This window comes from Sceloporus occidentalis, unplaced genomic scaffold (genome assembly GCF_023333645.1).
Source record: "Sceloporus occidentalis isolate IW3139 unplaced genomic scaffold, rSceOcc1.0.p SCAF_26, whole genome shotgun sequence".
In the NCBI taxonomy this organism is placed as follows: Eukaryota; Metazoa; Chordata; class Lepidosauria; order Squamata; family Phrynosomatidae; genus Sceloporus; species Sceloporus occidentalis.
This window is the reverse complement of record NW_028317006.1, coordinates 8,118,442-8,178,933: the sequence shown is the minus strand read 5'-3', so window position 1 is coordinate 8,178,933 and position 60,492 is coordinate 8,118,442. Positions and strand designations below refer to the sequence as shown.

General features: G+C 40.9%; 3 protein-coding genes across 4 annotated transcripts; 2 read left to right on the top strand and 1 right to left on the bottom strand.

Annotated features, from left to right (window-relative positions):
• Positions 1–3,966: 3,966 nt before the first annotated feature.
• LOC149300118 (recQ-like DNA helicase BLM) lies at positions 3,967–16,864 on the top strand. Its single transcript, XM_089485560.1, has 21 exons — positions 3,967–4,064; positions 4,737–5,341; positions 5,985–6,144; positions 6,389–6,480; positions 7,283–7,412; positions 7,802–8,364; positions 8,772–8,960; positions 9,631–9,749; positions 10,049–10,162; positions 10,651–10,749; positions 10,832–10,980; positions 11,193–11,299; positions 11,794–11,954; positions 12,990–13,185; positions 13,303–13,493; positions 14,012–14,150; positions 14,748–14,947; positions 15,196–15,391; positions 15,800–15,922; positions 16,269–16,458; positions 16,705–16,864. The coding sequence occupies exons 1-21, from the start codon at positions 3,967–3,969 to the stop codon at positions 16,862–16,864; spliced, it is 3,981 nt and encodes a 1,326-aa protein (XP_089341686.1).
• Positions 16,865–18,841: 1,977 nt separating this feature from the next.
• On the top strand, positions 18,842–26,084 carry LOC149300117 (WD repeat-containing protein 76-like). Its single transcript, XM_089485559.1, has 12 exons — positions 18,842–18,877; positions 19,335–19,622; positions 19,855–19,944; positions 20,723–20,913; positions 21,164–21,293; positions 21,391–21,437; positions 21,568–21,721; positions 21,988–22,146; positions 23,336–23,553; positions 24,407–24,556; positions 24,754–24,807; positions 25,829–26,084. Exons 1-12 carry the CDS (start codon positions 18,842–18,844, stop codon positions 26,082–26,084), a joined length of 1,773 nt encoding a protein of 590 aa, XP_089341685.1.
• Positions 26,085–31,217: 5,133 nt separating this feature from the next.
• On the bottom strand, positions 31,218–59,797 carry LOC149300116 (FERM domain-containing protein 5-like). 2 transcript variants are annotated; one of them, XM_089485672.1, is made up of 14 exons: positions 59,696–59,797; positions 47,534–47,638; positions 44,093–44,135; positions 43,503–43,581; positions 42,330–42,427; positions 41,794–41,917; positions 40,026–40,113; positions 39,363–39,451; positions 37,878–37,941; positions 36,822–36,913; positions 36,553–36,627; positions 35,329–35,397; positions 34,865–34,971; positions 31,218–31,765 (listed from the first exon to the last, which is right to left on the bottom strand). In XM_089485672.1, the coding sequence occupies exons 1-14, from the start codon at positions 59,795–59,797 to the stop codon at positions 31,218–31,220; spliced, it is 1,683 nt and encodes a 560-aa protein (XP_089341798.1). The 2 variants fall into 2 exon arrangements, with proteins under 2 accessions (XP_089341798.1, XP_089341799.1); XM_089485673.1 differs by lacking the exon at positions 47,534–47,638.
• Between the last annotated feature and the right edge of the window lie 695 nt (positions 59,798–60,492).

Sequence of the window (60,492 nt, the reverse complement as noted above, 5' to 3'; positions counted from 1 at the left end):
CCTGTATATCTATAACTAAAGTACAATTTGTGTGGAAAAAAAAATAAAAAAAATTACTATTACAAAGTTTGACAAAGTGTAGTTGTATAATTGGTGCATGGAAAGGGTTAAAATAACAGCATTTGGAATACCCTGGGGTGTCTAGTTTTCAAAAATATATGGTTTGAATGGGTTAAATTGAGTTAACCGGCTTCAAAGATGTTCCAAAGAGGAGATGGAGGCAGACTGACCAGATTTGTTAAAAAAGATTTGGAAATCATAAAACGCTGCTTGTACTTATTGCCCTATAACTTACAAAAAACAGCAAAAAAACATAAAAACATTGGGTATTTCTAAACTCAGGACAAGTAGTAGAATCTATTTAGCTAGTTTTTTTACTTGCTTTTTTAGGTGAGTAAAAGATTTTTCAAATAAAAGTCATAAAATGTGTTTTTTTTTCAATTTTGCACCATGTTTTTTTTATTTTTTTTATAGTAAATAAGATGATACGATCAAAATAATGGTATCTGAAGAAAGCCCATCTTGTCCTGAAAAAAACAATATATATGTTTGTGGGTACACTAAATGGGTGAGGAGAAAATTACAGCTGAACACAAGCACCACAAAAGTGTCAAAACAGCCTCGGTCCCACAGGGTACAAAACGAAAAATGAGCCCGGTCCTTAAGGGGTTAAACAAAAGCTTAAAGCATATAATTTAGATATTTGGCCATTATAGTCTATAGGCATTCCATTTTGTCATTCGTTTTAGTATGCCCCTTTCCCCTGCTGTCTGTAGAAAAACCGAGACGTTTTGTATATTATATTATTATTAACCCCTTAACGTCCATTGCCGGGTCAGGCACGTCATGCAAAACGGTCACTTAACGACCTATGACGTGCCTGACACGTCATCAGACTTAAACAAGCTTAGAAAGTGATCAATGATCACTTTCTAAGCTTAAACGGTGTTGCTGTAATGCCTCGATGTCGAGGCATTCAGCAACACCGAGATCGGCATGATGGGCCATGTCTGGCCCCTCCCCGGGGCGTCAACAGCCGCCATACATTGTATGGCAGCGGACGCCCGTTTTAAAAGCGTTTAGGAGGCGATCAACGATCACCTCCTAAACTTCAATGGTGTCGCTGGAATGCCTCGATCAGGAGGCATCCAGCGACACCAAACACTTACCTCTTGATGGACTGTGACCGCTCCGGAGAGCGGTCACAGCCGCAGCTGCACGCAGTCTTCACCATCCGCAAGATGGCGGCGGTCCGGGAAAAAAATAATAAAGTTGAAAAAGTTCGCTAGACAGTCTCCTGACCTTCTAGAGAACTCTGGCTCCACTTGCTGGTTGAATACAGGTACTGCATTCAACCATACAAGTCAATGGAGGCCAGCTTTCTAATCACTATGTGATTAGTAAAATATTTTAAAAAAAAAGAAAAAAAAGAAAAAAGAAAAAAAGAAAAAGCTTAAAAAAAACATGGTAACATTTAAAAATTATTATGCTTTAGAGGAACTATCCAGTTCCAGCAAAATGTAAAAAAAAAGTCCAAAAAGAGTAAAATAAATAAAATAAAAAAATAAAGTTTATTATTATGAGCAAGTGCTAAAATTAGCGCTGTATCTTCCCAAAAATCCTGACGTGGAAAAATTTAAATAAAAGCATTTCAAATACCCAAGGGGTGTCTAATTTAAAAAAAATGAATGGTTTGATGGGGTAAATTGGAGTGGCCGGGCTCAAAGATAGGGCATAGGCACAGACTGACCGAAATGGGGGGAAAAAAAGCGCACTTCCAAAATGTGGCATTTTAACCTCAAACACCAGACAAACCCATACATGTGGGGTATGAATGAACTCGGGAGATGTTCCTGAACACATATTAGGGTGTTGTTTGATAGTGACGTATACCTGGAGCTATAAATTTATACCCAAAGTACAATTTGTGTGAAAAAAAAATAAAAAAAAAATACTACCACAAAGTGTGGCAAAGGCTGGTGGTAGAATCTGATGCATGGAAAGGGTTAAATACTACCATTTTAAGTACCTTGGGGTGTCTAGTTTTCAAAAATATATGGTTTTATGAGGTAAATTGTAGTGGCCAGGCTCAAAGATAGGGCATAGGCACAGACTGACCAAAATAGGGGAAAAAAAGCGCACTTCCCAAATGTGGCCTTTTAACCCCAAACAGCAGTCAAACCCATGCATGGGTGGTATCACTGTACTCGAGAGATGTTATTGAACACATATTAGGGTGTTGTTTGATAGTGACGTATACCTGGAGCTATAAATGTATACCCAAAGTACAATTTGTGTAAAAAAAAATACCAAAAAAATACTAACACAAAGTGTGGCAAAGGCTGGTGGTAGAATCTTATGCATGGAAAGGGTTAAAATACTAGCATTTGAAATACCTTGGGGTGTCTAGTTTTCAAAAATATATGATTTGATGGGGTAAATTGCATTGGCCGGCTTCAAAGATACCCGAAATGGCACATGGGGGGAAGAATTACCAGATTTGGAAAAAATGGTTTTGAAATAGCAAAACGCTACCTGTACTTAATGCTCCATAACGTGCAGAAAAAAGCAAAAAAACATAAAAACATTGGGTATTTCTAAACTCAGGACAAATAGTAGAATATATTTAGTAGGTTTTTTCATTAGCTTTTTTGGATGGGTAAAAGATTTTTGGGGTAAAAGTCAGAAAATGTGGGGTTTTTTTTACATTTTTCATCATATTTTATTATTATTTTTTATGGGAAATTAGATAATATGATTAAAACAATGGTATCTGAAGAAAGCCCTTCTTGTCCTGAAAAAAACAACATATAATTTGTGTGGGTTCACTAAATGAGTGAAGAGAAAATTACATCTAAACACGAACACTGCAAAAGTATTAAAACAGCCTCGGTCCCAATGGTACAATAGGTAAAACACAGCCTGGTCCTTAAGGGGTTAACTATGGAAAAAGCTGTACAGAAAATACAATGGTTATGTTTCGCTGGCCTTGACCAGAGAAAAGGCGTCTGAAGTTCATTGGAGCTGAACTTCCACTAAACAGAAGGGAAAAGGCTTTTCTGGAAAGAGAGCAGCACGGTATTAACACACGGAGCCGTTTACCAACCAGCAGCTGTAACGCAAACACACTAATACCGTGGCGCTAATGCAGGGACTAGGCGAATGACGTAATTTATGCGCGCCGTCTCCCTGCTGCGTTACTAGGGGCGTGGTCGAGTCACGTCTCCGCTTGTACACGGTCAACCAATGAGACGTCTATCAAGGATTCGGCGCCAACAGACAGCGAAAACATTACAGAAACAGTGAAAACGCAGCTACAGGCCCTGGGATGTGATAGGGACGAATAAAACTGCAGGTATAATAACGAACCGGGTTACTACCGGCTCGCACATCATATTCCTGAAGTCCAATTGTAATTTCCCGTTCCCCCCGTCTTTACGTGTTTTATGTGTGTAAATCTTTGTTCCTTAATTGTATAGCGACGGTAAAAAAAAGTGAAAGGCGGTATTTTACCGTCCAAGCCTCTTTGTATTACATTTGCACGTGCCATATTTGGAATGTATTGCTCGTGTCAAAGTTCCGTGTCAAGTCAAATTGTACATACTACTTGTTATGTCCTGTCCGTTGTACAGCGCTACGGAATTTGATGGCGCTATATAAAACAATAACTAATAATGAAGAGACAATGTATATTACTTCACTGATAATCTAGATTGGAATTTAAATATGGTACTTTTCATGGCGTTTATTTAGCCTCTCGTCATTTTTCACAAGTTTCTCCTTCAGGTTTGAATGACATCTTACTAGACTAGGAAGTACTAATTGGGATGGAATTATTATTGTTGTTATTGTTAGTCAGATGAAAGAATAATTATGGGGGGGTCTAGGTAGTATAAAATTAGCAATATAATGCATTTTATACGTAGTGGAAAAGATAGTTTATATATAATATATTTATTTCAGAGTATGGCTGCTCTTCCTCTGAACAACCTCCAGAAACAACTTGAACTGTTCACCGCAAAGGGTACTTGCAGCAAGCTCTCTCTTCAGAAGCCGAAGCCAAGGTGAGTACATAAACTTTACAGCTCTAAGTGCTCTTATTCCTAAGTGCCCCGATGGGAAAAAAAAAATGCCACCATCCAAATGAATATACTTGCTTTTTGGCAATATAGAAATCTCATCATGTTACGGATGTTTTTGTGTTGTCCCGCATACTACTAATTAGGTTACAAAAGCCAGGGTACGATGGTGTTACGTGACGATGAAATTATCAACGTAAGATAGTTGTTGGGTTTGCGGCTCTTTTGTCAAAGCATGCTTCAATTCAAGTGTATTGTCCATGTTCCTTTTAGTGTGTAAGTATTGAAAGTGAGAGCAGGTGATCCCTGGGCATATGAGCCATTCATTGATTCTACACCTTACATTGAAACATTCATTTCTAGGAATACCTGATGTTTTGTTAGCTGTATATATAGTATTTTTATTTTTTTTATTTGGCAAAGACCTCCCTTGTTACTGTTACTTCAGATGCAATTCAAACTGCACATCAGTAATTCAAGAAAGAGAATGTAACCCTATTCCCACAAGCACTCGTACCGTAGTATTTGGGCGCACACCATAATGATACAAGTAATGGGATTTCTGTGTTTAGGTTGGTAATGCTGCAGAAACAGGGAGCCCTGTGTATTCTGTAATTACAAGGCAGTGATTTGTAGCCCTTCCTATTTTTATTACAGTGTTTTTACATTTAAAAAGAAAACCTCACCAGATGGATTGTCTTCACCTGCACTGGTTCAGATAAAGCATCATGTCCCTCTAAAGGAAAAGAATGTGAATACGGCTGACCGCATCATTTCATCACAAAACATATCTACCTCGCAAAAGCCTAAAGAAAATGCTAAAATTAATGCATTTTTCAACCCCACCTGCACCAAACCACCGGAGCCTTCAAAGCAACTCCTACCTAAGAAAAACATTCAAGGAAATACTTCCCAAAGCACGAGTGTCCAACAAGCAGCACAGGTTTCTGAGATAATAGACTGCAATTCCTCTTTTAGCTCCACACATAACCTGGATGATTGGGATGATCTCGATGATTTTGACACATCTGTGTCTCCCAAGAGTCAAATGCCGAGCAAAACGCAGAAATGCAGCAAAACTCGAGAGTTGACATCCCCTAAAAGCCTGAGCCTACGGGTATTGCCCAGTGCAAAAAGTGTCTCTGCCAGGTTTTCTTCTACAAGTGATACAGGGGTTCCTGAAGCACCACTCATTCTACCTGATCAGAAACTGGAAGTTCCAAAACCAGTTAATGTGGCAACGGATGACAACAAATTATTGGGTCTGTTCTGATGGTTATTTATTAACAAGAATGTAAATTTGTTTTAGTACCTTTTTTGTTTTGCAAATGTGATAATATTGGTCCAAGTGCTGTGTGAGAATATTGTACCGTTGTAATGCCTACAAGCCGGTAAAGCAGTATACACTAGTAATTAGAAAAAAAAATCCTATTAAGGATTTTCCTCTCATCCAGAGCACATGCACACAAAACAGACATGTGTTGGGTTATATATAAAAAGGGATTCTGGTGCAAAGATTGAAAAAGGAACTTATGCAAGCTACAGTATATTACATTGGTCTTTGTAATAGGAGTGCTTGGTCACTTTGTATACCTCACAGTCATAGTTCCTTTACATTCCTCCCAAACATTGCTCTTTTGTCAATCTTTAATAAAGACTGCACTTGTATCTAGGGATTGTGTAGTAGTTTGCTGGCACATCTTTCTTTGTATGCTGACTTCCATTCCTTCTGGATCTATAACTCAGTGTTAGTTTGTGTTTTTAAATGCCATTTCAATCTAATTTAAATATAAAGGTACTTCCTAAAATATTTTTGTTGTAAAAAAAAAATAAAAATCCATAAAGGGTTTTTGATTATTCTTGAAATTTTCCTATTTATTTAGCAGTAACCTGTATCTTTTTCAGGTGATATAGAGGAAGCCACTCACAATTTGAGAGACGATTCTGACTGTATGTCAGAGACACTGGCTCAAGAGTTGGTAGATAATGACTGTGATGCGGATTTTGTTCCACCGTCCCCAACAGACAGTTCTATTTCCTCTCCCTCACTGATTAGAAGCATTTGGTGAGCAGCTCTATTCAATGTACAGATCTAGTGTTATCCCAAGACACTGCATGAACTTGTTAATTGCTAAATTTTAGTGGCTATATTGTAATTTTATTTCCATGTATGCGTTTCAAGAAAACCCAACGCCCACAACCTTACTTAAATAAATAATTTTGCCAAAATTGTCTGGCATTTTTTGTCTGTTTCGAATCGCAGATTATGCCATTGCCTTTAAATGACCAATTGTGTTTCTCTCCATTAGTTCCCTAAAGAAGCAGTCATTGTCTTCCGGCATTGATCCTAGTCTACCTGCACGTGTAACAGAACCACTAACGGAACAGCGTTCTTCAAAGGGTAAGATACAGATCCCGGATGCGTGCGTGACAGTAAAGTAGCCCACATAAAAGTGTTGCAGCCATGTATGAAATCCAGTGCAGAAAACAAGTAACAAGTCCTACAATTGATTGCAATCTATGTCTTATTATCCAATTAGATTGTTTTGCAGCTAAATATTGATGTTTCAGGAAAAATTTGTGGCTGAACTTTGATTTTCTTTAACTGTGGTAGATTATAGAAAAAAAATACTTATTGTCGTTTGCTTAATTGATTCCTACAAAATAAAGTTTTGGGTTTTTTTGTCATCTGAAAACGATTTTATTTATCTGGTATTTATTTTCTTAATCGCAAACAAATTACGCAGCACTGTACAAGTTTTGAGGGCTCCTGCTGATGAGCTTACCATCTAAGGGAGTAGTAAGGGTAATTGAAGCAAAAGGAGGGATGAAAAGAGGGAGTAGTAGCTCTCTTTGTAGCAGTATTTAGGGCTAACTGTTACAGGGGGCAGATAAGGATGTATAAATAAAATGAACCGAGCGGTGGGTGGGTTAGTGCTTGGTTTCAGAAGGTGGCTAGCACACAATTTGGAATGTAACCACTGGATGCAGGCCAAAACAAGAAAGAGACCTGTATATGCATTGAAACAAGATTTAAATAATTTTGGTGAATAGTTTCAGGAAACGTCAGTTGACTTTAACAAGTTATTCCCACCTACAAATCTCGTAGTTGCGTTTTTCATATGTGTATGAATTTAAGAGTGTAGAGCGTATACTTCCTATATGTCGGATAAAGATACTTCTTACTGCGTCTTTTCATTCAGTTGGACGGAACGTGCCACCTGGACTTTGGGCCGTCATGTTAGAGATATGTGACTTAGTTGACAAGATCCCTCTGTCAGAGCTGAAGACGTTGTCCTACGGAATGGATCTCCAGAAGAAAAGGGATATACGGTATGTATTGTCCAAGGAGGGTGATATACATAGATGCAGACCAATACATTCACAGTGCATTCACTTTTGGGGGCCACTCGAAGCTGCACGAGAAAAGGAACGCCGTGATATGATGTCCTATCCTGTTGCTCCTTGTCTTAAAGCATGCAGCGCCTTTTAATAAAGTCTATTGAGGCTCTGTTGACCCGGCAGACCCTCTATAGTTTAAATAAGCTGGTTGGCAAACATCTTTGTAACCGGCTCATTGTGTAGCCCGACACAGAGGAGCTTTGTTTTGTACTAAGGGTAATGCTGACCTTGGAAAGGATAAGTCACTGGTGCAGACACTTACTATGTCTCAGTTACAAACATTTGTGTGTTGCTTTAACAGACTGTATGTGCTCTTTCAGGAAACATCTCATGTCAGATGAATCTGTTTTCCATTCTTCTGCTGATGAGGAATCTGTGTTCGCTTTATGTCCGCATTCATCATCCCCAAAGAACAGGGTGCCTGAAGGGACGCCTGCCATAAACACGGGCAGCTCATCAAGGGGTGATTTAGGACAAAAGTTTAGATTCAACTCAATAAATCGGCTATCGGATACGACCTGCCAAATGAAGAGTGTAACCTATTCTTCCTTCCAAGGTGTAGATGTTGCAACTCTAGAGTGTGATCTTAGTATTAGTGGGTTCAACACCCCGCACACTGAAAAAACAGTCCCCACAAGCACCTGTGCAAGGCCAGCCACTCATTCTACAGACTCTGTGGACAACATTGACCTTGACTTTGATATTGATAATTTTGATATTGATGACTTCGATGATGTGCAGGGCATTGAAAGTTCAGTGCCGGCTCCTGCTGCCCATGCCCCTCAATCACAGTACCTACAAGTAAAGGAGGCTCAAGCTTATACAAAAGAGAACACTACATTGTTTAAACCATCTGGACCAAGTGGCATTTCTGGGTTATCAGGTCAGTTTATGTAACGTGCATTAGTATTTATTTCCTCATGTATGTTGAATAGCTCTGGCCTCATGCTGTGAAGGGTAGGTGCCAGGTCTGCTGTTTCCGAAGTATACAAAAACTCGGTCATGAATGATTGCAAGTGAACCTAAATCTATCCCGTGACTATGCTTACATTTACCATATTCTTGAAAGAACTTCTTAGAGAACATTATTAACTCTTATTGTTTTATCAAATACAAAGGAGGCAACATTTGGACCAAGAGCTGAATATGAGACAGGTTGCCATCTGTTGCCCCCAATAAATAGATTTTACCATTTTCTAACATTATCCTTCCATGCTAAAATGCAAATAATTGCCCTGTAATATAACCTGTAAAAATACCCCTTTTACAACCTTGTTTTTTTGTCATTAGACTCTCTGCTACAGATGCAAGTGGAGAACCCGGCTCATGAACGTTTTAGGGGCTTCAACTTTCCCCATTCCAAGGAAATGATGAAAATTTTCCACAAAAAATTTGGCCTGCATCGTTTCCGTACAAACCAACTAGAGGCCATTAATGCGTCGCTGTGTGGCGAGGATTCCTTCATTCTCATGCCAACAGGTAAGTCATCACAACCCTTCCTGCTTTTATTTATTTTTATTACACAGCAAAAAAAATTTTTTATAGGTCAAACAAAAAGCCATATATTTTTTTAAATTCAGTTCCCCTCCAATTTCATTTTGTTAAACCACTAGTTGGCATCCTGCATGGGTAATGTGATTTAGTCATTTTCTCTTTTTTTTTATCTGTATTTTCATGTGTGTGGTCCATATTTGATCAGCTAGGGGGGGTTGAATATTGCGATATTATGTTAAAATTGAGTCCAGTACACAAAGATCTTAAAATATCTGCCAGTAGTACAGGCATGTCTTGTCAACGAATAGCTTATGTGTACTAATGCATTATGATTGATTTAAAATAAATGTGGGACATCTAGGTAGGCAGGCTGTATGAAAAAGTGGTTTTGTCTGATGTATTAAGCAATCATGTTAAAATTGTGTTTTGTGTTTTTTTTGTCTACGAATAGGCACTTTATTTTTCTTCCAAGTCCAGTTTTATCCCACTAATGCATTTCAAAGGGACAACATTTTTAGAAATAATAAAACCGCTGAATGTTTACAAAGAATTAGCAGCATATGGAGATGAAGTTTAGAGACCTCATTTGATTGAGATTCTTGGCTCTGAATTGGTGGTATCTAGTGTTTTATACACTGCGCTGCTTTCTTTCCAGGTGGAGGGAAGAGTCTTTGTTATCAGCTACCAGGCTGTGTTTCCCCTGGAGTTACCATTGTGATCTCTCCCCTCCGGTCACTGATCGTGGACCAGGTCCAGAAGTTAACCTCTCTAGATGTAAGTGCTTTAAGATCAAACTAGGTATAGGCCTGAAGACATCGATTGCAGATAAGGAAATGCATTACATTCTAAAAAGATCCGTTATTGCTCCTGCTAATGCTTTGGTAAAAAATATATATATATATATATATATATATATATATATATATATATATATATAATTACAGTGTGTATTTCCTAAATAATGCCTGAATACAAAGTTATTTTTAAGTGTAATGGCACTTAAACTCTAAGTTTACTTAGAGAATATATGGCGAACTCCACAGAAGCAATAAGGGTTTATTTTTCTTCTGCAGATTCCTGCTACATATCTTACCGGAGATAAGACGGATGCAGAAGCGGCTAGCATTTACCTGCAGCTCTCAAAGAAAGACCCCATTATAAAACTCCTGTATGTTACCCCAGAGAAGGTAAATAACCAGTGTGCTTACTGCATGAATAACCTGGGGGTTTATGCATATAGATGTCGTACTTCAATAAAGGGCTTTTTCCCTTGTGTGTCCCAAGGATAGCCAACAGCCAGACCTCTGCCTCCATATGAGCTTCTAAAAAATATATACAGTTTGGTAAAGCGCAGAACTTTTAACAAATGTCAGTAAAGAGTTTCATACCGCAGGTTATCCCTGGGGATATTGCAACTGTGTGTTTACATGAGGTCTGAACAGCATTAATTTGGTGGTAGACATGAAAATATCTAAATTCATGCATTTTGTAGTTGAATTGTTAAAGTTTTTTGTGTTGATTGAAAAACTACATTGAAATGTTAAATGGTAAACTGGGGACAGACAGAACAATATAATGACCCTATACCTTTATCTCTTTGGGGTTGTAATTATCCGAAACTACTTCTGTGGGTTTGCAGGGCCCATTAAATCAATATTGTGTTTGTGTTTTGTAGGTATGTGCAAGCACAAGACTTATGTCTTCCATGCAAAATTTATATGAACGTAAGCTGCTAGCACGTTTTGTCATAGACGAGGCTCATTGTGTTAGTCAGGTAAGTTATCTTAACGTACACATTCCTGGTTACTTCTTAGTTGTTTTTGTGCATGACGTTAATAGATCCTGTCTCGCTCCAGTGGGGGCACGATTTCCGGCCGGACTACAAGCGCCTCAATATGCTGCGACAGAAATTTCCCGCTTTGCCAATGATGGCCCTCACAGCCACTGCAAATCCTCGTGTGCAGAAGGACGTTCTGAACCAGCTAAAAATGACCAAACCCCAGATGTACGTGTGATATCTTTTCTGGGGGAAAAGGGAATTGGGTCTTTACAGTGAAGCCTGTGCCGTTTATTATGTAGGATATAAAACCAATGTATATTGTTCTGATGGGTAGGATAAAAATAAAACACATTGCATCTATACTACAGATTCCTCTGTTTAAACATATCTATTTACATCTGTGTCTAGATTATTTCTATATTTTCTGTATCTTGTAGATTTACCATGAGCTTTAATAGGGAGAATCTGAAGTATGAAGTCCTACCCAAAAAACCCAAGAAGGTGGCCCTGGACTGTGTGGAGTGGATCAAGAAATTCCATCCTCGTGAGTAATCTTGCTGTGTCATAAATCACCAATGGCCTGACATGTTGAAGCATCTGCATTTATATATTCCTGCTACCGTTTCAAGGGAAAACATTATGGTGATTAAGGATCAGTTCATTTTAAAGAAAATCAGCTGTATAGTATCTCTTCAGGGGGAGTTGAAAAGGTTAGGTAGAACTTGCTGTCCACACTCGCATTATCTCTTACTTCTTTTACTACATGATTGTATTTGTTTATTTAGGGATATAATCTGAACAGAAAAGTTCAATTAACGTTTAGCAATATTTACTCTTCTAGGTTAGAACAAGCGGGTCTTATAACTAAAGGATAAAAGGCCTAGGAATGAATGACAAGAGGGCTCTGCTAAACCAATCTCTCTACATAGATATTTTAGTATTTACTTTGACGATCTCTTTGATGGTTTGGTGGTGTTGACGGATGTGTGTAGAATACTGGAGGCTAATGTATTGAATTCTAAAACTTGATGTTTCTAGATGATTCCGGTATAATTTATTGCTTGTCGCGAAAGGAGTGTGATACTATGGCCGACACTCTGCAGAAAGAAGGCCTGGCGGCTCTGGCTTATCATGCTGGTCTCAGTGACTCCAACAGGGATTATGTGCAGCATAAATGGATTAATCAGGATGACTGTCAGGTATGATACGGGAATTTGAAGGGATGGGAGGTTGTTGGTGCACATCCAGCCAGGGTGAGAAATAATGGGGCAGGAACACTCAGTTCTTTAATCCCTCACCTCTGGTATGCAGGACATTTGAGTGTACAGTATGTATATATGCTGTACATGCTCCTATGTATTCTATTGAGCAGGGTCAGGTTTTTTTTCTTCTTGTACATAGCATTAAAAAGGATGTTTTTTGCTTTTCTGCTTTATTCCTAGTGTAACATGTAACACACAGTATTTATTTGGAGTATATATTTTGTGTATAAACGTCAACTTATTTTTGTACCATTGCCCTCTCGATAATCAAAACAAATCATTGTGTTCTTCTACCGAAGGTTTTTGTTTACAAATGTTAAAGGGAATGCTTACCCTGAACTTAGATGAGGCTATTGGGGAATGTAGACACTAACCTCGTTTAAACAGAGTCCGTCTTACCTTTTGGTTCTGTAACTACTACTTGTGGCGACCTGTTTGCCCATTGTACAGTAATACAAAATATGAAAGCGCTATATCAATCAATGAATAGTAATGTTCAGCAGCTTCACAGAGTTTGATCCGGGTATTATTTTTGCTGTCTATTGTCATATTTGCAAATTTACCTAAATAGAGCCACTGGAAGCAAAATGTGTGCATTTATTATTATTATTATTATTATTATTATCTTTTATTTATATAGCGCACAACAATTTACGCAGCACTTAATACAATAGATATATTCAAGGGGTATGACAAGACAAACCGATATCAGAGCTTAAAATGTGCTGTCTATAAATTAGTTTACAACTTGTTACCGACTGATCATATTGGTTATTTAACCACCTGCAATCATAATCTCACAATGTGTCCTGTGGATTGTATGTGCACATTCTAATTAAAATACGTTTTCATTGTGTGTATTTCTAATGTAGTAGCAAAGCATTGACAAACTGTGGCTAAAATAAAGCTACTTCCTGTGAGCATTTAGGATTTTCACTGCTGGGATAACTTCTCGGTATGTATCTCCCATAGGTCATCTGTGCCACTATCGCATTTGGAATGGGCATTGATAAGCCAGATGTGCGATATGTAATTCACGCCTCGTTACCGAAATCTGTGGAAGGATATTACCAGGAGTCTGGAAGAGCTGGTAGGGATGGAGAAACATCCCACTGCCTGCTGTTTTACAGCTACAGTGATGTGACAAGGATTCGCCGTCTGATACAGAGTAAGTCACTGTGGCGGCTGTATCCTATCTTATATAAAGTTAAATTTATGTAACGTGATCAAATTCTGCAGGAGGTTGTAACTGAAAATAACACTGGTTGTGTGGTCCTTTTGCCAGTGGAGAAGGATGGGAACAGCCAAACAAAACAGACCCACTTTAACAACCTGTTCAGCATGGTGCATTACTGTGAGACTGTACAGGAATGTCGCAGGATTCAGCTTCTGGCTTACTTTGGAGAAACGGACTTCAACTCAAATTTCTGTAAGGAGCGCCCTCAAGTGGCTTGTGACAACTGTTGCAGGGCAAAGGTAAGACTCGCTACTTTGTGTGTCATTTTATTATTTTGTTGGTTTGGGGTTTTTTTTAAGCACATTCATGTGTTTTTAATAATCCATGCTTTGTCCTAAAATTATATGTTCGCAAAACAATGCTACGGCTCAATTAAAATGTTTTAGGAGAATAATCTATTTCCTTTATCTCCAGATTTATTTATTTTGCATGTGTGGTGTGTAAATAGACTTTCTAGGGCCACCCCAAAAATGCATGTTTCCCAGAATCATCTTGTGTAAGCATAAAATGACTAGACAATGATTGATCCTCTAAGGCTCACTAATATTGAAATATTAATTTGTATATGGTGTGCATTCCAGGACCTACAACCATAGATTTTGGAAACCACAGATTCCAAACATACTTATCTGCCATATCAAAATGTAAACCTCTTAAATGTCCATATTGTCCTTTTTGCTTATGATCTTGTTACAGTGATGTTTGGGGGATTGTATGTTTTAATATACTGACCTGCTTCCATCTCTGCCATTTCCAGGATTACAAACCACGAGATGTGACAGATGATGTGAAAAATATCATCAGGTTCGTTCAGAGTCACTGTTCTGCGGGACAGAGCGGGGGAAGGAATAACTCAAACCGATTGACTCTTAACATGATGGTGGATATATTTCTGGGTAAGCAGTGTGACACATTGCTAGCAATAAAACCCAAATCCAACGAAAGTATAAAACACGTTGTAGAGGGGCTGCCTTTTTTTCTGTGTACACTGGGTTAAATAATAAAAACCAAGCCACGGTAGTAGAAACATGCATAGATGTCTGGCACTGCTAAATAACATCTTAGGGCAGCTGCTGGCTAAAACAAGAAAAATGATAAAAAGGAATATAAGAGAAAGGGAAATAAAAGATAAATGGTGTCCAATAAAGCAATACAAAATCTGTAGTGCCCAAAGCCCTATAGAAAGCCCCCAGGCTCCATGTCGTGGGATGCCAGGGGAAGCATTAGCTGTTAGCTAAATTCACAGTCTGCTAATTCTAAATTGCTAAATTAAAACCATTCTGATAAAGCACCTGAACTTAAACTGTATTGTACAAGCAGTTAACCCCTTGTGTATCTCTGGACAAGTTGTTGCCATCATAAAAAGACAGCTCGTCCCTTCACTGCAATGAAGATCGAGAGATTGATTCTGGATGTAAAATAGGAGTTATTGTTCCAAACAGTGATGCAGCAGAAGAGTCACAAACGTTAATATTCTTGTTTCTTCATTCCAGGAAGTAAATCTGCAAAGGTGCAGACAGGAATATTTGGCAAAGGATCTGCCTATTCACGACATAATGCTGAACGATTGTTCCGAAAGCTGGTCTTGGATAGAATCTTGGATGAAGAGCTTTATATTACTGTAAATGACCAAGCAGTGGCATACGTGCGACTAGGGGAGCGAGCTCTGAGTGTACTGAATGGATTCAGTAAGGTGTGTTCTGCATGTTGTTGTTGTGGTCATCGAGTGCTTAATGGAATTGACCACAATGTGCAATACTACATGCTAATCATTCTTACATAATAATAATATAATCTTTAATAACTCTAAAATTAACCTGTGTTTCATACATGGGCTAGACTTTGTTGTGGTGTGTGACAGCACAGGTTGTGAACTTCCCATAGAGGTTTGGTGCTTAACCTAGGTTATAGATTCTTAATGTTCTTTAATGTCCTGATAAGGTGGAGTTCCAGGACACAGAAAATGCTAGCAGCCTAAGGAAACAGAAGTCAGCTGTTGTGGCAAACACATCCCAGAGGGAAGAAATGGTGAAGAAATGCCAGGCAGAGTTGACAGAGCTCTGCAAACGTTTGGGCAAGATATTTGGCGTCCATTACTTTAACATCTTCAACACGGCTACAATAAGGAGGATCGCAGGTGAATGTTTTGCCTCAGTGTTTTGTGGAAACCAGAATTTTGCGTTATGACATTTGTTCCAGGCTGATATTCTTTTTTCCAGTCTTTCACATACACCAACCTTTTGTATTATCTTGAATGTTTAGCTTTGTGTTATTCGGGTCAAACAAACAATAACAAGTCTGATATTGAGTTTTATTTACCATACCTCCTTAAAGTATTAAACAACAAAACTGTATAGATCACATTTATCCATATGAACTCTCCTGCAAAATATCAACAGATCGGGTCTTACACATTTAATGGTTGCTCCTGGAGTCTGTCTTTAAACTGTCCACTGGTGGCAGATATCGCTTTATCTTTTGTTATTGCTAATTTATATATTTTTTTTACGGCAAGGACACCTATGATGTTGGTTTTGTGTTCCAGAGACCCTGTCTCCTGAGCCTGATGTCTTACTGCAGATTGACGGAGTCACAGAAGATAAACTGGAGAAGTATGGAGCCGAACTCATAGATGTTCTGCAGAAATACTCTGAATGGACACTTCCAGGTGTGGCACGTAGTCTCATATGCTACCCATGTAGATTTGTTTCCTAGTTTTAGAGTAGGAAGAGCTTTCATTAGTCTGTTGCTTCACGGCTTAAAACTGAACACTCTCAGAATTCACGAATCCCCCACTTCTAGGACCAGAAAGTCTGCAGAGTTTGATCACATTTAAGGTCAATTTTTGCCAGCTAACATACTTAATGCAGTCCTAGGAGACCTGTTGTGATTGCGTTTTGTTTTTCGGAGTCTTGCTGGAGCAAATGTAGCTGTACAATAAGAGGAGATGATTGACGATTTTTCTATTGAGTGTCATTTTCGTATTTCCATTTAAACGCATCGGTGTCTTACAGTTGAAGATGTTTCGCTGAAGTCAACAAACAGTACATCAAGAATGCACCAAAGCGAGGAGGATGATGAGGAAAGAAGTGAAACATCCTCGTATTTCAGCTCTAAAGGAACAAAAAGGAAAAATGCCTCCTTTTTCAGGAAGTCAAAGAAAAGAAAGACTGGGGGAGAGGGTCAGCAGTCCCGTCCCAGGAGGTAGATCAAACCCATTTGCTTGCTCCAGACTGTCTTCAGCTAAATGATAATAATGCAAAGTATTCTTATCACCATAGCAATCAGTAAAATGGCTTCTAGGAAAGTGGACTTGCCATGGTGATAAAACCACTAGAATGACCCGTTGCACATACAAATACATGTTTAATGCTTTTATGAGCTGCCGACAACTGACTGGAAGAATATGTATTCTAAAGGAATTTCTTTTTGTTTACGTTCTGCTTGTAGCAATGCATCATACAACAGAAGCAATTCATATACCTCCAAAACATCCAGTGGATCTAACAGTGGATCACGGCCAGGAGCTGCAAAGAGACCTGGGTTCATGGCACCACCAATGCCACAGAATAACCGCCGCGTCTTAAAGCCATCCTACTCGCTCCTTTGACTTTGGATATATTTGTGGAATGTCCTATTTTTTGCTTTTTGTACTAAATATTGTTAAAAATATTAATACTTTTTTTTATAAAAGAGAACTTATAAATAAATCTTTAACCTGTTAGGAAAAATAGTATTGTCTTGTGCCTTGTTTAGCAGTTAATGTGTAATTACCGAAAATTATATTGCACCAAGAAAGGGCACTTGTGTCTCCTTAATCGTTGCTTTTTGTTTAACATTTAACTAATACACGTATATACACATAACTAAGAAAAATTATGTGGTTTGGGCAAATGCCTCAGATGCAACTGAGATATGCCTCTCAAATTTGGATTTTAAGGTTCACTAGGTATTCAAATTAAGCGGGAACTCCCACCATTTTTATTGCTAGTATCAGATTAAAAATGTGGTGCATATTAACCATTTGTATATACTCTAGTTCTGTTATCTTTAGCTTTTTATCATACTGCATTATCATGCTATCATATTTTAATCACTTATCTCCTGGATCCTCCTGTCTCCCCCCCACTTACCGGTACTTCTGAGTCCCCGGTGCTTGGTCCGGGCAGCGTGTAGAGCTCTACGCGATTCGCGTACACAACTTCCGCCGCAGCCGGATGTATATTGTTTTAAGCGTCCTTAACAAAGTGGGTTTTGAGGGATTTATTTTGAAGGACCGAAGGCAGGGGAAGTTCACTTGAGGACCGGAGACCTTGCGGGGCTCTCCCATGGCTCCCCCTGCTGACTGATATCCATTATTGCAATCAGCAATGCAGGGCTAAGGAGTCTTTGGTTATGAAAACCCCTGGGCCTGAAGGGGTTAAACATTTATTTCTGAGAGCCACATACTTTGATCAGTTGCAAACACATGTATGCATCTTCACCATTCACACATACAGCAGATCATTAGAACTGTACCCGCCTGAGTAATGTTTTTAGCAATTCTTTAATTAAAAGGACATCTAAGGAATACAATACATTATCACCAAAATGCGCTGTATGTGACACTTGGTCACTTCATTCTGTCTGCTTCATATACATTAATATAGGCTCTACACAGCAGCACATTCATATTTGAATATTGTCGTACATCTTCCCATGGAACGGCTTGGTTTTTAATAAAACAGCCTACGTGCCCCGTGAGATCAGGTGGCAAGACCGGCTGAGATGCTGCAGTGATCGTTTAGAGCCTGGCTGTGCACATCCAGCCCTTGGCTGCACTTATGTCACCAGGTTGGCTGCTGGCCTTAAAGTGCCAGGTTTGTGTAAAAGGACATGCTTACTTGCCCCGTGTACAGGGATCATGGAGACCAGCAGGGTTTTTTTTAAAGTAAGGTGGAATCGGACCAATAACACTTTTATTTCAATATGATAATTTTGCATCTGACCCAAAAGAATCAGCATCATAAACTTAGCCCCCCTACCCTGGTAGATGGCATCCACCTGTGTAGTAAAGAAGAATACTTATTTTTAAACCATTTTCTTACCTCTAAACGACGGCTTAGTCTTATCACATGCTACATTTTCTAGGACCCACATCTTAAGTTTATTTTAAGTTTTAAATGTGCTGAGGGTTAAAGCAATAGCCCAGTAATCTGTATAATACATTGGCTGGCACATAGAATAATTAAGGGGTTGTTTTTTTTTTGCTTCATGGGGAGGCGGTTCTGTACCACTCTCTGCCCCTGAACTACTATTCTCGAGGTCAGAGAGGTTCATAGAAATTGTAGTTGTGCCCCTACTAAGCATGTCCGCGGTAGTAAAGTGAGGGCCTTCCGCCTGTCCCGTTACCAAACATTCTCTGACGTCACATCCGCCTCGCGTCTCCTGGTTATGCAAGTAGCGCTGGCGGGAAATATTCGGATAGCTGCTACAGAGCTGTCATAGGGAGAGTGGTGCATATTCCATATCCTTATACCGGCACCGTGCTGTGGGGAAGGAGGCATTGTGACTGAGTGTGAGTGAAGACTGTACCCTAGAAATAAAGATGGGCACGGGAAAAAAGACAGCTCAAGAAGTGCAGGTAAGAGACACAAGTGTTACACAACGGTGAACACTTCACCTCACTCAGCTCTCTTGGTTACATAATATTATTGTATTCATATTATTTATAGGCCAGCTGACAGAATGTCATATTTTGTCTGTTATGTTTTATAATGTGAGGTGCTCTCCTGTTTTTCTTTGAGTTAATAAAATATATTGTTTTGAGGTTTTTTTAAGTGTAACATTCTAACAATGTTCTGCAGGCACAGGTCAGTCTGTTATTCCTGAAATTATAATGTGTTTATATCTGCAGATTTCTAACCTTTTAATTCATTGATATATTGCTCACATTAGTTTTTTCTCACTTTTATTATGTAAGAGTTCTAAGAAATATTATGCAACGTGATAAGCTGACGTGTGTGTAGTGTTTTGTAAATTCAGGATTCGCATTGTTTTAATGCTGGTTTATTCAATCTTCTATGTTGGTTTGTTAACAGGAAACTACACCCGTTAGCAGCAGGGTCTCTGCAGGCAAAACCCTTCGCGGTTCACTTCAAAACCGTGCGTTATCTCCCCCTAAAAGGCAGCATGGGAAACGGAAACATGAGCGGGATTTAGATGACAAAGAGAAAGGTACACCAAAGAAGAAAGCTTACATCGCAGGAGAGACCAGCTTAGTACGAAAGCATCCAATTGTCATGCTGTCGCGGGTGACACCCGAGACTTTAGATCACGTGACCACTGAACACGCCGAGAATACAGATGATGAGGCCCCAGGCAATCAGGTGAATGGTCCATGGCCACCACATGTCAAACTTCTTTGGCGGAACTCTGCCTTTTCCAGCCTGAAATAATAATAATAAAGTTGCTCGCACAGATATGTTTTACTGTATAAAGTAATTTAGAATCCTACGATTATTTCTGGTTTCCACATCATTTTAAAAAAAATCTGATAAAACTAAAGTGTCATGTTTCCCATTTTCATCAACCACATATTTATTGTTTTTATCTTTAAAGGAGCAGTCGGACCTCTCTCCGTATGAACTTGAAAGGTTAAACAACATAAAAGAAAATGCTAAATTTCTGCAGTCCTTGAAATTGCTGGAGGTTTGTTTTTCTATATATTGCTACTTTTTATGTGTGCGTGCTATTGAAATGTTTAGTATAGGATTTTAGGAACTGACAGCTACATCTTAAATTTTTTTCCTTTGCATTGCAGAATAAGTATTTAATTTTTTTCCTTTGCATTGCAGAATAAGTACAAAAAAGGTCATTTATTAAAACTTCATGTTTTAAGAAACTTATTTTCCCTGTTAACAATTTCCACATACATTGCTTTGTTAAAAAATGACAACTGCTTTTTCAATTTAAAAAAAAAATTATTTTAACCATGCATTGCAACTGATTAAAAATTTGGTTTTTTTTAGTGCGCTAAAGGTCTAACTTCTGTGAAAAATCTAAATAAAACCAGTGGAACTAAAAGGTATGCATTGCTGTTTATTTTATTCCTACCCACAGTTACAATAAGTCATAGTGAATTAACATCCTGTTTTTGTTTACCTTCACATACACACCTTTCTCACCCGGTCTGTGTGTCTTTCATAAAAGTGTTAAAAAGAACCTATACAGGAATTATGTGTTTCTGTATTTCAAATTAATCTCTTTGCAAAATAATAGTGTTCTACTGATGGTGTTACAGAGGTAGCTATGTCACCCTGTTCCAAATGATGTATTCAGAGAATATCTAGAAGATATCCTTCTGTGGGTTGTGACCAGAATATACCAGTTGTCATTAGGCGTTGTGATAAAGCTTATAAAATTATATTTACTTTTCTCGTCAAACCATATGTAAAAAACTTTATTTTTCAGGGTAAAACCTTTAAAGGTAGAGGAGGTTACAGCAAGACGCCGTTCCACGAGACTGCAGAGAATTACTCCAGATGTAGTCCCTGTTCCTACTAACCCTGAACCAGTGGAAGAAAATGTAGGTGATAGTGGTCTGCTGGGTCTGGGAGTAACAGATACAGCATGGGCTTTGTCACCTTGTTCTCTAGAGGGCACTGTAACACATGCAATGTAGGTGATAGAAAAGTACGAGGTATATTTTATAATTACTATTTGTAGAGTAAAATGAAACTAGCTTTGAGATATTTTTTTTTGTTACCTTACAATCAGTGGTGATGGTAACAGAAGGTAAGATAGCTCAAAGATGATTGAATGTCAGTGGAGGTCGGATAGTCACACTTGTTTTTCATTTTGGGGGAGGGTGCGGGTGTACAAGTAAGATTTGTCTTGCTTGTATACCATGTCTCTTCTGCAATCTTAGATGTTTTTCTTGTTCCCCCAATGCCAAGAAAATTAAACCTCCAGGTCCATTGGACATGATTGCCATCTATGATCGGGATGACCAGAGCACATTAAACAGCTTCCTGAAAACATGGGAGTCAATCAGCAAGGTTATTATATGTCAAATGTCTAAACAACAATTTACTTTTCATTTTTCATTTTCTATGACTATAAGTTACTAGGTTGTTTTTCTGCTTTTCCAAACAGGAGGAGATGCATTGCTCCACAAAACCATCATCCGTGGACCGCAAAAGGTAAGGATTTAGTGTTTTATAGTTTTACATATTTTTAAGGTCTTTTTTGTGTAAATGTCTACTTTTGTACAGCAATGCTTTCTCTTTTGTACTTCCATGGTTATACTTTGTCAAATCACTGTCCTTTTAGATATGTGGCTAACCTAAAGCGAATGACCCTGCAGAAAGAGACTGTGGCAAAGGTGGTTCACAACCGTATTTTTTCCGTGGCCGTTCATCCATCAGAAAGCCACACTCTTGTTGCAGCTGGAGATAAATGGGGGCAAGTTGGACTGTGGGATGTGGTATGTGTTCTTTGGTGTGTGTAAATTATAAACATTTATGTCTTTGTTACTTGGAAATATAAAAGCAACACTAATGGTGGTGGATTTATTTCTCAACTACACATGATGAATATTGAATATATGAATAGATATCTATAGATGTTTGAAATGTCAATTTCAGTTGATATGTTTATCATGTTTGCACCTGAACACCACATGTATGTTGCAAATTCATAAACCTAGTATTTGCTATTATAGACCAGTATGTTTTCTGCATTTCTTTACAGGATTGTGCATCACCTAATGACACCGTTCATACATTTAACCCTCATGCATGGCCTGTGAGCTCCATGTATTTCTCCCCTGTTAACCCCGCACACCTGTTATCGCTCAGTTACGATGGTACAGTACGCTGTGGAGATGTGTGTCGTTCAGTCTTTGATGAGGTAAGTTTATTTGCCTTTTAATCAGAATAGTGTCTGCCTCTCTGAAGCCATATCATGCTCTGTGAGACCAGCCTCTACAATTACCTCACTTGCTTTCCTAAATGGAAACTGCCTACTTCCATTGGATTCGTCTCCCGCTCACATAAATATCTATAAATCCAATTTAATGGCATGTGGAGAAGAGCCCTATGTGTTGTCATCTGTTTTCTAGCAGATGCTACACTGAGGTGAGATGCTGCTGTTCTGTATTGATCGACTCGTGATCTAGCCCCGTGCTATACACCATAGTTTATTTAGAAGTAGGTTTTTCCTAGTATAGTGGCAGTACGTATGGGTTGTTCTTTCCCCTCAGGACAAGCTTCTGAAAGACCAATCAAAAAGTAAACTACTCCCCTCTTACCCATAAAAGCCGGCAAACTGGTAGAGCCCTCAGTAATAACAAGAAATACCACTCACTCCAACGTATAAGGGAGGGAACTACGTACTGCCACTATACTAGGAAAAAGAAAATTTACGGTAAGAAATTATTGTTTTTCTGAAGATTTCTTTTAAAGATATGTATGTACCAGCCCTTGGCAAATTGCAATGACATCCCAACTTGTTCAGTCTCTTACAAACGTCATAAACATAACCTGACTAAACTCGCAAATGGACTATAAATAAATTATACATATACATCACATCTTGTTTTGTCAGTCGTATTCACATATGGTGCGAATTCACACGAATATTGTACCCTACAATCCATTTTTACGGTTTATGATGTGGAAGATTTTGCAGTTGGGATAGTGTATATGTGCGTAGTTTTTTTTTTTTTTTTTTTTTTTTTTATTTACAAGCAATACTGCAAGAAATCTAGTTTATAAAAGCCATGCATACACCTTATGTCTAACAGATATATAAACAGACTATTGCAGATGAAAATTCACCCAATTTTGGTAGGCTTTGTAGCTCTCAAGTTTCTGTTTGCTATCATATGACTGTGGAAAATGAGAGGGTGCATTGGATTAAGAATGACCCCTTGAACCCTTGCAGCCACATCAGACAAATACCCGTAATGTATTCTGAATCAGTAATATGTGAACCTCAGCCTCAACTGTACTCTCTACTTTGATCCCTATTGAATACAGGTGCCACATAACTGCTGAAAGCATCTCCTGTTTAAAGTTGTTTTAATCAATTTTTCTAGGTTTTCCGTGATGAGGATTATAGGTTGTCTTCATTTGATTTCCTGTCGGCCGATGCCTCTGTCCTTATAGTCGGTTACTGGGATGCATATTTATCAATTGTGGATCGTAGGACACCAGGAACATCCTATGAGCAGCAAGTATCTCTGGGAATAAAAAGTGTTCGCACTGTGAGCATGCACCCTTTAAACAGAGACCTCTGTGTTGTTGCTGGAGCTAGGTAAGAATATAGTCTCTGTTGTCAGATTCTTACCAGGACTTTAACGATCTATTCTAAATCTCTTGGTCTATAGTGGAATACTTGCTTGCAGTTTAGTTGCATTGGTGCAAATAGTGAGCAGAAGTGTATTATGCTGCTGGTGTATTCTAACCATCTATCATGGGTGGGAGGAAGCATTGTGCGAGTTGCCAAATAACACACTAGTGGTCTATAGTGTTTTTAAATTAAAATCTTTAATTTTTATTTTTTTATTTTTTTGAACAGGGGGCACTGTTAAAAACTGTAGTATATATTTTTTGCGCTTGTTATAATTATAACTACATTTTTATGCATGTTTTGACGGCTGCGCCCAGTAGGATAATGCTGTAAATCACGTTGCCTGCAGCGCAGTTGCATCGCCTTAACTAATACATTTTATAAACACATCACTATGGCGTTACTGAGGCTTAAAAAGATCCAGTGCATTGCGGTTAGTCGGCCTACTGTACTTGAATGTGGGGACAAGACCTTGTTCATCATCACAGCGGAGTGCAGAAAGAAAACTGGATCAGAATATATCCTGATATACGTGTTTCTTTGTGTGAATAATTTGTACCGTAATCACATTCTTTAAGGTAGTGCTTGGAAACCATGTCTTTTTTTTATTTTTATTTGAGCAGAGGCATTTAGGATTCTGGATATGTATCATGAAGCGATTATACTGCGTGTATTAGTATGCGGAGAATGTTCCTGTTCATGCAAAATTTCCGTTCAATGCTCTTTGTACAATTAGTGTCTTTCTGTTGCGGTGTGACGGGGATTTTCCTGCTCGGTATTTAATCTCTTGTGACATATTTTTTATGTTTTGATGCAGTGATGTTTGTATTTATGATGTCAGAAAACTCCAGCAGAAAAACCAGCCTTTCCTGTCACTAACCGGCCACACAAGAAGCGTGGCCTCTGCATACTTCTCTCCTGGGACCGGTAACCGGATTCTCACTACATGTGCTGATGATCAAATCCGGTAATTACAAGTGCTTTAGCAATGCAGACGAAACGTGCACAAAACGCATCTTCTACAGCAAACTGTTACAGCGATTCACATTCATGAACTTTTGTGGTTGCTTGTTTATTGGGTCGTTCTCCAGTGTATGCTATGGGATGTAAATCAGTGGTTGGCATGTGCAGCTATCTGAAAATATTTTTTTGTCTTTTTTTAAGGGTGTATGACAGCAGCAACCTGAGTACCAAGGCTCCTCTCATCACCTCAATAAGGTAAATGTCCTATGAGTGGTTAATATTATACTTGTGCATTCGTATTCGGACGAACATGAAAACGAACACGAAGGGTGCGTTTTCGTTGTTCAGCCAAATACCGAAGAAACGAACATGGCGGCAACACGAAACGTAGACACACAACATGAAGAATCTTCGTCTGCCATTGGTCTCTCCGCTCCAGGAGTCAAAGGTCCGTACGAGCGACTCTATTGGTCGCCAGCAGGGGCCTCCTCTGCCATCAACCAATGAAGAGCAGGATCACTGCTGGTGCGCCAAAGCTGCTGCGTACCGCATTAACCCCTACCTAAAAAAAAAAACTAAAAAAAAATCTGAAGAATGTACACGAATATTCGCCCGAACCGAACACGGGAACGGGCCCAAGCCTAGTCAGTACCTACAAAAATGTTTAAGGCAGGTATGACCTTTTCCGAATTCCACAATGTACTGTTCGGTACACTTAATAAACATTAAAAAAAATATATGTATGCATTAAACCACAGCGAATGGTGTCATGTGTTCCATTTCCTGCATTTGCACGACTCCTCCTTCACGTTATATCTGCCTGTTTGGTTCAGGCAGCGGTACAAAGGGGTGGGGAAGAGGAAGCTAATCTCTGTAAATTGATTAGATTATGGTGGCTTTGTCACAGACTGTTACCCCAACTCCACTGAGACGCTTTTAATATCAAACAATTGCTCTGATTTACAAGAAAAAATGCTAAGGGTAGTTCAGTAAATTGATTTATTTAAGCTAAAAGTGGTGAATGATACCTTTTTTAAATACAGAAAAATTATATCACATGGAAGGCAGACAAATGGGGCTGTGATCAGTAAATACTGAAGCTCCTGGCTCCGTATGTTTTGTTGCAGGCTCCTTTTTGTCAGGTAATTTTGTCAAGCTCTGCATTAACATTGGTGTACTTAACATGTACTGTTTGCCAAAATTCTGTCTGGTAAATATTGCTTGGATTTCCAAGCTGGTACAGATCAAGGTAAACTCCTTTTCTCCTTTTTTGTAGGCACAATAATAACACTGGCCGTTGGCTGTCTCGTTTTCGGGCTATTTGGGACCCCAAGCTGGAGAGCTGCTTTGTGACTGGCAGCATGGCGAGGCCCCGGGAGATAGAGGTTTACCATGAAAGTGGGACTCTTCTGCATTCCTTCCAGGACTCCGAACACCTTGGCTCTGTCTGCTCTATTAATGCCGTGCATCCCACTAGGAACGTGCTCGTGGGAGGAAACAGCAGCGGGAGGCTACATGTTTTTCTTGATTGATGGAGCCAGACCAAGAACAGAACCTAGTCTTTCATGTAACAGTAGTGCTGGCGCCATAGCAGCTGTAAAGCATATGTGCCAATATGCATCCCATGAAAGGACCGCAAAGTTGCATTATTCATTTTAGGCATCCTCATAAACCAGTGTGAATGCTTTTAAAGCAACTGATCAACGGACGCTGTGTACCCAGATATAATAATCAAGCAGCGGTTCGGTTACATGCTCCGACAAGGTACAGCTATATGGCGTGATACAGATATCGGGTCTTATGCAATAGGGGAGATACATTTTCATAAAATGGAGCTTAAAACGTTACATTATTTTAAATGTATTGTTTGTTAATAGGTATTGTCAAAATTGCATCTTTAATTGTTTTACATGTTGTATTTGAGGACATAACAATCAAGTCTAATAAAATCTTGTTATGGTCCCGATCTGTTCTATAGTGAAATCTGGAATCGGCTGAGTTGAGGTTACACGTTGTTAGTAAGTTGCTGTTGTGAGCTTCATGTACCAGAAATTTGGAGGGACGTGTAGTCTACCAACTGCGTTCCCCTCCCCATCTGGATTGTATTTCCCATAAGAGAGTCGGCATGTTCTGTAAATTGGGAGCTGAAGGGTTTTTTATGTTCTATTAACGGGTAAAGTTTGTTGCAATATAGTCGGATACAAAACACGAAAACAAGTCGGTTTCGGTCATGATATGTTTTATTAAAAATATTGTCCAAAGCAAGGACTACTATGCATGTCATTCATCCACCATCCATCGCTGGTGCTGTGGAAAACATGACTCGAAGTTGGCACACAGACATGTTATTTCTCTTTTGTATGAGACCGAAGAGATTCACAGTTGCAAGTTAGTTTCCTCGGTAAATACATCATGCGGTCTTGTGGCTCATGCGTGACCGCAGCATGGAACGGGAAACATCTGGGGACACGCAGGACAGCAGTGGGATGTGCCTAATAAGGCCATTTTTATAATGTTTCATATGGATACAAAGCAACTCAGCACCAGAATGAATCGGATATTTGTAGATTAATTCCTAGAAAGGAAACTGCATAGAAGGGTTTTTTTTACACGCAATGATTTATGAATACATAACTCCTAATCAAACTGACTCCTTTCACATCCAATAACCGTCTTCTCTGCCTGTAGACAATAATCTTGGGCTGCTGGCATCAATCGTGGCAAAACGTTTGCCAAACGCACACATAGCAGGATTATATTATGAGGATTTGTGATCGCTCAGGAGCCCCCAGTCTTTACAGCCAGTACTGCTATACGCTGATTAGGAAGGACACGGACACCAACATGCGCCGACCATGAAATGCTGAGTGCGTACCGGGATAACATTTCTTTTTCCGTCTGTGTGGCTTTATTTCCTAATCATTTAAAGGCCTCAACTTCTGGGAATAAGGGTGCATATTCCGATCATTGTGCTATAGCCATCCAACCCCAATCATTCTACGCACTGCTTTGCCTGATGTTATCCAATTAACGTGCGGGTTTAACAAGTCGCTTAAACGTTTGAAAGCATAACTAGAGCTTTTTGGTTTTGCATAGTCCAGCATAGCATGTAGGAAGCAGGGATCCCATCGCCTATACCCCCCAAAAAACAGGAACAGTAACCCTTGCAGAATTCGCAAGATTGCGGAAAGGCTGAATTAGATGTCATGCTAGATGAAACGGCGAATGCCTTCAATACTCAGTGGGGAGCCCACAGTATTTACAGCCCCAGACGCGCTACTTGGGGGCTATTCAGTCACTTATGATACTGTCACAATATTATGCTTTAAAGGGACTGGGACCCGATGGCCATCTCTAAAACCAACAGTATATCTCATCACAAAATGACTTTGCGTTCCCCTAAAAGCTGCTTGACACTGTGCACGATGATCAGCGGGTGTGAAGGTTGCTCTCTCGGGTGAATTTTTCTCATGGCATACTTGCCACAAAGCTGCTACGTGACTCTTCGTCACTCCGGCATTTTGTTCATTTATTTACATGACACGCCAACAAAAATTCTAAAAAGCAATTAAAAAAATGAAATGTATTATTAATAACAAAATAATACTATTTTCTTAAAATATAACCTTGAAACAGTCTCTGCAATAGAAAAGTAAGGTAATATGTCTGGAGGCAAAGTTGTTCCCATAAATATATATATATATATGGGAAAAGGGCAGGTCCATTATAGATGAAAAAACGCCAAGGCATGGCCTGCAGCTACCGAGTACAAAGTAACAGAAAACAGCCAGAGACGTTGTACGCTACAAACGCTCACAGCACGGTACACAGACGTTGGAGGCATAATTCTCAACGTATGTATGTATAGCATGATAATGTTCAGATATTAGAGACGAGATACCCGGACAGCGGGTATAATGCTGAATAATTCAGGCATAGCTGCTCCGTTCACCCCTTTCAGTACCCAGAAGACAGGGATGGCAAGTCGCCAGACACCCATGTCTCCGAAGATGCTGGGAATACATGCACATAGCTCTTACCCTCCTGCGCTCACAGCACGTGTCCCCTAATGTCACGCCAACTGAGATAGCTTGGGGGATACATCTCCCTGATAGGTGGGCATTAACCCATTAGGGTAGTTTGTACCCTAAAGACTACGGCTTTTTGTCCTATGTTTGATTGCACTTTTTAAGAGGACCCACACAAACTATATATTGGTTTTATTTTCAGGGATATTGATATATTTTGATTTATCAGATATTAAAAACAGAGCAGTGTTAAGGTGACAAAAATGCTTGATTAACGTTAAACCTCCTTCACTACACTCAGTTTCCTATACCCGTCTACTTAACATTAAAAACACGAAAAAAAACGTATAAAACGAAAATGTATTCAAAATGTTAAACAAAATCAGTAATGTGAACAAAAGGCGAACAACAGAAACGGCTGGGAACAAAAAGTTACTGGATGGGTTTTTTTGTTGTTAACTGAGAAATGTTTTGCTATGTCTATCACGCCTCAGAGCAAAGTGGGGACAGAGGCTTATTCACTAAAGGGAGAGCTGCGCTTTTAACGCTCTCACTTGGCTATGGAATGGCCAACTCGAGCAAGGAATTGTTGAGCTGGGCCTGTATAAAGCAGAGTTCAATGAGTAAAAGAAGGTAAATTGGCTATACATTATACAGGGCCAGCTAGGCTCTTCATGTCGCAGAAGCTTGCTGCGGTTGGACCTTCATGTATATATATATGTATAGTGAATTCAGGGACTTGAATTCACAACTCTTTTGTGAATGGACCCAAAAGAGCCATTTCTTCCACGTCACGGGAATGCGTGTGATCTCTGTGATTGATGATCAGGGTGATCAAACGATCCTCGCATCCCCTATTGTTGCTGTGGAACTGCCTTGGTTGCAGAACAGTCACCTGCACAGGCGGACAGCCAGGCGTTCAGTAGTCCATTCTGTCACATCCTAGAGGTAATTGCAATCCCCATTTTTTTGGGATGTAATAGCTTGCGTTAAGATTGTGAAGAAATCAAAAGTGTAATAACCACTTTATTATAATGTAACCATTGATGCCCTGAATCAGTGAGCTATCTGCCCCTATCTGGGTTTCAGCAGGGTTAAGTTATCCATGTAACTTATATGCAAAGGGTAAGATGTGTTAATCCCCAGTGTCTTCGTATTAGGAAGGGTGAAAAGTCCATGCCCCTAATATACCAGTCTGAGGCATGTGCCTACAGTGTGGACACTGGAAATGGACTGAGAATTGGAAGAAAAGTCTCCTTCTGCCTCCATGTAATATCCTCACATTAGGACACAATTCTGTGACTTCCTAGTATGAACAGGACCACGTAATTCATATATTACACAAGGGTTCAGCTGTATACAGATCGTAAGAAGATACAACAGGGTGCTTATCATTTACCCCTGCCAAGTACAGACACAAGGACATATAGTAGACACCAGGGCCGGACTGGGATTAAAATCAGCCCTGGTACTTTAACAAAGCGGCTGATAACTGTATCCAGCCAGCGGCTACACACTAAAGGATTGGTTCTGCTGCATGAGGGGCAGTGGCTGCCGCCAGATGGCCTGGACATAATAGACGCAAACTTCTCACATTCTTATATGCACACACTCTCGCACTCCACCGACCCGTAATGCTACCTAATACACAGACATAACAGACCTATAACCCTTACAACTCAATAAACATCAGTACATAAACTTCTTCATCATACACAGACATCGGAGACATATACCGCCTTTCTTTCGGGACACACTTCTATTGCTCCTCAAATACAAACATCTCTGGATGCACCCACCTAACTTTCCACACAAAGTACATACACTAGCAGGAGGCACATGTATATGTAATATCCTCACAGAGACACATCCAGCCAACGTTATAAATGGGATCTAAGATATCCTCTTGGGGACTGTCTGGGGATCTCTATGTAATGTAACCTGATTATATCTTCTTCCTCCACCCATTCAACAGGTAACTCCACCAATGCTGTCTGTCAGCTCCTAGGAAATATGGCATCCATTCAATGCCTTTACATTAACGCTTATTATTTATTTTGGATATACTAACATGAACGGCAGGTAGATATACCGTATGCCTCTGCAATTCCATGGATTAAATAAAGTTATTTCACGGAAGAGCGTGCCATTGCATGCCTGCTAACAACTTGTGGAGACTTATGTTTTCTCATTATGAGGATCTGCCATAGACCTGTTGTTTTGAGTCGACGCTGATGAAGCATGCTCAATATTTGGTCGCATGTAATGGGAGCAGTGATCTATAAGTTTAAATGTCTTCTTCACTGAGCATTTTTTCCCTGGAGCTGAACAAGCATAAATGTGGGAAGTCCACATGGTGGAGGTGCAAAGCTTACAGGGACCACAGAGCAAATTTGACCCCAACCCCATCCCCATGCAGATATTGTAATGACCAAGATGCACTTCTGCCCCTTTTAACTTGGCTCCATTTCCCAATCCAATCACACACACACACAACTAGAGAATTCTCAGTAGAGCATTATTTTGCCCCCTCCCCACCCCCAAGTCAGGAAATGTTTTTAAGGTGGGGAAGGGAAGACGCTGGAAGACATCACTCCTCGAAGTTACAGAGGACCACCTTGCGCATCCTGCAAGGGTTCAGGAGTCTATGAGGCGGATGAGAGGGTGCAGTTTGCAAGACACCCATCTGCGCAGAGGACAGAAGTATTGATAGTGGAACTGTTGGAATTCAGGAGTGAGCCGAATGTCCCTCAAAAATGCTAATTCCAGGTCAGACTCGGCCAATATGACAAGCAGCAGGAGCAGTGCAAGAAGAAGACAAAATGTGACCGCTAGCAGCCGAAGAACACTTTGCAGAAACTTGTTTCCTTGCTCCGGTTCAGATTCGCTGTGACCGGATACCTCTGGCCCAGGAAGTGCAGGAGGAAGGGCTTCAGTGTCGGGATTACTATGGACAGCCACATCGCTCTCCTCATCTTGGGTGGTATATGGAGTGCCGTTCACCTGCTGTCCAAACACTGGTTCCTGATTGGGTTCACATACAGGAGTGGGGAGTATGCTGGCGCATGGTGTGTAAGCATCATCGCTGAACACAGTCTCCCGAGAAAACCGAGGAGACAAAGCATGAATATTTTCAGAGGAACGGACAGGAGTAGAATGTGCGCTGTCCCGGAGAGATTCCAAACCTGCAAAAAGAGAGTTAAATTAAATGAGAAAACCAGAGAACAAAACTAATTTAGTTCTGTCTCTAGTCCTAATGGGGCAAAAGCTTTTGGAGCAGAAGAACAAATACTCCCTGTGGCTATGACAGACTATGACAAACAGATACATTAGGTGGAGAGAGCCCTGCTTGCAAGCTTACAATCTTGCGATATGAACCAGAAAAACAAGAAACATAAAAGTTAGATACTGTTTCTTTTTCTCTAACATGTTACTAAGAATCCATTGTTTTTGTAGAATGACACTTTGCTATGTGTTTCCTTATTATCAATCAATTATCAATTTTGTAATTGCCCCTAGGGTTAGGGAACATATGTTATATGAAAACAGATTTCAATATATATCTATGGGCAAGCTATACCAATGTTTTCCAAAACTTATCAAATATACCCTAAAAATGCTCATCATAACATGATTATTCCACATCTGCATGATTATTCCACATAGCACTGACACCCATGTGATAAAGACATTGAAAGAACCAGATTTAGGGCCCGCCAGCCTAAAAAAAATCAGGGTGTCAGCCTGGTGTAACCCTGTGCAAAATCACAACTGCTTTGAAGATGCGGCATAGGGACAGTGCGGATGTATTAGCACTGATATTGTTAAAAGTATAGAAATACCTACCTTGCAGGTACCGAACAGGTTCTTCCTGCTGTTTTCGGAATTCCCAGGATGCTGCCGTCCCATTACTGCTTACGGTTGTTGCTGACGTTAGCAAATCCCATGATTCTTCCATCTCGTTGCTGATGTCTGTAGTTTCTTGGGCCCATCCTGGCATAGACTCACCTCTCATCTCGCTACTACTATCTGTTATTGGGGTCCATGCTGGTAGAGCTGCATCTGTTATGTTCTCTTCTTTGTTGGTTTCCGTTGTTTCTGGGCCCCATCCTGGCGGACGCTCACCTGACCCCCTTGCCTCGCTGCTACTGTCCTCTGTTGCCAGGGCCCATTCTTGTACAGCCTCCCCTTCCGTCTTCATACTCCTGTCCATTGGAGCCCATCCTGGTTGAGCTTCACCTGACTCCCTTGTTTCCTTGTATGTTGCGAGGACCCATTCTGGCAGAGTCGCGCCGGATACGTCTGTGTCCTTGCCGCTGTCCATTGGTTCTGGGACCCACCCTGGCTGTGGTTCACCTGCGATTCCTGTCTCCCTGCCGCTGCTTATTGTTTCTAGAGCCTTGCCTGACATTGCTGTCTCCCCGTTGCCCTCCATTGTCGCTGGGACCCCTCCAGTTAGAGCTGGGAAAAGCGGCAGGGCCCCCAGTGCTCTGCCCAGAAGCCGAGGCCCCAGATTTAGCACACGGATCTTTACATCGCGGTAACAGTGATTGATCATTCGCAGGTGAACATTCACCTTGGTCCTAATACGAATCAGACACTTGACCATGATGCAGGATAATCACACTCTCTCGGAGATATTCACTCAAATATAATTCAGTATCTCGACCCCTCTATTTCCCTGCTTTCTTTGCTCGCTCCTCTTGACACTTTCTGTCTCTTTATAGTCCAACACTTCTATTGTCTTTCTGTCTCTTTTTTCACCTCCTATCTCCGTCACTCACTCCCTGCACTCTTTTCTAACTTGCTGTCCCCTTCTGTTCCCGGTTGTCCCAGTCCCTCGCTCTCTCCCAATCTCTTTCTCTCCACCTCCTCTGACATACAAGGTGAAGCATCAGACTCTCTGCAGCTATTTTGGGAGCAAACGCATTTACTGCTGAGCTGACAGATGTAGGAGACTGTGCGCAGCTGTCACTTACTACCCCCACCGTACACTGACACTTATACCACTCTACCATATACCACTCTACCATATATCACTCTACATATACACCTCTACCATATATCACTCTACATATACCACTCTACCATATATCACTCTACCTTATATCACTATGCCATTTACCACTCTACCATATATCATTCTGCATATACCACTCTACCATATAACACTCTACCAAGGGGCAACACTTCACACAAACCCCAAAACAAGCCTGCTGTACTCCCTGCAGAGATACCCCACACAGTCTGACTACTACCCTCCTGCAGACTGCTTCGCTTCCTCTATGACGATAAACCCTCTACTAGATTAAAGAAAATATCCAGTATCACATTTTGCTGGATCAATAAAATGGAGGCTTCTTACAACAGAGACCCTCTATACTACAGTCTTACCCTTTATGCACGGGTGCTTATTAACCTCTAGGTAATATAATACATATAATAATAATAATAATATATAATAATATCAGGGATGTTTCCTTTGAGTGTGATTTTTTGCTTTCATAGAAAGTGGCAGATGAGAACCATCTGGCCCGGTATTTCTGCAGTCCTCGCTCACTTCTTAGATTCAGAATAGATGTATACATATCACATGCATGTTTACATTCCCTCGCTGTATTAACCTGCACCACTTGGAGGCTGTTCCACCAACTTACCATTTTAGGAGCACCTCTCCAAACTCTCTCTAGAAAGTCTACATACTTCCAGAAGGGTCTTCGGAACTGTACACAGTACTCAAGGCGAGGTCTGTGAAGTGGCCAGGCCCAAACCGACCATCTGGCACATTGGGCAACTGTCCGGTGCGAGCTGCTGGCATATTGGGTCCTGCAGTGTGTGGCTACATGCTACATCAATATAAGCATATAATATATGGCCGCACGTACATTATTTTCTGAACCCAGTTCAGCCCTAAAAGTGGCTTTTCTGCTGCTCCGTTACATTGCATGTATGTTACACTATGTGGTATGATCACCATCCCTATGAGAAGCCCATGCAGACTCAGCAAGGAGATCTGTGCCACAGAAGAACAGATTTTCCATTTCTGGAAATTCAATAATTCAATGGAGAGGGGGGTCTTATGGGACACAGAGAAGCTGAGCGCGTTAGGGGCTTGGAGATCAGCAGCAGATAACTCGGGTACCTCCATCACTGATCTCACAGAAGGATAGAGGTCTCCAGATCGTTAAACATTTCTCCAAAGGGTTACAACTGATCACTGAACACAAAGTACTGTTACTGAAACGTTACCTTCCACATATTATATACATAGCCCCACATTATACCTTCCATGATGGATATGTGCACGGCTCTCCTACGCGTCCGAGGTACACTGCTCAACCTCATTCCATGACTGATTGAGGGGCAACTGCGGCTTGACACCATCCCAGCCCTGTGAGTGAGTAGGACAATACAATGAGGTGGGAGAGATGATTTGGTTTTTATTTGTAAAAAAGTTTAATCAGGCAACTAACTAACATTTGCTTGAATCAGACTCAGAAACTAATGCTGTTTATAGTGAAGGGCGTACTTAGGCACCATGCCCTGGTTTTGTTATTCTTCTGGCATTTACTGTAAATGAGTGGTTACTTGCGCATATCATATTGTTTGAGTATTGGCCGGTAAGTTGGTTAACAATGTTTATAGCGCTCCGTGAAGAGCGAAGCAGTATCTGATTAGTGTGAAGATGTGTTTTTGGATGTAGCTCATGTGGCACTGTGTTGAGATTCAGGGGATCCATGCGGCTTACCTGTGTATTTCCGGTGGGTCTCTCTTGATTTTTGCACTTGATTCCATAACTTCTTTAGCAACCCGGCCACTAGGAATTATAAAAGAGAAACTGAAATCTCTAAGTAGCAATAGATACAGTAACAGAAAATGGACAGCCCACCACTACCTGAGCTCCTGCACCGTAGGGGCTACAAGGACCAACATTACATCTCAAAACACAAATACCGTATTCGCTCGATTATAAGACGACCCCCCCCAAATCTGAATACTAATTTAGGGGGGGGGGGGAGCCTGAATATATAACGACCCTATAGGAAAAAAGTTTTACCAGTAAATGTTAATTCATCTAAACAATTTTTTTTTTATAAAAGCAATGATTGAGAAAAATATTTTGGTTTTATTTCCTTCTATTTTCCAACCTGCCCCCCAGTCATGCACATCTGCCCCAGAAATGCCTTATACCCCCTATATGCCACTGTGCCCCATGATATGCCTTTTAACCCTCTAAATGCCACTGTGCCCCATGATATGCCTTTTGACCACCTATGTGCCACTCTGCCTCCAGAAATGCCTTATACCCCTATATGCCACTCTGGCATTTAGAGGGTTAAAAGGCATATTATGGGGAAGAGTGGCATATAGGGAGGTTTAAGGCATTCAGGAGGCAGAGTGGCATATAGAGGGTTAAAAAGGCATTTCTGGAGGCAGAGTGACATTAAGGGGGTTAAAAGGCATTTCATAGAACACTCTGCCTCCAGAAATGCCTTATGCCCCCCATTATGCCCCCCATCTCTGACAGCCGGGGAAGGTCTGCGCGATGGACGCAGACAACCCCCGCTGCTAGCCACGCCTCCTTCCTGCTGCAGCGGAAGTTGTCTACGTGAATCGCGTAGACATCTACACGCTGCACCAGCTACACACCGGGGACTCAGAAGTACCGGTAAGTGGGGCGGGGGGGGGGGCAGGATCCAGGTTCCAGCTGCAGGGGATCTGGATCTTAGTCGTCTCATAGTCAGACCTATTTGAGGTCTGATTATAAGACGACCCCGATTATAAGACGAGGGGTATTTTTCAGAACATTTGCTCTGAAAAAAACCTCGTCTTATAATCGGGCAAATACGGTAGGTTATTGGAATTGAGTAGACTAATTTGGATATGGTGAGATTGTTGTGACAGAAGGAGCAGAGACACCTAGGGATAGAGTTATAGCGCTGGGAGATAATATGGAGGTTTGGCCGTTTACCTATATCTGAAGCGGCTGCCTTTGAAAAACAAGTTGCTGCTTGACACTGTGCGGACCTGGTTGGAGTTCTCCAGCCTGAAATCAGAATGTAAAGGTTAAATGGGGTCTGCAAGATATACTGGGTATATTAGACAGTATTGCTGTGGGTCATGTGATAGGAATACATATATTCTTAATGCTGGTCTGTAAACACCACCACAAGGGTTTATTATTATTATCCTTTTCACCCCGTGGTACTGCGGGTTGTAACTGGATTAAGAAATACTGACTTGTAGAAGGACTGATTCTCCACTCCACATTTCCACAAGTGTTTGCAGGCCTCGGGGGTTGGAGCGATGAACGTGAGCACCAGCCTCTTCTCCTGCACAGAAAATGTTATGGGATAATAAACATAAACCACCGCTACAAGACATATTTCTAGGGGTTATTTACTAACGCATGACACGCAGCGTGGCCACAGCGAGATGAAACATTTCTATCAATTATCTATGCATTACTGACATAACTATGTGTTACATAAAGACAAATCTGACGCTTATTTGAGGTGAAACTAGCTTTGTGTGACCCTTCATACTGCATGTTAAAATCAGCCAGATGCAATTCTTATTTACCAACCACCAGGTTGCCATGCTGACATGAAATGGCTTCCTGGTGCCTCGGGTTTTGCAGGGTTGCATTGCAGGGACACTCTGCCCAGTACCGTCAACATACTTTGCATATGGCTGGTCCATGCTCCCTCACTCCACCGCGCTGTGTCTGAGTGCGGGGAGGTGACTTAATTTCCCTGCACTCAGGGGCAAGCAGTGTGGGAGCAGGCAGCAGAAGAACTGCCCTGAGCCAATAAAGTTACAGGTCTAAGAAAGTGTGTATGTGGGTAAGTGTGTGTATAAGTATTCATGTGTGTGTGTGTGTGTGTGTGCGTAAGTATGTTACTGTGTGTGTATAAGTATGTTACTGTGCGTAAATATATTACTTTGTGTGTTACTATGTGTACGTATGTTACTGTTTGTAAGTGTGTAACTATGCATGTGTAAGTATGTTGCTGTGTGTAAGTATGTTAGTCTGTGTAGGTATGTTAGTAGGTGTGTGTAAGTATGTTAGTGTGTGTAGGTATGTTAGTAGGTGTGTGTAAGTATGTTATTGTGTCAGCGTGTGTTAGTATGCATGTATATATATGTTTGTGTGTATTAGTGTGTGTAAATATACTAGTATGTGTGGTAAAAAAAAAGGCTCCTAGATTTTTTGCCTGGCTCCTAGATACAAACTAAATTTGTCAAGCCATATATTGGTCTCTGAAGTTTCATACTTCATACTTCATATGTTACCTCTTTCTCTCTCACATATAAATTGAATGTTTTGCCTTCAAATTTCATTTTGGCCGCATCACTCCTGAAATAAAAAGATAATGAGTTTAATAATAAAAATAATGTACCAGCTGCCTTAAATGCCAAGCTGCTACTAAAAAGAGAAAGGGATGTTTCAGATCTTAGTTGGTTGGTGTAACTTCTTCTGAACTAGCCACTTCCAACACTATGCGGAAAAGCGTGGATATTTCACATGGGCATCTGTAAAACTACCAAATCCTACTTCGCCAAAGTGACTACTTAATGAAGTAATGATAAACTGATCTGCCAGCTTTTGAAAAATCCAAATTCAACAATATGGTGTGGCAGCTTGTAAAGACCGTGGCAGGGCTCTATGCACTCAGGGATCCTGGAGAGTTTAACTCCAAAGTTAGTTCATTTACACTCAAGAAATATAATTTCAATATAATTAAGTCAATTTTGTATTTAAAGGAGATACAAATAACACCTACTGTGTGTGATCTTATCCAATGTGCAAAATGCATTACAGAGGTCTGCCAATAACATCTTCAGGTAATGATACTAGAAGCACAGTGCATATTCCTGAACGGATATCTCATCTCATTAACGTGTCTACTTTTACATCTCACAGTTCGGATTGTCTTCCTCTGGAAATAGATGCATGCCCATAGCCTTGTTATTTATAAATCTTGCTATTCGTAGAAATGACCAGATTGTACATTCATCTGCTTTGCAGAATCACTTGGGGTTGTGGAATAAGAAACATTGGGCAGGTTATGTGCCGTAGGAACTACAAGTGGCCTGTTTAGTACTTTGACTTCTTTCTGCGCCACACTAAATAATGTTTTCTTTCTTGATCTCTTCTGACTCTAGCAAAGCACAGAGACTGGGATAGACAATCCCACAGGGCAGGGATAGACAATACATAGAATTCCCATTGTTGCCCAGGGTTCTCAGTAAGCATGCTAAAAGAGAGCAAGCTTATGGCTGACTGAGCTGTAACTTCATAACAGCTAGATAGCTTCTTGATGGCATGGGCTAGGATCATAAGTAAGGGCACACAATACAAAACAACAGAAAACATAAATGGTCAGAGACAGAGACCTTTTTTGTATCAAAGAAGGGAAACAGTTCCATGGCAGATTCTAAATGTGTAGCGAACAACTTTGGGAAACAACGATCTCAAGAAACGTGAACTTTCCATCGGGAGAAGAGTCCTCTGAGGACCAAAAGGCGTGTGTGACTTTATATCTCTTCTTTTATAATGGTCTTAAAAAAGTATTATTTTACCCTGAAATTGCATGTTAAAGACTGCAAGAAACATTGAAGACATTGACAGAGGAACAGGCAAAAATTACTTTGGACAGATAGAAGAAAAAGGGGAAAGGAGTGAACATTATAGGACAAAGTGTGACGATAGAGAGGGGTACATGCAAAACAAACATGGACAAAAAGGCAAACAGAATAACAATCTATAACACTCACCATTTGATAAAATGAACTCTTTTATTGCCCTGCAACACTATAAAGCCAAATGGGGTAAAGGCCAAAAAAGCAGAATTCCCCGAGACATCCTAAAAGAAAGTAATCAGAGAGGAAAGGAAAAGAGTAAGGTAGGAGGGAGAGATGAGCTAGGAGAGACAGACAACAGACTGACAGAAACAAACACAGGAGGAAGGCAAATGATAAAGTGGGGCAATGTAGTGGGACAGGCTGGCAGATAAAACGGTGAGTTAATAAAGCAAAGAGAGACTAACAAGTGCAATCGATGCTCAGCCCTATACAATATTCAACAGAGCTCCCCAAACTGGACTGTATGCCTGATTAAAAATGTAGGCAAAGTGGAGATGAAAAAAATAAAAAAAAAGGTTTATCCCAGTAATCCAAACAATTAAAATGTGCAGCCCGTTTCTACCCTGCCAGCCCTCCCATGCAGGGAACAAGGCCCCCGAAACACAGAGACAGGCAACCTGGCAGAGAAAGTGGAGAGATGCAAGCTGTCAAACAAACATGGTGGGCACGTTTAGGCGACAAAGAAGGGAAGTGAGAGGAGGGAATGAATAGAAGAATGAAATGATTGTGATACACTGTTGGAAGGAAAGAGTTAAAGAGTGAAGGTAAGAACAACAGGCTCTTAGAATAAGATACCTTACACGGATGAGGATCCACTCCGTATGTCTCGAGGGTTTGCGCTTTCCTCAGAAAACTGAGTTCTGCAGCTGCGGGGGAAAGGCCACTAAAGAGAGAAACATACAGGAGTCATCAAGAGAAAGAGGGGGCACACAGAGCAGACCACTATATCTGTGATAGCATTTCTACTTTTTAAGAAAATTTTTTATGCTGTATGATATTCCCTTTAAATATTTCCCTTCTCTCATACATCAAATCTTAATGTGGATTTGAGCTTCTTAGCACACTATCAAAACTTCGTATAACCTGTGTTTTTTGGTTTTTTTCTCTTCTTCTCTCTCTCCTACACGCTTACCCCTGCTCCCCCCCCTAGCCTTATCTGTGCAGTATATGCCACTATTTACTATTTACGACCCTCTTAGTTTTTTGTCTGCAAATTCTCTACCGTGTTGTTTTAACCCCTGTTTTAACCCTGTATCAGAACATGTACTGGTCAGTTTTAAACTGTGTTTTTCACTTGCTTGGTCAGAAATGCTTTTGACTTGATAAAGGGAGGACTCCCGAAAGCTCGTCTATTATTTTAAATACTGTTAGTCCAATAAAAAAGGTATTACAAGATTCTGCAACATTCTGGTTTTTTGCTTCCTTCTCTCATAAGAACACACCATATGGCTAAACTACTGTATATCACATTGTTGAGAGTGACATCTACTGGTTGGTTTTGTTATTGCACTTATGATGGTCTTTCATTGTGCAAAGCAACCGTGACACCTACTGGTTACTTTTATTACTTACATTTAGTGTTTCCTTTCCATTCAGGTACCATAAAATTGTGCAGGTTGGATCAGCCCAACCCCGTATATTTTTTGATCTGCACAGTTTTGTATTGAATTCATTTAAATGTAATGTAACAAATGTATATTTTTATCTCAGCTTTCTAGTATGAGTATTCAGTTAACAAACTTTAAGATCTCTGGATTCCCATCTCTTTCATGTTTTTTTGCACCCAAACCACATTTATTTAAGGGATTCAGAAGGCGTTTCTCCAATTTATATCTTAAATTTACTTTGGCTGTTAATAGCTACCAATATAGTCATTATTTCTAACTAGTAATAAATCAATGATATGGATAGAGTTTTTGCTATATTTTTGTGGAACCTAAGCAATATTTTTTAACTCCTACCCTTTTTATCATATTCAACTCTTTGTTGCTGGAGGCCCTTGAAAAGAGAATAGCTAGGGAGCCAATGGGCGACCAGATGGACAGGGTCATCTTTAACATGAGGCAAAAGGGCAGATGCCCTGAGCCAGACTTATCTTAGGGGCCAATGGCTGCCATCCCTTGGACCCATTGCCAACTATCATAGGCCTGGAGGACTGTCTCTCCACAAATGTGTCCTACTTTGGCACAGACCTCCACCTCTCACACAGGTATGGGGAGCATATAGTATAGATGGCTCTATAGATGGAGGCTCCCTCATTAGAATTAAGGGATGAGCAGTACATCAGTCACACTCACCAGAGGCACCAGTCCACAGGATCATATGGCTGATAAAATAAGTTGTCTATTATTACAGCTGGGTTTCATCTATGGAAAGTTTTGAATATTTCCATTGAATATTGTGTAGATGTCACTTTAATCAAGATAATTACAAAAGGGCTGACATTTATTGAAAAAAGAATGACATAATGGTTATCATCATCCAGTTGTATTTCATTGATTTCTACTGAAGCCTATGCTGGCTCACCCAGCTCTACTCATTAATATCAGTCATCCTCCCTCACCTGAGCTCATTCCTGTGAATCTCCGCAATCCTGCGCTCCAGCTTCTCTGAGTGTTTGGGAAGGAACTGGAACTTGGAGCTATAGCCCTCTGGATGTTTGCCAGGGTCATAATCTCCGATCTCGGCTGTGGGAGAGACCATTGATGAAAGTCAGATGGTGCAATTAGAATGAAAGAGAAGACGGCAAGGAAAAAAGAGAAGACCCAGAAAATGGCAGTGCGAGCATCAATAAAAGAAGAAGGTGTGGATCTGGAAAGCTGCAAGCACGATAGATGTAGCAACTAAAGAGGTAGATGATCCTGAGGGTCAGCGACTAAGAGGAGCAGTGAGCAATAAGAGAAAATAAGAGAGAATACATAATAAGAGTGAATGATGGTCATGATAAGGCATGTGACGAAATCAGACAAAAACAGACAACAAGGAAGGGTAACCTGTAACTACGGTGAACAATCAAAATAGAAACACAAGATCAGGGCAGGGCAGGTAAAGGTCCAAAAATGACTGTAGATGGGTAATACTTTCATGAGCAATACATACCCTGCAGTATATAGGCTGCGAGCAAAGCAGCGTCCGAGGTCTTACAGAGTAACCTTCCATGGTACAAATCCCTCTTTACTTGCAGGAAAACCATATACCTATAAGAGGAGGCAGCAGACTTGTTTTAGCAAAGATTGTTACATACCGTGTTGGCCCGAATATAGGCCGCACTTTTTCCCCCCACTTTAAGTCTTTAAATTGGGGGTGCGGCCTATATTCGGGGTCTAGCGCCCGACGCCCGGGACAGCAGTAGGGTTAGGATACAGATCCCCCGCAGCGGTGCAGGGGACCTGCATCCTACTCTCCGATACGCTCAGACAGCCTCCCCTGCCAGCACTTTCCACGGGGGGAGTCCCGGCATGGGAGATTGTTAAAGCACATCGTGCAGACGTGCCGGCAGCGGAGGTTGTTTATGCTGGCATCGCCGCAGCCGGTGAACGTCTGCGCGATGTACGTTAATCTTCCTTGCCAGTACTTCCCGCGGCGGAAAGAGTGACAGCATATCTCGGGGGGGGGGGGTAGAGTGGCAGCATATCTCGGGGGGGTAGAGTGGCAGCATATCTCGGGGCGGGGTAGAGTGGCAGCATATCTCGGGGGGGATAGAGTGGCAGCATATCTCGGGGGGGATAGAGTGGCAGCATATCTCGGGGGGGTGGTAGAGTGGCAGCATATCTCGGGGGGGCACATCTTGGGGGGCAGACATTTTTTTCTTTAAAAAAGCACCTCTACTTTTAGGGTGCGGCCTATATTCGGGTGCGGCCTATATCCGAGCCAATACGGTATTTAATACACGTGTACACAATACTGATGAACTAATGAATAATTATATAGTCATATTCTACTAGAAGAACCAAAGACCACCTGGCGAGGTTGATGGAGGTTAGTCTCCATCGTTTTGGGTTTTTCTGCTGCTCAGCTTACTAAAAAAAAATCTAAAAAAGTATTGAGGAAGATGAGAATTGTTAGACCCAAAAGCATTAAAAACTATGTAGCTTCTGTTTAATAATATTAGCACTGACCTGGATTATTAGGTGGTTTTTTTTTTTTAGTTCCCACAACTATCTCCTCCGATAACTTTCTCCTCCTAACTCACAGGCAATTTCTACGTATGATATAATTATTGCCCATTTTGCCATAATAAACCAGCATCAAAATGTATTTCATGTGACTCACCTGGTGATTTCTTCTTTCAGAGCAGCTGGATCTGGGGGATAAAACTTTACTCGAAAGCACAGGATATATGGAGGGCGAGCTGTTGATGAATAATAAAGAATCACTGGAAGCTTAAAGCACTACATCTTATGTGGAGCGGCTTTGTGAAGAGGCGGGGCTGGTTGTGCATATGGGTGGAGTTGGCTATGCGTAGGGGTGTGACTAGCTCAAGACAGCCTGAGTGGGAGGGAACTGGACAAGGCGCCTGAAAAAGTGGGCAGGGAGCAGGCGGACTGTGGGCTGCATGTGGGTGTGGCCAAACACTGCTGTCCTGCTAGATAAAGAAGAAACCAGCCCTGAGACCCAAGGAAGCAGGGCTTTACCCGGAGACTCTGCGTCCAACTCAGTCAGTTCCCAAGTAGGGTAATGCACTAAAGGCATGATTATTAACTAGAAGCCGGTGTTGTCACATAACACTCTAGAGGAGCCCAAACACTTGTCAAACATACTAAATCACGAGGGTGGGAGTTTGCAGGACAGCTGCAGTTTCATGTTCCCTATACAATGCAACCAACACATACACACTTACCTACTAACGGGCAACCACTTACCTCTCAATTGTTTTACTATCCCCTTTGTAAACTCCAACCAGTGCTGCAAAAATCATTAAATGCAGTCATATTTAAATATGCAAATATGCGACATGTTCATTTATAAATCCTAAACACGGCACATTGACAGCTCCCATCATTGGCTTTCATACACAGTGCTTTGACAATAGGCTATGACATTTTTCCACATTTCACACACTTAAGTAGCCATGACCAGGGGATGCCCCAGCATCTTACTTGCAGATCCATCATTAGAGTATCTACAGTAGGACTTTAGGTAGGATTTTCAGCCTTTCTCTGCTCTTTTTACACATTTCTGTAAACATGTTCTGGGCAGTACATACTAAGCGTGTTTTCTATACTATCTGAACCATGCACTAGACTCAGGACAGAGCTCTATCTGTGATGATTTGCGGGTCAGTAAAAGCAAAACGTAATAATAAATAATAAATAAATAATAATAATAATGAGAGTGGTGTCTTCCATGCATAGTTCCTAAAACAGCCTTAAAAGGCTCAAAAAAGAATTTTCTCATGGAGCTTTTTTACAGACATGGAGTCATATCTCATATATGACAAAGACTGGTTGTTTCAGAAGTCCAGTCCTCTCTTATTTATCACAGAGCAGCATTGTCTCTTAAATGCCAGACACTGATTGTGAAGATGCTGCTTGCTGCCTTAGCCATTGCTGTAGTGAGAATTTTTATATTCAATAATCCTTGTTACTTTTCTTTCGGTGTTGTGTACATTCGAAAACATGGACTAAACAGCTTAGCTGATCTTTGTAAACAGAGTGCAAATATTGTAACCATGAAATATTTAAGCCAATATGCCACTTTCCTAAAATCATACACTTTAAAGTAATATACACTGGAGAAAAATGTGTTTTTTGTGAATACAGAATAAAATAAGTAATATCAGAAAAACATTTTTTGTGTATACCACAGGAGCATCAACCTAAACTAAGGAAGTTTTATTATGCTGGGCTTGTGGTAGATACTTGGGACAGCCTGCCAACAGAAGTGGTAAAGGTTAATACAGAGGAAGGAATTTAGATGTGAATGGGACGGCATAAAGCATCCTGAAGATAAGACCAAGCACCGACTAAGGTCTGAGCTTACTGAAAGGTTCTTATCTGCCATCAGATTCTGTTTCATGTTTGACATTCTGTTCACATGATCTGCATGATTATTCATTCCAATTTAGTTATTTCTCTCCTGTCTTAACCCCTTAACAACGGAGGACATCATATTAAACCTCATCGGAGCCTCTGGGTCTGCCAGGTGTAGAACATTGCTGGTTCTGTTACATTTGGTGCTGTTTTTTTGCAAATAATGTGGGTTTTAGAGAAGCAGAACACGGGGACCCATTCATAGACACCAAACATCGTGGAGGGGACATCAGAGGAGGTAAATGGGGCAAAGAAATGCATTGAGGGTGTGTGCAACCCATTCATTGGCATTACCAGGCATTTAATTCACAGCGTGCAGATCTAAATCTTATTCTGGTGTGATAAAAATATAATGCAACCTATATTAAATCGCTCTGTTCTCTCTCTCTCTCTCTCTCTAGCAATTAAGTTAATAGTTACGGCGTATTCTTCTTTTTTTAAAACTCTCTTGAAGCAGTTGAATGTTGGAAAAGCGCCCATAAAAGCTAAAAGCTACAAATCCCTCTGAAATATTACTCTTTTGTGATCTGCCGCTGGCTTTGATCTAAAATGTATTTGTTGATTTATTTTAATTTAATTTAATTCTGAATCAGATGTTTTTTTGCACCAATACATTTTTGTTATAAGTATCCTGCTTACTGCTAATTAACTTCAGATTTGTTTGAAATCGATCCCCTTGGCACGGTGACAGAAAGCAGAACAATACAAATAGGAAAAGCTGTTCCTCGGTGCATCCCTCGCGCTTTCTACGCATCTTAACGAACCAGCGTCACGTACCGGATTTAGCAAGTGCAAAAAAAGTGTTTCACTAGAAACCTTAGCTGTGAAAACTATTTTAAGTGGTTTTTTAATCTGCTGAACGGATTTGCATGAATTTCAGAAGTTCTTAGATGCTATAAACATCCTGAATCTAAGACAAGACCAAGAGCGATTATGGTCTGGGTTCTGATTTTAGGGAAAATTAGCAGACAAGATGTTATCTTTTACCTTATTTCACCTGCAGTTACAGCTAAACTGGTCATTCCTTTTGACATAAAATGACATCTTAAAACAAAATAGTGGCAAAAGTTGTGTATTTTTCTCTAAGGCTTTCATATCCAAGAACTAATCTCACAGGAGGGTTAACCACGCAACCTTCAAAGGCTGGGTTACCACTTTGTGTTCCCCCAGTCTGACCAGAAGAGATGTGGGGGAAAAAGCAGTTTATCCATAATAATGGGCTGAGGGTCTAAACAAAAAGCCCTAGCTCACATAACATTTCCTTGAATAGCGCCGACAGATTCCATAGCGCTGTTACAATCAGAGTATAATTTAACAGTAATGATCTGATTTCATCTACTGTGACGCTGAAAGGGCTATAAAAACATAACATTGTGGAAACTTTAGTGTTTTCAATGACAAATACTGTTTTATTTCAATAACAATAATGAATATATCTAACACAACAAGGACTTGATCAGTAATACAGGGATTTAAGGGAAGTATAAACACATAACTGATTCCTTTGTGGGTTTATTCATTCCATATAGTGCAGGGCAGCACTCAACATATGTTGGTCCGCAATATGTCACAGTGACATGTGTCCAAAAAATGATCAATGTCGCTGTCACGGTTTGTGGTGTTAAAATCACGCAGGTCGTTACACAGTCAAATGCTGTCATCCAAGTGTTCTAATAACACTTTGCACAAAGGCTAACACATTCTGGCCACTAATCCAAAGGGCAAATCGCCTTATTTGACAACCAGGCTCCCCTTTGCACCTCCATTGATGGGAGATATCTAATCTCAGAGGCAGCCCCCCCCCCCCAGCATGCTGATCCCTGGCCCAGGGCAGTCCAGAAGATAAATCTTATGCTACTGGTTCCCTGTCACAATTTAACAGAATGTAGCATTTGCTCTGATACAATGTTACAGGCTGTCAGAAAGTAGCAAATGTTGTGAGACAGTATCACAGGTAGTCACTCGCAGTCACATAAACTGTCTGCCATCACAGGTTGTCCCAAGTATCTAGGTGTCCCCACCGTCTAATTCTCCAATACACTGTCACAGGTTGTCCCAAGAAACTAGGTGTCTCACGCCATCTAATTCTGCAATACACTGTCATGGGTCGTCCCAACTATCTAGGTGTCACCACCGTCTAATTCTGCAATACACCGTCACAGGTTTCAAACATCAGCAAATGCTCGGATACATTGAGTCAGCCCATCAATTCCTCTGTAGAACTGTCAGCGGCTGTTAAGTGAATATCGTGCCAGCTGACAGCACACTCACCCGCTGCTTGTCAGGATCCACATAGCGGATTCCAAAGTAATCTTTCTCCAGCAGATTTAGGTGGTGACACAGCAGGTCAAACAGTTGCTGTCCCTTTGCATCTCTCTGTAAGAAAGGACACATTACGTGATAGCAAAACATTACAGGGTATGAGAAAAAACAGCGGACATCGAGACAAGAGAGACGTACAAGAAAGAGACAGAGGAGAAAATGCACATTGTGAGACCGGAGCAGGAAAATCAAACCCGTAACTCTAAATAACTAAAAGAGGACAAAAAAGTTTTAACCCTGCTATGTACCTCGATATCACCGCAAAACTTGGGTCAAAACAGTTCCATTGTAAATTACAAGTAACACACTCAGTGAGGTGACAAGGACGGGAGTTGTGACTACAGTGGGATGAGGGATAGGGTGGAATCCAGAACAAATAAGCCACAAGAGAAAGAGCGTTAATGTGACAGAATTGATTGTGAAAGGCAGAAAGGTTATAAAGGCAAGGCAGAGACACGCAGGGAATACCACGATGCAAAACACAAGAATTTGTGTCATCAGAAACCGGAGGGAGACATTGTGTAGAATTATCATCATCAATGTATAAAACTAAGTCATGGTCCTGTCAAGCTGCTGTCTGAAATGTTCTCATCTTGTGTCGCTGAGAGGGCCTCGGGAGACCTCAAGTCACGAAGAGAACAGAACATCATGAGCGACTATGGTGTAGGGCAGGCGGAGGGCTTGGAATTCTGCGCTGTACAAGGTTTGATCTTTCGAGAGTCCAACGCACATCCTTCACCTGCCTCCTTGAAGCTCTTCCTATACACAGGGATTAACGGTAGCCGCTATCCATTAGCGAAAGCATTTTGTTATGTGTTGGCCTGCATGCAGTTCTTGCTTGACTTTGATTCAACAGGATGAGACAACTGAAACATAAATAATGCAGTATACAGCCACGTAATGACACAGACACACAGATAACACTTTAACCACGTCTGTGCACGAAACAGTCACACAAACAGGGCAGACAAACTGCTTTATTGTTTTAAAAATTATCATTTTCAATAGCAGCATTTGGCCACATTTTAAACTTTTAGGACCATAATTTAAGTTCTGTGTCAATGTTGTGTTTACAGTATTTTTTGTAAACTGATTTTCATGATCAGTGCAACTTACATCATAGCGTGATACAGATTTGGCCAAACACTCATCCAGAGGAAGCTCATCTTGTACCCGCTAGGGTTTGGAGCGTCTAGTCTTGGTGTGAGGACCCACTACAGATGTGTTGACCAGCCTACCTATCGACCATTAAACAGGACCAGCACAAATAACCTTGTATGTTATGTATTGTTGTATACAATGAAGATTGTCCAAGCCAATGCTATGTTTGCATGCCAGGTACCATATGCCCTACGCTGGGGTTTAATTTATGGTACACATCATTAGGTCACAAGGTTTGCTTTGGCTATACCACACATTGCCTAATATATGAGCCCGGCACATATCGTACTCATTTTACACAGGTGAATTTACTGAGTATATCTGCAGACATTGAGCAGATGCTGAGACATTCTATAACTCTGGTCTACTTCAGCCGGTATGACAGTATTACCATCACTACTACCGGTATTAACATCTATGCCAACAACGCCTTCACCGACCATCTATTTACACACACCAAGTACCACGTCCACACACAGATCTGGCTTTTACCCACTGGAGTGTGGCAACATCTGGAAGGATATCTGTTGGCTACCCACAATAATTACTATGCAGACTACTATGTAACCATATCAATAAGCACGGCAGGCACATGTAACCCTAGCCCCTTGAAAGCAGGGATCTGAAGTCCACATATCACAAAGCAGCAGAATCCAGTTTTTAAAAGAGGAAGGAGTGATACTGATGTTTGCCAGGCACCATCCCAGCCGTATGGCTGCAGTATTAGCTTTTAAGATAGGTAAGTGTTGTTCCAGCAGTTTATGCCATCACACCTGCATATCAGACATCCCTGGTCTGTGTATTTTGCAGGTGCTATTGGAGACAGCAATTATAATGACCCTGGAGATGACGAACATGGTCGGCAGGTATCCACGCCATGATGGAATAAATAGCTTCCATATGACCCCAACCCCTAAAAATATATATCCAGTACTATTTTGTAACTAGGATGGTGCTGAATCATAACATTGACCAGATACCTGGCTATCATCAGTGGGATAAACTAAAATAAATCTGCTATCTACTGTACTCAGCTGGCAGAATATGACTGTACATAACAAAAAAGGATAATAACTGTTCTAAGCCTGCTTAAATCCCTCAGAATTAAATTCCCACACCATGACACACACCGGCTTTGGTATACTGGAGTATAGTTAACCGCTCCTAAAATGTGTGTGTCCGCAACCTTGTGCCAACATCATCATGCCCCCCGTGTGGGTCATCAATGGAGCACAAATTATTTAACAGTGTTTTAATTACCCCAAATCACTCTAGTGGGACTAGAGACAATGATTGTCTGATGTATTATGATTATGGAGCCTATGCAACCTCTTAATACACTTAGAAGGTTTGAGTTAGCAGCCTGTGTGTGATCACCATTGAGTTAGGTATAACTCGGATAAGAATGGTTCTATGAGACCAGTGATGATCAGTGCACCTGGGGCAGCACAAGGTCTGTACGGTGATGGACAGCAGCAGGCTCTCCTTGTATGAACACTTTGCCTGCACTAGGGTAACCACTGGAGCTTGCAATCTACAGCTCTACATTGATGCAGAGCTGGATACCTTTAACTTGGATTACTAGTTCTTTGCATACTATTCTGGAACTCAGAAGGGTTAAAAAGTACTTAGATCACCCAGGAAGCAACATTGTTCATCTTATTTGTTGTGCTCCTCATCCTTGTCCCTTCTGCCCCTAATTTTGTATGTGCTTTTCTTTCAAAATACTGCTTAGGACTCCACCACCCCCAGCACCACTTCTTTCGATTCTGTTAATAGAATTCATTCTGACTAATTTGTGTGATGACGAACAGCTCAACCTGAATCCTAATTAACACCCTACCCCCTTTAAGTCACCCACGTACCCCCGTTCAGAAAGGAAAAGTCTGTGAATTAGAAGAGAAGACGGGTCAGAAAAAGAAGACCAGAGGGAGATAAAGATGCAGAAGAGGAAATAAAGTCTGGGGAGGTGAAAAAATCCTTAATATTCAAGTGTCTTGAAGATCTTGACACCAACTTTCCTCACTACTTGATATATGTCTTGTGAAAACCCTCTAGCATCACATCACCATTCCATGCTTCCTATGTCCAGCCATCACTCACTGGTGTGAGAAAGCTTTTACTGCGCATGCAAGCACCGAGTGTGAATTGTGCTCGTTGTGTGAACTTTGTAAGAGATACATTTGTCCCCAGAGAGTGATCTAAACTCCTTCCCAGGCATGAGGATCTGAGACAGGTAATAAAGTGCTACTACTGACAGAAATAACTAGTCTGACATTTCTACATTGTAACCATTTACAAGCAAGAGGGACTCTTGTCATTTGACCCGTATTGTTCAATACGTCTGCTTCTGTGTAGCATGCACGTTCAGTAGCGCACCTCATACAAAGCTTGTGAGGCAAATATAAAGTCAGTTCTTCCAGTTGTAGACTCAGTAGATTGTGCTGCCATGTGCTCCTCCAACACTGAGCGTTCCTAGTATGTCTGGGCATCTTTTTATAAACAGTATCGCTATTGTAGGATGTCACCAATCCATGCATGTCCCTCCTACATCACAATGACCCAGTATTTCACTATGCTTTGTAATAGTTCTAAATGCTCTATGTCTTTCACTGCTGTCTTACTATGAGCAACTGTCTGAGAGAAAACAAATCTGCACTATGCCATTAGTGGGTCACTTCACTACCGCTTCCCTGGTTTAGGAACCCCTGTGTCTGGAACACATAAATATGTTTTCCAATATGTGTTCCAATTCTCCAAAATCCTCTTCTCTATAAAAACCGACCACCTCTTAGCCTGCATCCATAACCATACCCCCCACACCTCCACCATCTATTAGGCCTCCACAAACCTCCATAAACCTTCATGACCTTAACCCAACACAACTTACTAACTTCTACCCCTCCTTCCCAACATCTCTACCTCCTCAAGCCCCAGTGTTGCCCCTTTACAATATAAGCATTTACTAGCTATATTTCTGAATAATGTCCTGCTCCTGTGTCACCTATAACAAAGTGTCCTATGTCCTCTCGTCACTTCACATCACTACCTGCCCACTTGAACATATTCCCTTGCATCTCCTAACTACCCTCTTCAGGTCTTTACACTAACCCAGCAGTTCAACCTCTCTCTTACCTATGGCATATTCCCATCTTCTCTAAAATATGCTCCTGTCTCAACCATTGTGAAGAAACAGTTATTATTACAATGGGTAAACAGCACATGACAAGTAGTATATAACATAATTTACAGAAACAACAGGTGAGGAGGGTTCTGTTCAAAGAGCTTACAATCCAGAGTTCCTACATCACTATATAACTACTGGCACATTTGCCCACTGACCTTGAAGCTGATGGAGCAAAGGTCTATAAGTGCCTAATTACCTGTATCTCCTCTTCACCTAACCCTTTGCTGTCCCATACACTCTAGTTATTTTGCCTTTTGTTACACTTCCCTGTCCTCTCCTTCACACCTGACATCCTGTCACCCACAGAATCCTGACATTGTTGTCTGCAAAATCGTCTCACAAATTTGTCCTCTTTTCTTATAATTTGTCTGGTAGGAAATGTCCTTCTCCAGTACCATCATTAACTGCCCCAATCTGTTCTGAACACCTCTGGCAACCCTCTGGGGTCCCTAGGCACAAGTGTGCACACACATAGATTCATACATACATACATACATACACACATACATACATACATACACACATACATACAAACATCTCCATAGTGCAGGTTCCTAGCCATCTCTCAGCTACAGTAGGCTGCGCAGAGACGCTACTGCTATTTGGCCAAGGCAAGAATGATAATTTATACGGAAGAAGTTAAAGCACCATGATTTGAACACACTGAAGCTAGTAAGTGGCTACCTGGCCAGAAAACTTGGAGCGAGTATTTCTTCCCCTGTTATCATATTGCTATGTTTGTGGAGCAATCTCGGTCATACATGACACTGTGATACTGTACCCAGAGATAAGAGCAGCTTATAGTGTTATTATCATTGATCCAGCAATACTTAATCATTAATCCTTACAGATCAGAAGCCCCCCTCCCCGTAACTGTTATTATAAAATGTTACAAAATGTTTTATAGACTATGTAAATTTGGACACAGTGGAATAGACAAATATCTGTATGACTTGTGCATCTAAGCAAGGATGAGCGTAATATTCAGATGTGTACTTGTCGTAACGGTGCTGGTCCCAAACAATTTAACATTAGCTATGGCATCTAGCAAAGAAACATAAGCGAATATGTAATTTCAACCTCTCTTTAATCAACCCAAAGCTTAAAGAAGAGTTTTCTGCAGCCCCAATAGGTGTATATGTGTATATGAATTCATAAACACAGCGAGAGGGTGTGTAAAGGTCTCTGCAGTGCTTTACATCACATGCAGGTCATGACATCATAGAGACATGGCAAGAAGGCATGGACACTGTGTTCTGTTCCAGACAAGCTTCATGTTCCAGCAACACACTGCTGAGGAGAGACCTTCTGATTTCTCCTAACAGCCCACCCCGGACAATCAGCCCCTGTCTGCAGCTAAGTCAAGAGGGACGTTCAGCCTATCAGTGCCTTTCTCCGTGCGTCAAATGACAGCACAAATTCCCTGCGAAAATACACAAGGGAGACATTTGATGGAAAAAAATAAATCTATTTCTGAATATCAATGAAATCGTCAATACGTTGAATTCTGCACAGTACCATGGATCCAAAGGGTGATCATAAACACACAAAATATATTTTTTAAAACAGATAAGCAGTATTACCCCTCTATTAGGCAATACACAATCCCTTGCTTCAGTACACCTATTAACACAAACTAAAAAAGGCAACAAATGTGCTTAAAAATAAATAAATAAAAAAACATATATATGAGATAATGAATAGCTGCCTTTGGTGAAATTACAATTGTTTTAAATAAAATGAAGCCCATTGAATGTTGCAGGTCTAACTAGTTCATTAAACTTAATTACCATACTGCACTCTTGTATATAAAATATTTTTTTTATATATAATAATATAATTATTGATATATACTGTAATATTTTCCCAGGAGAACCATATGATCATGAAGGTTTTTAAGGAACGAATTTTCTGTGTTCTCGTATAACAATATGAAAAAAATCGAGTTTTGGGAAGGAGTACGGCTGCCAAATATAACATGATCAAACTATTTTTTAATTATTAAGTATATGGTTAACTTCATATAAGCCTAGTTTACTTCTACTAAATATGTTCACTGTTTCCAATATTCCAGCCCTCCCAGTTCAGTTGCTCAGTACCTAAGTGTAAAGAATTTGGGGGCCGTGGTGGCCAGAAGTCCAATGAATGTCAGAACCGTGGTAAGTGGATCTCTTTTGTAAGACCATGTTTCTGGCATCAGAGCAGCCCGTTCTCCTGATATCCGAGATTAAAAAACCGAAGCTGATCTTCTACTGTGATGTTAATCTGAATTTGAGGTTTTAATGGAATTGCCCTAAATCCAGAAAATATGTTGTTCTGCGTGGGTCTGAGCCGATACCAAAAACAGGGCTATCTTCTATAGTGCAGGAATAATTGTAAGCCCAGCAATATAAACATCTAATCACTAAAAACCCAAATGAATATATAAATGAAAGATAATAATAATAATACTACTACTAATAATAATAGCTTGAGCCTATGCAGAACTCCGTACAACACGAAGGGTGATAAATGCGTATCCGTATTAACACAGTATCTATTGAAGTAACAGTCTATATAATTGTGTTATACACTCAATGATAACAATCTGTGTAATTGTATTAGTGTAATACACAGTAATCGCTGTCTGTGTAATTGCATTTGTGTAATACATGCAGTGATCCGTTTGTGTAATTGTGTGTGATATATACAGTAATACAACTTTACTCTGCAATACGGTAATAGTATTCATGACAATACATTCTAAATGCCACAATTTGATGATTATTTACATGTTAACTTACAAGTGTTTGATTTGCTGATTAAATCCAATGTGTTCACATAAGGTGAAGGATTATTGAGAGAAAATAAAATTCTATAATATCAGGTAAATAAAGGTAAACATGGAAAAATAGAATGTAACGGCAGGTAAGGTCCATTCATCCCATCTAGTCTGCCCATTTCTCCTGTTGTAGAGACTCAGACTCTAATCAGTTCTTGGTCTCATCTTAGATTCAGGTTAGTTTTATGCCTATGCCAAGCATGCTTAAACTCCCCCACTTCTCTTCTGCTTCCCCCCTCTGTGACTCTTCTGCTTCCCCCCTCTGTGAAACCCTCCACTGGCTTCCGATTACCTTTAGAATTAAATTTAAGATCCTGGTACTGAAATATAAGGCCATCCACAATACTGCTCCTCCGTACATTTCTGACCTCATTAGCAAATACTCTCCTACTCGATCCCTACGTTCCTCCCATGGGCTAAGGCTCTCCTCCTCACTCATCACCTCTTCCTTTTCCCGTCTACAAGATTTCACTCGAGCTGCCCCATATCTCTGGAATCTGCTCCCAAGGAACCTTCAGAATTCACCCTCCCTCCCGACATTCAAGAAACATCTAAAAACCCACTTCTTCAGAGAAGCATACCATCTTAGCTGCTAGAACATCCTTGTCATTGATACCCCCACAATACCTCTCACCCTTTCTCTATGCCTTATGTTTATCACCCCATTTTCCCTCTAGATTGTAAGCTTGCGAGCAGGGCTCTCTCCACCAAATGTATCGGTTTGTCTTAGTCTGTCAATTCTTGTCTTGTCATATCCCTTGAATTTATGTATTGTATTAAGCGCTGCGTAAACTGTTGGCGCTATATAAATAAAAGATAATAATAATAATAATAATAACTTCTGATGGGAGGCTGTTCAATTTATCTACCACCCTTATGGCAAAGTAAACCTTTACACCGCCTTACGGAGGATGGCATCGAGGAATCAGGTAGGTTTGTTACTCTAGACCTCTGATGGCCTCTTGTTCTGATCTGTCTTCCTATGTTTATGGCACTGGCAGTATTTTTCTGTAACAAATTATTATTATGAAAACTGGCCAGTTAAAAAAACATATTTGCTTGAAACTTTTATTTATGGAAGTTGCTCTCCTAGAACAAAGCCAGAGCAGTTCCCATTGCCTTCCTCTAGAACCTGCCTTAAGGAGGGTCTTTTCTCGCACCACACATCCTCTGTGGAGGACATCACATCATGGTGCGCTGCCTCTGAAGGTGACACCGGAAGAGATACTACGGAGGTTGTGCCAACGAGGAAAAGTGTGCATTGTGGAGCCAGATATTCAGAAAGAACAATCTGCCCCAGTAATGCAGCACAGAGGCTACCCACCCCTGGGACTAGTCAGCCGGTGCCAGAGTTTGCCACCGAGCAGAGGGTCAGTACTTCCTTAGCTCTAGCAGTTGCAGTAAAATTCCACAGTATTCATAGCCATCTATGACTCATGTATGTTAATCAGCGAGACAGATGCTTCAGACTAGTCTAAGTGGTGAGGTGGCTTTTGTTTCTTACTGGAAATGTGCCTGGATCATCCGGTGGCTTCACAACTGGGCCAGTGAGCAATGTTTACATTTGAACAGATACAAATTAGAGGGGGTTTTACACCAGCGGATCATACAGAGTAGCTGTCACTTCCATATCAGACATGTCATTGTAAAACACATTTAACATCTCTTTTAACCCTAGTAATATGAAATGGACCATATATAATTATTGGTATAGGCAATAGTCAAAGATATGTAATCATTGTTCATAAATAAATGATTATTAAGATATATTAATAGGTTTCAATGATAGGCTTCAAGGTTTCCTTGACCTTAAAATATGGAATGAAGGATTTGCTGAACAGGCATTCTATAGATAGGATAGAAGCTTGCTAATGCATGGTATAGTTGTAACTGTAAAAGGGCATTACAATATGCGTACAGTGACCACCTAAAATAGGGTTTCGACGTGTAAAGATCTTAGTGAGCATGTTTACCCAATTAGGTGAAGACCAATAGACTGACAAGACTGACATCATTATTCAAACCATGTATATAAGTTAAAGCCTTGGAGAAGCATAGGAGGAGAGGTAGAGGGGAGATGTACTTGCCATCCACGGACTCTTCTCGTCCCAACACTCCCTCCCTCCATCCTCAGGAATGCATAGGACAGATGTCATGAACTAAATTCCTCCCCAAGGTTTTGTAAGACTTGTTTTATATTATTTTTGTTATCTACTTTTTATATTCTTCTTCTATTTTTTGTTCGTATTAAATGTTTTACCTTTGTTTGCATCTAAGTGACTCTGCCTATTTTTGACGCACATACATTTATATGTGATCCAATTATTTGAAGTTTGTATTGGCCTTATACATTTTATTACAGTCATCAGTACATAAAAGGAACACCATACCGGAGAGAAGTATATGTAAAAGGAGAAGAGCTATTGGGGCAGGAGGTATAGTCCTAAAAGTTCGGAGGCTTAGGCGTTTTATTTACGAGGACTGAAAAGTAATAAGGTAATGCAACAATGCATGGGAAAAGTCAAGCAGGGTGCTGGGTTGAATAGCCAGAGGCATCAGTAGCAGAAATAGGGAGCTGGTTTGGCCACTTTACAGATCTCTGCTCAGATCTCACCTAGAGTATTGGGGACAGTTCTGGAGACCCCATCTCCATTCTGGAGCGAGTTTAAGTAAAATTAGGAATGGTTTGCAGGGTAAAAATGATCAGGAAAGACTAAAGGGTATAGCCTGGAGGGGAGAGATGTGATAAAAACATTTAAATACATAAAGGGATTTACCGAACTACAGGAGAGAAGTTTACTTCAAAGAATGAGAAATGTTAGAACAAGAGATCTAAAACTAGAGGGTCAGGGGCTTAGATGTCATATACAGAAGAACCACGTTATTGAAAGGGTGATGGATACGTGAAGCAGCCTCCCAGCAGAAGTAAGGGAATTTAAACATGCATGGAATAGACATATAGCCCTATCCTGAATCTAAGAGGAGACCAAGGACTGGTTACGGAAGCAAAAAACAAGCAGACTTGATGGGCTAAACGGTTCTTATCTGCCATTAAAATCTACATTTCTGTGTTTCTATGCTAGTGTCATTTATTTGCTGAGATGTGGTGGATCCGTAGAATGGTTTCCCTGCTATATTGTAGAGGCGAAAAAAGTGAGCGGATTTAAGCAGACATGGGATAGACACAAGGTTATCCCGAACATTAGACTACAGCAACAAAAAAACGGCATACTAGGGCCGAATGCCACCTATCTGCCAACTGATTCCATGTTTCCATGAGAAGTGACCTTTCACTAACACCTAACATGTATTTCAAGGCCTGAGTTTCTTACAATGGTAATCACTCATTGAGGGATTGGAACATTGAACAAGCGTGATCTCTGTTCCCAGCACTGCTATATATCTTTACATGGGTGAAGTAATGTATGAACACGACTCATCGCAACACAATGTGTTGGTATTATTATAGACGATGGATGAGCGTCTAGAGAAATCATGAAACACCTGGGGCAACAGTGGGACTGTCTCAGTCAATCGGACCAACTTATTGTGAGGACACAACGATATCTTTAGGAAATCAATGCTAGTTAGGGGTACTTGGGGACAAGGTTAAAAAACACATATAAAGATACCTATGGAAAGGACAACATAACTCCCATACAAAGCAAAATGCATAGCACAAAATATCAAGGACAGGAGAACACAGCTCATCTGCAGCATCATATAGCAGGTGAGCACTGAGTCACACACACAGAGACACACACAGACATACACACACAGAAACACAGATACACACACACAGACATACACACACAGATCCATACACACACAGAAACACAGATCCACACACACAAACATACACACACAGAAACACAGATCCACACACACACAGACATACACACACAGAAACACAGATCCACACACACACAGAAACACAGATCCACACACACACAGACATACACACACAGAAACACAGACCCACATACACAGACACACACAGAAACACAAACACACACACAGACAGACACACAAACATACAGACACACAGTCAGATAAACACACAGACACACACAGAGATACAGAAACAGATACACACACACAGATACAGAAACACACAGACACACACACAGATACAGACACACACACAGATACAGAAACACACAGACACACACACAGATACAGAAACACACAGATACACACACAGAGATACAGACACACACAGATACACACACAGAGATACAGACACACACAGAGATACAGAAACACACAGAGATACAGACACACACAGAGATATATTTTTTGGAATGTACAGACTGTGAAGACCTGCACTTTGCTGCCGTACACAAGCAGCTGGTTCGCTTCATGATTGCGCTGGCCTTGGCGAGAACATAATAGGAAGTGATCCGGCTCTGTGCAGCTGCATTACTGTGACAATCGGGGGGGGGGGGGGGGGGACAGTCAGATGGACTGTATTAGCGGAGAATAAATAAGCATCAGGAGTACAGTCTGTAAATCAAACACACTGTTCGGTATAACACAGCGATTGGACCCAAAAGTGCAGCAGAGAGGAGCTCGCGGGTGCGAAGCCATCCCGGGCACACCGAGCAGGGCGCAAAGTAACAATAAAAGTGGTTTTTGTAGCAAAGCCTTACTTCTCAGTGCTAAAGCCAAGCGCCCTGCAGCCTTGTGAAGTGAATTAGTGCTTAACACGCGGAGGGGCAGATGCCTCTCAATGCACTAGTGTAACAAACACAATGACCCCGGCACACAGTGATCCCGGTGAAGCCTGCACATGTATCTCACACATGTATCTCACACAGGGATCGCAGTCTCTTGTCACCCCCTCTGTCTCACACACACACAGGCCCATCTGTGCCCTTGCTGTCCTTCGTAATCCCCGGGTCCCCCTCTCCTCCCCCGTCCCCCCGGTCCCTCCTGTCACCTGCACGTTACACGTATACTCCGAGTCGTCCAGCAGCCGTACGGTGCACACGCAGGGCAGGTCCAGACTGCGGTTGCTGCCGCTCATTAAACGACTCAGCATCATCCCGACACCGGGCACATACACCCGCACCGGGTCACCGTGCGCCCGCCGGGCTGCGCTGCAGACAGTCTCCGCCCCCGCAGCCGGCTCTGCCAATCAGAACAGCAGGAAAGGAGAGCGACACCTTCTGGACCGCTAGCATCCTAGAGTCTGGAGAGAAAGGACACTAATCCACAAATTACAAGACAGGGGGCGGGGCGAAGGCGGAGTCTCAGCATCCCCATCACCACTACAATCATAATTGGTACCCAGAGAGGACGCTGAAACCGAGCCATGTACCAACAGGCGGGCGTAGAGCACAAAGGACGGGGTATATACACACGATATGCACTCATCCCAAGGGTACAACGAGGGGTATACCAGACACTGCTATAGACAAGCGAATTATACGCTAAATGGGGATAATGTCCAGGCATTTGCTGAACACACTCTGATCAGATGGAGATTTGTCTCATCAAGTGAGATTATCAACCCTAAAAAGACAGGGGCTGATTGATAAACAGGATCAATGAGTGCAAAGCTTAGAATCCCGGGTGCAGGCCTAGGCATGTGGCATACAGGGGCACAAAAGCAACAAGGTCACCCCACGCTGGTCACTCAGTGCTGTGGGGGCATCTCTACTTCACGCTGCTTATGGTGTTATACAGAAGGGTATTTGTGACATCCGTGTCCTGTGTACAGGGTGACAGTCTGGC

Bases quoted from the DNA above. Each gene is read 5' to 3' on its own strand.
- LOC149300117 (XM_089485559.1), top strand. From the start codon at position 18,842: ATGGGCACGGGAAAAAAGACAGCTCAAGAAGTGCAG. The intron at 19,623-19,854 runs GTGAATGGTCCA...TTATCTTTAAAG, and splicing joins ATGAGGCCCCAGGCAATCAG to GAGCAGTCGGACCTCTCTCC. The intron at 24,808-25,828 runs GTAAATGTCCTA...CCTTTTTTGTAG, and splicing joins CCTCTCATCACCTCAATAAG to GCACAATAATAACACTGGCC.
- LOC149300118 (XM_089485560.1), top strand. From the start codon at position 3,967: ATGGCTGCTCTTCCTCTGAACAACCTCCAGAAACAACTTGAACTGTTC. The intron at 8,365-8,771 runs GTCAGTTTATGT...TTTTGTCATTAG, and splicing joins TGGCATTTCTGGGTTATCAG to ACTCTCTGCTACAGATGCAA. The intron at 15,923-16,268 runs GTGTGGCACGTA...GGTGTCTTACAG, and splicing joins CTCTGAATGGACACTTCCAG to TTGAAGATGTTTCGCTGAAG.
- LOC149300116 (XM_089485672.1), bottom strand. From the start codon at position 59,797: ATGCTGAGTCGTTTAATGAGCGGCAGCAACCGCAGTCTGGACCTGCCC. The intron at 44,136-47,533 runs GTGAGTGTGCTG...TGATTTTTGCAG, and splicing joins TGGATCCTGACAAGCAGCGG to CACTGGTTGGAGTTTACAAA. The intron at 36,628-36,821 runs GTCAGTATTTCT...TTCTGATTTCAG, and splicing joins GAGAATCAGTCCTTCTACAA to GCTGGAGAACTCCAACCAGG.